The sequence below is a fragment of the Anolis sagrei genome, chromosome 4 (genome assembly GCF_037176765.1).
Source record: "Anolis sagrei isolate rAnoSag1 chromosome 4, rAnoSag1.mat, whole genome shotgun sequence".
Taxonomy (NCBI): Eukaryota; Metazoa; Chordata; class Lepidosauria; order Squamata; family Dactyloidae; genus Anolis; species Anolis sagrei.
Genome location: NC_090024.1, coordinates 228,356,037 through 228,428,125, shown reverse-complemented (window position 1 = coordinate 228,428,125; position 72,089 = coordinate 228,356,037). Strand labels below are relative to the sequence as shown.

At 41.0% G+C, this 72,089-nt stretch overlaps 1 protein-coding gene across 1 annotated transcript; it reads left to right on the top strand.

Moving 5' to 3' along the window:
• The first annotated feature begins 17,857 nt into the window (after window positions 1–17,857).
• On the top strand, window positions 17,858–69,603 carry APCDD1L (APC down-regulated 1 like). Its single transcript, XM_060772045.2, has 4 exons — window positions 17,858–18,407; window positions 54,097–54,271; window positions 55,506–56,064; window positions 62,897–69,603. Exons 1-4 carry the CDS (start codon window positions 17,957–17,959, stop codon window positions 63,665–63,667), a joined length of 1,956 nt encoding a protein of 651 aa, XP_060628028.2. The 5' UTR covers window positions 17,858–17,956; the 3' UTR covers window positions 63,668–69,603.
• The last annotated feature ends 2,486 nt before the right edge of the window (window positions 69,604–72,089 follow it).

Genomic DNA, 72,089 nt, shown 5'->3' with positions numbered 1-72,089 from the left:
ACCAGATTCTGGGATGCCTGTATCATCAGATAACAATATTTATCTGATTTAATTGTCTGCAGTTTAAGAACTGTAACCACGTTTAGTCAATGCTTAGTTGCTTGGCTAAATGCATACCCTCTACTATGTTATTAAGTTAGCTGTCTTTTTAAAGTACTGGCTCTAAATGCTTTCTTTACAATTAAATCCAAAAGAAATATCTTAAATAAGATCTCTGAAAGGAGTAAACATCAGTAGGCTTTACATTTTATAGAAAAAATATTTGTTTTATCTTCCCACCAGAATTGTGAGTATTTTGTTTCTGAAGTAAATGCGATTCGTTTATTTAGTACTATGTGTTAGTCCAGCAAAGATCTGAGTGTTTTTGAATGCTGAACAATAGCATTGAGACCCAACTTGTCCAAAATGGCTTATTATAACTGCTGGATGTTGTGAGATATTTGCTGCAGGAGAAATATCTATTTTCAGCAAAAGAATACAGTTGTGCACGAGCAGCAAGTCACTTCCAACATGTTGATGATGAAAAACGTGTTGTATCTCAAAAGTGTTTAGCACCTTAGAGGATATTTTGCTCAGTCCAGCATTCACATGGCATTTAGCCCAAATCTGAACAGACTCCCACCCTTCTCTCACTCCATGTCCTTTACCATTAGACCACAAATACCTTTCCTGCTCTCTGCTGTAGAGAAGGACGCTTCGGTTTTCAGGCTTGGAGAGATGTGGTGAGCTAAGGGCAGGAGGGATCTGCCATTCAGAAGAGAAGCGAGGCTAGAGTTTCCAGATCTATTTTAATTTCAAATTACTTTCTTAATATTGATTGTGGGAACAGAGCAAATCCTTGTATGCTGCTTGCCCTGGGAGAGAGAGAAAATAAAGCCACCCAACTTTCGGGTTGATGCTTCCAAACCAAGAACGTGTGCGGTTGCATTTTGCCTTGCACAAAATGTACAACGGTTGGTTCTTTTCCTAGGCATACCTCCCTTTGCTGCCTCATTCGCTATTTAGATTTAATGCACACTCCAGATGAGTGTCTCAAACAAAACAGGGCAGCTCATTGATGTTCCACGGAGCCTGCAGCATGTTTTCAACTCCAGAAAACATACTAAGAGCAAAGGTGGGGAAAGTCCCTCCTTTTTATGTGCTAACTCAGCCTTCCAATTATCCCTGGAGATGCGCATGAGTGATGAACTTCATTGAGTAAAAGGCCCTTTGCTTGCAATGATAAAATGTGCCAGTTTGGGAGGGAGGGAGGGCAAAGGGGAGAGTGCTGTTAACCTTTTCTTCCTGTGGTTTTGTTCCCCGTCATTGCATTTACATTGGCCTTGAAGAGCTGGGACATTCTACAGATGGCTTAGGGTCTATAAATTCTTATTGAAACCACAAGGAGCCAAGTACAACAGGTAGCCGTCCAGACATGTCTAAGAGGGATAAACTCCAGTGAAAAGGGTAAATAACATTTTGGGTTCTATTAAGCTTTATAAACATATTCATCAAGCCAGGTATCCTTAAAGCTCTATTCACACTCTACTGTTGTTGTACCTCATGAACGTTGGCTCAAACAACAAAGGTGGGTTGATTGCGGGTTGCTCTTTGTTTGAACTGAAGAAATAAAGGGAGTCCCCACTTCAAGGCTTGTTCAAATGCTTTGCTCTTGAACGGCTCTCAGTTTATGCATCACAGCTTCCTTGTTGGGTGTACAGAGTAAAACGGGTTGGTATTTTGAAGTCTTCTAGGTGTTGTTAAATGTCATTTCTCATCTACACTTAGAGTTGCAAGCCAACAACATTTGAAGGGCCACAATTGCATTAAATGGTCTGTGTAGATGAGGCCTAGTTAATTTGTTTTGGAAAATTGTAGAGACTCTTCAGCCAGTTCTATGGACAGTATGACATTGGTATCCAGAGTTTCATTAATCCATGCCTCACAAAATAGGTCATCTGTAGGCATTTTCTAGGTCATCCCGTGTGACTCTATGCTATTCTTGGGCCAGATTTCCTTTATTTCAACAAAGTGTACTTAGCTTGGTCCTTCTCCCTCAGCCATCATAGCACCATTTCAACAAAGTTCACTATTGTCAATGGTTCTGCTTATCTATGCAACATCTGGGAGCGTTCCAACCATGAATGTATGAGTCGTATTGTATTTACTTAGCTTGGACCTTCTCCCTCAGTCATTATAGCACTAGGGTTCACCTTCCATTCTGTTCTGCATCCTCTTTCTGACTGGAAGCATATAATGAAATGCTCCTCATTTTGTATCCCTAAGTCAGTGGTTCCCAACCTATGGTCTGCAAGAACTAAAATATGGTCCACGGCCTCACCATTACTACACCATTGCAATGAGAGAGACTGGTCTTGTGAAATCCTCTTATAGTGCTGAGGCAAAAGGGATGTTTGGGGTGGGGAGGTTGACTATACACAAAAGGCGTAACAAGAAGTCTCCTCACTGATGTTTCTCCTCCCTCCCTCCAAGCAGAACTGTTCCATGTGGTACTTGGAACGGGAGCGCTTTGGTGTCTTCGTTTTTAGGCCTGTTCCTGGGATTATTGGGGGTGCTAATTCAGAAAATTGCATTTGATAGATCACATCAGGTCTAGATTATTAAATAAGGTTTTCTGTGGGCGAGCAGATGGTGACTATTGGATGGCATATGTTCTGTATCAGAAACTAGAGTTAATATGGTCTGTATCCAATGCTATTTTCTGAATCAGCAACCGAAATAATCAAAGTGAATCTAAAGTTGACTAAAAACGGATTCATAACCATTCTGGTACTAATGTTGGAGATTGGTCCCTGGTCAAAATGGTCCCTGCTCAAGTGGTCCCTGGTCAAAAAAAGCTTGGGAACCACTACCCTAAGTAAACACTTCATTTGACCATGATCTGGGAATAACCCCATCAGCCAAATTGTTTCTCTCAATTTCCAAACAACACAAATATGTTTTCTCTCTTTTTCTTTGTCTCCTTGAAAAAAAAGCTGCTTGTAAGTGTGTTTGGTACTTGTTTGCAGAATAATAACATTAAAGTATATCTATAGGTCTCAGTATTACACTGAGAAACCTGGGACAAACCCAGTCTAAATGCAGCCGGGGGCGGGGGGAGGAGGATACATGCTGCAACAATTCTGAATACAGTGGCAATCTTCAAGGAAAGGGGCATCATAGTCTTGTATCTTGGCTGACATCCAACTGGAGAAAACTATAGTCTCCTAACTGAAATCCCTTTTTCAGTTTTAATTGGATATGGTTTTCTTCTCACCCTGCTTTTGTGATGTGGTAAGAGACAGCTGGCATTCTTTAGCCAGGCGCATCAACATTAGAGGGTGTGTGTGTGTCATAAAACTTGTGTGGAACTTTCTGTTGTGTTTGTAAAGTCCTGTGGAGGGATTTGCTGAGATGAAAAGGGTACATGCAAATTAATTCTTTCATAACTCATAAGAATGTGAGTTTCTTTTTCCTTTTCCTATGAATAACAAAGGCAAACGGGTAGTTTTGCATGCAACTCTGGCCATTTTTCAAATGACTATGTGGTAGTTTTCATTTGCATAGATTTTATTTTCTTTTTACAAAATGAAATGCGTGAGGAGCAACATAGCTGCAGAAACATCCATAAGAAATTTGACTGTTGCGAGGATCTGTTAATAGCTCACATTGCAACCATAGCAAGAGAAGGATTAGACGTAGAGCTTGAAAGCTAAGATAGTCATTACGAAAACCACTTACTAAGTAATATTGTAATGTTGATGTGCTTATTTTTTGTTTTTGTTTCATGAATCTTATTAAATCCCAAGAGACAGCCAAGAGGAAGATTTTGTATGCAGCCTCACTTTCTAAATGCCTTTGAAATAGGTAATTTAGAAGATGGAGACTGTGTGTGTGTGTGAACCTTCAAGTCACTTGTTTTGGTGACTCCTTGCATCATAGCCTTTTCTTAGGTAAGGAATACTCAGAGATAGTTTTGCCAATGAGTAGCTAAAAACCTACGCTTAGTTGTTTAAGTGATTTTTATTTGCAGTGACTCAAAACGATATGTTACACTTTGCTTTGATTTAGTGATAGTTCTGTTGGCAAAGGAGACACACTATAAGCCAGATCTTATCAATTGCTGCGGTGTGGTTTGGATCTGGAGGGATCCTAATATTGGCAAGTGCCTCTTGGTTTTATATAAATCCTGGTGGATTAGAATCCGTAATAATATCGAAGATGGTTTTAGATAAAATACTGATTAGGGTAATTGTTATGTCTGGAAGACAGAGAAGGACAGAGTCTGCTCCTAATTGATGAAGGCAAACCATCCCATAAGAATTCTGCCTCCTCAATGGGTTTTCCTTTGCTCTCCAAATTTGTAATGTTGCACACATTGAACATTATCCACACTTGGGAACTCTTACATTTGTTACAGCAAAAAAAAAAAAATCATATTTCAAAGGGATTCTTCTTTGAAGAATGATGTCCTCTTTTTGTTTCAGTTTCACTTAACTCTATCCCTAGCAAATACTACTGGAATAAGCAAGCTGGAATGGAGTCAGATCTGAGACTGTCGATTCAAGGAGGCAAGGGAAATTCTACTTACACATTTTGTTACCATATCTCCAATATTTCACAGATGAAAACTGGGGCCTGTGTGGCCAAACAACAACAGAGTGTGGTCAAGATGACAAAGATCACACTGACCAACACACATTTTGGTGCCTCAAATGTTAGACCAATTTCTGGGTATGTTTGTCCTGCCAGTTCCAAAAATGGCACCAGATTTCCCCTATCACCTTTAGTTTTTTAGAAACATAATATACACCTTGTACCAGTCTTCATCTATTCTCCCACAGAAAATCATGCTTTTGGGAATAATTTAGTTGTGCATTCCTGCATGGCATTGGATTGGACTAGATGGATCTTACAATCCCTTCCAGTTCTGATTCTGACTCAGAATTCTTTTCCAGATCTGGCACCAAGTTTGTTTACACAGAACTAGATTCTGCTAAGATTGAATGATGTATTCCCTTCTAAACTTGTATAAGAGATATGACATCCTTTCAAATATGCAAGTGTGTGTGTGTGTGAACTGTAAAATAATATGAATGAAGCTGATTGGTCGGGCTTTGTGTGGGGAGATAGCTGAGCCTGGGACTTTAGGTTACTATTAGATTTTTGTTCAAGCTTGAGCTATGCAGGTGTTAGGAATGAAGAAAGGGTGAAACAGAGAGAGAGAGAGAGAGTTTGGAGTGTGCTCTTGCTTCATGAACTGCTGAAGGAGTTTATCTATGGTACATGGACAAAGAAAGACAATTTTAAATATCTCTTACAAGGACATTATGCGAGTTGATACAACTGATCACATTGTACATATGTTGTTCTGAACTATGCAGAGTAAACTACATGTTATTTATTGTTCATCTGTGTGGCATATTTTCTTTCTCTGGCAAGGCAGTGTGTGGACTGATCAAACGTGAATTACACATGGTTTATTTTACATTACGACACACTCTGGGCACCTTCCAGCTTGTCAATATCAAATATGAACTTCAGTATGCTGAATTTTGAAAATGTAGTTGTTATACAATGACAGCTGGTGGGTCCCATGTCAGTGAAGTGATGTATTTGCTCTGGCTTTTAGTCCATACATTAAAAGAGCTGTTCAAGTGCTGAACCCTATCCCCTCTTTTGGTGAAGATTAACTGCCTTACCAACATGTTCTACCAGCCACTATGCCAGGAGATCCATACAAGATGGTTACACTTGGTGTTATGGGTTGGCACTGTTGAGTAGTTGCTCATGTTTCATGCTCACATTTTAGTCATCAGGAAAAATGGATGTCTGCCCTGGTTGCTGTTGTTTGTAGCTCTGAGTCTGAGAGACTCTGATTTGCCCAAGGTCATTCAATGGGTTTCCATGTTTGAGCAATGATTAAAAATTGGTCTCCTGGAAGTTCTATTTCTGCATTCAAACCACTATGCCATTCTCCTTACAACCTAAATAAATGGCTATTTTGTCTCTGGCCATTTTGATTGGCCCTCAAAACAGAGGACAGAATCCTATCAGTTAATCCCAAGTAGTCATCTGCAGGCTGAGAGGGGCGGTATATAAATATAGTAAGTAAGTAAGCAAGTAAATAAATAAATAAATAAAGTTGGTTCCCTGAATTAAATCAATTGATTTCCTGGGCCTACTCTACTTGGGACAAACAACAGAATTCAGCACAATAATTATGCAATCTCAAATCCCCAAAGTGATTTGAGAAGAATTAAAAGATCAAGCAACAGAAAAAGGTTGCTGAGGAAATAATTGGATTCATATTTTAGTGCAAGATAATCCCATTTACACCTCTTGGAAATGAATACAGACCCAAATATATGCACAGGTAGTCCCCAGAGTACAAACATCATACTTACAAATGACTCATAGCTAAGAATGGGGGGAAAGGCAACAGGAAGAGGGAAAAATCTACCCTTCAGAAGGGAAATTTGGTTATTATCATGGGGGAAAGGTGTCTCCACTAAAGTTTTATCACCAGTCCTTGTTCTTAAGTTGATTTTTTTTCAAAATCTAGTCCTCACAGGGAGAGAAAGTGAGGTGAAATCTTCTGAACAGGAGCACAGACAGCAAAACAAATACCACTGGGATGTTGACCCTTCCCTATGCTATCCAAAGCATTTATAGGATTGAAGGGTTGGTGGTTCGAATCCAGGGAGTGCAATGAGCTACCGCTGTTAGCCCCAGCTTCAGTCAACCTAGCAGTTCAAAAACATGCAAATGTGAGTAGATCAATAGGTACCACTTCAGCAGGAAGGTAACAGCGGTCCATGCAGTCATGCTGGCCACATTACCTTGGAGGAGTCTATAGACAATGTCAGCTCTTGGGTTTAGAAATGGAGATGAGCACCATCCTCAGAGTTGGACACAACTAGACTGAATGTCCTGCTCTGAGGGTGCTGCTCATCTCCATTTCTAGTTGTGTCCAACTCTGAGGGTGATGCTCATTTCCATTTCCCTCATCTCCATTTCCCTAACCATAATCTTTACCTATATATATATATATATAGAGAGAGAGAGAGAGAGAGAGAGAGAGTTATCCTTAAAATGTATCTGTTCCGACTTGCAAACAAACTCAACTTAAGAACAAACCTACAGAACCTATCATGTTGTAACATGGGCACTGCTTGTACAATCTGAACTGTGTACATTCTCAGGTTTTGCATTCATCTTGAGGGAAGGTGAAGTTTGAAAACATGTACCCATCTAAAAAATGTGAACCGGGAAACATGGAAGACTGTGTAGAAAATGCATATGTCTGAAAATGCATCCACAAAAAGCTTCTCATCTTAAAAATGGAGAAAAATCTGTAATTATTTCTGTTTAGTAAAAAAAAAAGCTTTAAATCCAAAGTGAACTTTAAAATACTAAATTTAACCATGAGTACTGAGCCTGTCAGTGGAAAATTTAGAGACCAAACTTGAGAAAACAGAATGAGATGAAGCTTCTTGGCTGGGCTGGCCCCCTTTTTCCCCTTTGCTTGTTCTAGCCCATTAAGGTTAGGGGAGGAGAGGGTACCACAATCAAGGGACCCAACCAGGCAGGAAGCACAAAGGGCACCCCCAAATCTGGCGCCAGCCACAAAGACAGGAAAGCCTTCCGATAGAATGCTTCCTTTTAGAGCATGTCTGGATCGATTTGTCACATTTAGAAGCCCTGTCTGTTTTGTCAGCTCCAAAAGAACTCCTAACCTCAAGTTGCAGCTGAGACAGTGGAATGAGTATTAAACTATCAGAGCCATTATATCTTGGCTTCCCTCTCTCATCTCTTTAGCAGAACATTCAGACCATGAATAATGATGCTTCATGTTTTTCTTTATTTGAACGGCAGAAAAACGTTTCAAGTCTACCTTTAGTCAACATTGTGTTTCTTGCCCGTTGCCAATATGTGGTATAAATGAGGGCACACATCCATGCCTCTTTCCTTATTTTGATTTTCTGAGAATGAAGCCATTTAATGTCATGTCTACCTCTGGTGACAGCTGAACTCTCAATCATTTCTTTCTCAAAAGCGGCTAATTTGCAAGGAAAGCAAGGAAAAGAGAGTGCAGGCTCAAATCTTCTGTCTAGTTCTCTGTGCCCATCAAAAGTGACGTCAATCAGGATGAAGCTTAATGTGGGATCCTGAAAGAGGCCAAACAGCAGGGGAGTTTCCACATGTCTCTCATCCAAATGTCAACCTCAATTCAGCTCAGTGGTAATTTATTGGCAGAACGGGTCATGTAAGTGTTGCCAACCCATTACCAAGGTCAGAACAAACCAACTGGAAGCGTCTTGGTGAAATGGCAGAAAAAATAATAACACCAAATACCACTGGAATGCATTGGTTCCTTCCAAAGCATTGCACATATTTCCAGTCAACCATCCTTGTGTGGTTTACCAACTACATTCAGCATGACTCTTGCCATAGTTAATATTGTTTGCTAGTTGAAACCCACAGGAAGTCAGTTCATAAGAGGCTTCATAAGAGCAGAGGAAGAGCCTGAGCGGTGTCCTCTTGCCTCTGCTGCAAGGAGACTGGGCTTAATGTTAATATTGTATTGGGCAGTCTAAGAGCCTCATCACACTAGAGAAAAAAATCCACTTAAAATCCGGTTTCTGCCTCCTACAGAATTCTAGGGTTTGTAGTTTAGAGGAGCCGCCTTTAACAGCCTCACTAAATTACAAATCCAGATTTTAAGTGTTTTTTTCTCTACTGTGATGAATAAATAAATAAAGGTATACCCCAGTTAAAGGGGGAGTTATTGGCATTACTTCTTTTACAAAAAGAAATGCTATTTTGGCAGGAACAACATGACAACAGCAGGGAAAGTTTCCTGCCGTCGCAATAATAATAATAATAGAATCTTAGAGTCAGAAGAGGCAACATTCGCAATATAAATATCAGGGAACTATGGATTGGGACTTAACTTCACCGGGATTGTGGCGCAGCTGGCTGAGTGTCAGCTGCATTAAGATCACTCTGACCAAAAAGGTCATGAGTTCGAAGCCAGCCCGGGTTGGAGTGGGTTTCCAACCAATTGTGTGTAGCCTGTTGTCGACCTTTGCAACCCGAAAGACAGTTGCATCTGTCAAGTAGGAAAATAAGGTACCACCTTAAAGTGTGGGGAGGCTAAATTAACTGATTTATGAGGCCATAAAGAAGACTCCAGCAAAGCATTCCAGCAGGGAAGCATGCGGGAATGCGGAAGTGCTTCATCAGTGTCGCAGATGGACGATAAAAGCGACAGCTCCCCTGGCGGCCAGAAAAAAAGTTAAATAGCCTCTGTCTATGTCTGTATATGTTTGTATGTCAAAAATTGGCATTGAATGTTTGCCATATATGTGTACCCTGTAATCCACCCTGTGAGAAGGGCAGAATATAAAAGCTGTAAATAAATAAATAATTTTGCAGTTTCGACCTCCAATGAAGATATTTATTTATTTACTCCATTTCTACCCCGCCCGTATCAGCCCGGAGGCGACTCAGGGCGGCGAACAAGTTGGCACAATTCGATGCCATATAAAAATACATACACCAATAAAACAAAGAAAAACATCACAATATATCTAAAAGCATAAAAACAGTGCACAATAAAAAATTTAAAACTATTATTTTAAATTTGGATGATGACTGGCAAGCTTTACTGACACAGAACCTAAAGGTTTTTTCCAGATGTAATAATACACAGTCTTCTTACAAAGTTCCATGTTCTGTGCCCTGCAGTTTCAGACGAGCTGAATCCCAAGAGAAGTTAGATGTTTTGTTTTTTTACTGCTAATTAAGTGTAGATTTTACTGCCCTTTGCCTGAGTTCCCACATGGCCAAGAAGGGAGGTGGCTTTATCTGTGGATTCCTACATGGGCAAATACTTAATAATAACAATAACAACAACAATTAAACATTTTTTCTAGACTGCCCTCTCTCCCTGTACCAAAATGGGTACAAACATATCAAAATAATACAGGATAATGGACAGTAACAACAATAAACTTACAACTAAAGAATTGAGCATTGAAATAAAATAAAATGAGAGCAATCCACGAAGACATAAAAAAAATGAAAACATGAATAAACATCACAATATACACCCTAAAAGCCAATTAAGAAATATTACATTAAAAATGGTTGGCACAGGTGTTTCGTTAAAGATGTATCATAGCAGCCATATAATACAAATGGATTAGTTAGCATTCCAGTGGTTTAAATTGTCCTAGTCCTCCACCTCTCCATACGCTAAAGTGTATAAGTGCACTAACTGGGTGACAGTGTCACTCTCAATCTATTTATTTATTTATTTATTTTATTTACTTCATTTGCATACTGCTTTTCTTCCTAGCAGGACTCAAAGCGGTTTCCAATAAATTCACAGCAAAAATTCAATGCCATAAAACACACACACACACACACACACACACACACATATATATACACACACATATACACACACACACACTAGTATAAAATCAACTGTAACATATAGGTATAAATTAAATGAAACCATATTAAATAGAGAAACAACAACATCTACACATTTAAACATGGAATTAAAACATCTATATAAATAAAAATGTAATGTTCATTTGTGGGATTAACGGAACTCAAAAACCACTGGACAAATTGACACCAAATTTGGACACAAGACACCTAACAACCCAATGTATGCCCTTCACTCAAAAAAATGATTTTGTCATTTGGGAGTTGTAGTTGCTGGGATTTATAGTTCACCTACAATCAAAGAGCATTCTGAACCCCACCAATGATGGAATTGAACCAAACTTGGCACACAGCTCTCCCCTGACCAACAGAAAATACTGGAAGGGTTTGGTGGGCAGTGTCCTTTCGTTTTGGAGTTGTAGTTCACCTACATCCAGAGATCACTGTGGACTCAAACAATGATGGATCTGGACCAAACTCTACATGAATACTCAATATGCCCAAATGTGAACACTGGTGAAGTTTGGGGAAAATAGAATCTTGACATTTGGGAGTTGTAGTTGCAGGGATTTATAGTTCACCTACAATCACAGAGCATTCTGAACCCCATCAATGATAGAATTGGGCCAAATCTCCCACACAGAACCCTCATGTCGGCAACAGCAACGTGTGGCAGGGAATGGGTAATATTAATATAAAATATTAAAATAGCAAAACCAGAACCTCTCTGAAATAGATTCATAGAACAGAACTTGGACAAATAACCTAGACTGGCATTATATAATGTACATCTACACATGTTAACTTATACATTGTGCTATGTAGCACATGTTCAATGGCAACTTTGTGCAGCTGAATGCATGACCAGATATGTGCCTGTAGTTGCATTTGCTCCTGCATGAGGGTGTTCATTTCAGTATATATCTCTATGCACACAAGATCTGCTTGTACAACTCTGGTCCCTCAGCCCTTGAACACAATATAAATTGAATCATAGAATCAAAGAGGGGGAAGAGACTACAAGGATTGAGTCCACCCCCCACCCCCTGCCATGCAGGAACACACAACCAAATCACTCCTGACAGGTGGCCATCCAGCCTCTGCTTAAAAACTTCCAGAGAGGGAGATACTACCATGCTCCAAAGAAGCATATTCTACTGCCGATCAATTCTTACCAGCAGGAGATTCTTCCTAAAGTTTATATGGAATGTCTTTTCCTGCAATTTGAATCCATTGCTTCATTGTATCCTGGTTTCTAGGGCAGCAGACAACAGCTCTGCTCCCTCCTCGCTGTGACATCCTTGCAAATATTTAAGCATGTCTGTCATGTCACTTCTTAGCTTTCTTTTCTCTAAGCTAAACATACCGTATCAATCTAATGCTCTAAGGGAAGTTGCCCATGCATAAGATGCTAATAGTATTCTAGCCCCGAAGTGATTAAACTGGAAAGAAACACCCTGAGCCAGACCTGTTTTCAGCTCAATTGCTCCCCAAACACATTGCTGAACAAGGTTAAGAGAGAGAAAATCAGGCTTCCAGCTTTCTTCTCCCTGCCTAACTTTCGAGTGTCAGTAATGAAATATACAGCCTATTACTTCAGCAATCGTCATACTCTTTGAGTAATGCTGGGACTTTTTGCCAAGATGCCTTCTGGCCTCTTGCATTTTCGGGAAGCCAGCTGTAGACTTCAGAAAAAAATCAAAGGGGAGGAGAAGCTGGCATTGACCAAGCTCTGCCATACACTTGTTCCCTGGGAAACAGCCACAGAAACACCAGTGGATGAATGAAGAAAAAATAAAACACTACCCTGCAGTCCATGTTGCTGATAGAAAACTTCATTGGTTGGTTGGCTGGCTTCAGAAATGCATTTCATGGGTGATACCACACTTTTCAATAGCGGTTTCTCAAAGCGGTCCTGGTGGGAAAGGTATGCAGGGGAAGAAAAGCCAAGCAGGAGAAGGGCTTCCCAATGGTCCAACTGGCTGGCTTCCAAGCCAAAGCAGGACGCTTAGATATAGTGATGCTCAGCTGAAAGGCTCACATGAATCCCAATTTCCACTTGAGAATGTGCTTGCTTTCAGCTTGACTCCAATTAACTTCTTAGTTTTATAAATGGTGCTTCTGAAAGATCTGGCCATGATTGGTGTTGTGGTGAGATGCTGGACTGGGATTTAAGAGATTAAGGTTCAAGTGTTCATTAAGACAAAACAACAACAACATCCCCAGAAGATTGATTGAACTGATAATCTTAAAACAATCAATCAATATTTTTCAGTCTGACTGACGTAAAAGGGTTGTTGAGAGGACAACTCAGAGAGGAACAAAGTCATGTACAAGAATCTGTGAACGCCACCTCCTCCAAGGTGAACTGAACCACCTAAACAGGCCAATGGATATTGTTGGCTTTCATCCCTGGACTGCACAAGTCTCTTGTGTCATCAAGTTTCCAGTCCTCAATGAGTAGCTATTTATTTATTTGCGATATTTGTATACCTCCCATCTCAACCCTGAAGAGGACTCAGGGCAGTTCACAGCTAGGCTAGAAACAGGGCTAAGCTGAGGGCTTTCTCCACTTTTCTATGCATGTTTCCCAAAAAGGAGTTTGTTTTTCCTCCTCCTGCTAGCCACTGTCTCCCCCCCCCCCCCCACCACCACCACCACCACCACCACCACCCTTTGATGATATAGCCAATGAATTCTGTGAGGGAACTTCCTCTTTAAGTTTTATTGCCCTGGGCTGGCCATCTGGCCATTTACAATTTTCCACTTTCTTCTGCCTTTCTTCCTTCCTTCCTTCCTTCCTTCCTTCCAGTAAGGACACATTTTGCCTCTCTCTAGGAAAAATGTATCAGCATGGACCTTTATGACTTTTTACCTTTTACCTTTCTTAAAAGAGTAAGCTAGTTAGCTCCAAGACCTTTTCTATAAAGAATGTATTTCTTTTACTGCAATAAATATTTTTAAATTAAAGTTCCGAATCTGCAATCCTGTGCCATCCTATGGAGTAGAAGCTTATTCTAGCTCACCACATGTAAGCTTCTGCTGGTTATGAAGTTTACGTCGGTACTCTGCTATATTTATGGCAGAATCACCCCCAACTGAGGGTTACTTTGAGCCTAACAGCTCAGATTCCCCAACAGATACTCCACCACAGACATCAGAAGAGCTGTAAGACCAAGAACAAGCCATGAGAGTAAAGACAAAGATCCACCCGGAGGAAAAGTGTTCATACCATACATCAAAAGAATTACTTAACTGCATAGGGAATCTGATGAAGAAACACAACCTACAAACTATCTACACACCCACTAAGAAAATTCAACAAATGCTACGTTCGGCAAAGGGCAAGAGGGATCCTCTCACCTCTGCAGAAGTCTACCGTATACCATGCAGCTGTGGTCAAGTCTACATAGGGACCACCAAACACAGCATTGCCCAAACACGAATCAAGGAACATAAAAGGCACTGTAGACTAACTCAACCAGATAAGTCAGCCATAGCAGAATACCTGATGAATCAAATTATTATTTGATTCATCAAATATTATTTGATGAATCAGCATATTATTTGAGAGTAGAGAAGTGCTGGATCACTCTAACAACCACCATGTGAAACTACACAGAAAAGCCATTGAAATCCACAAGCATGTGGACAGTTTCAACAGAAAGGAGGAAACCATGAAAATGACCAAATTCTGGCTACCAGTATTTAAAAAACTTTGAAATTGGGACAATAAATAAACAGGGGAATTCCAGGCATGAAACACTCAGGGCCAGCTAACACCTACCAACAAAGGATTCTGCCAGGCTTTGAAGCTGCAAGGTCATTCAATGCTAATCAAGGTGGCCAACTGCAACATTCACACTTGCCTCAAGCAGACAAGAGTGCTTTCTCCCACCTTAGACATTATTCCACAGATATATAAACCCCACTTGCCTAGTTTCCAACAAACCTCACAACCACTGAGGTTCCCTGCCACAAATGTGGGCAAAACATCAGGAGAGAATGCTTCTGGAACATGGCCATACAGCCTGGAAAACTCACAGTAACCCAAAGCCATGTAGATTTCCCAGAGTGCATTAGAGTACTGGTTCCCTACCTTTGGTCTTCCAGGTGCCTTCATCTCCCACAATTCCAAACAGCTGGCTGGAATTTCTGGGAGTTGAAGTCCAAAGTAACTGGAGGGCCAAAGGTTGGGAACCACTGCATTAGGGGATATCTGAATTATACGTGCAGTTAATCCATATAATAATAGGAAAAGAAAAAAGTGTAGCCTGCTTTTTGAGACCTAATTGCATGATCATCTGGTTCCAAAGCTGCCCCGGGAAAAGCACACATAAGTATGGGAATTCCCCCACCTTTGCAACCTTAATCACTATGTACAGACTTGGAAATTTTAGCATAGATTGGATATACCAAGTTTTGCTAAGCAGGCTAAAATTCTAAACGTCAGTCTGGCTGATCAGATTGAGATATGTGGCATAGGCAGTATTCTTGAGAATATTGCCTATACTTACCAGGCCTGAGGCAGCCATCAGGTAGAACAATGTCTTAGGTGAGAAGGCCAGAAGATACTTGTAGCAGCTTTCCAGTTGTTCTCTGTCCTTCCCTTCCATTGGAAGACAGAACTATGTGTGCCATATGGGCTCTACTCCACTTCCTAAACTAGACAGTTGCCTTCCACTATGGCAGAGGGAAACTGTCCCACTCCCAACATTGAAGGAAGTGTCAACAGCCAGTCCAGTCAGCTTCTATACGTAACATGATGGTATAATGCATGTAAAACTATTGTGCAAAAGATATATCCAGTTCCTCTGACTTCAAAGGTGGGTTTTAGGAAGCTATTGTACAAAATAATATATTCAGTTCCTTTGGTTGGTCCATTTGCTCTCTTTTAAGGTGGGTTTTTGTGATATTGCTAATGGTGCCACAATTGTGATTACGAATACCAGAACTTGCAAGTCTAGCTTATGACAATGAAATGCTGAACAGGATGGACATACTGAATATTACCCTTCAGAGAGTAGGTTATCAGAGGGAAAGCTTATCTAATATTGGTGAATGCACCATGGACATGAATATGATGTATTGAGTTTTGAAATGTCTAAGACGGTTGTGTTTTGTAAAGAGAAAGAGAGAGTGCAATTCTAACTTCTCTTTTCACCCACATTATGTAGTTTTTAATTGTAATGGCCACTGCTAATGGGGACCTTCAGAGGTCTGTCCAAAAAAAGAAACTTTTTAAAGTTGTGATGATTGAATGCACTGTCAATAAATCAATTGGGTTGCTGTGAGTTTTTCGGGCTGTATGGCCATGCTCCAGCAGCATTCTGCAAGTCTGCTTGTTTGTTTGGTTGCATACTGCAAGTCGCTTCTGGTGTGAGAGAATCAGTCATCTACAAAGATGTTGCCCAGGGGATGCTTGGATGTGTTACTATCCTGCAGGGAGGTTCCTGTCATGTCTCATGCCCAGTGTGGAATATATCTCACCATGTTAAAACAGTGGATGTGGCTATTAATGAGACATGCCGCATTATTACAGGATGTCTACACCCAACGCCGCTGGAGAAATTATAATGTTTAGCTGGTATTGCACCACCTGACACCCTTCGGGAAGGCGCAGTCTGTAGTGAAAGAACCAAGGTTATGACATTTCCGGCCCATCCTCTGTTTAGATATCAGCCAGCACGCCAATGCCTTAAATCAAGAAAGAGCTTCCTAAGATCTACAGAGACAGTCACAGGAACACCTCAGCAAGTGAGAGTCCAAAAAAGTGGCAGGTTAAAACCTGGTACCTCAATCAGTGGCTGAGACCAGATGAGAAATTCCCTCCTGGCCACACAGAAGACTAGGCAACTCGGAAGGCACTGAACAGGCTGCACTCTGGAACCATGAGATGCAGAGCCAACCTTAAGAAATGGGCTACAAAGTGTGAGTGCGGAGAAGAGCCAACTGCAGACCACCTACTACAATGCAACCTGAGCTCTGCCACATGCCCAACGGAGGACATTCTTACTGTGACAGCAGAGACACTCCAAGTGGCCAGATTTTAACATTCCAGCTTTTCAGTTTCATGAGGGTATGCTCGATTCCGGCCACAGGGGGAGCTGCCTCTTCACTGTCCACTTGTGACACCGAGTCCTTGATGGAGTACTTCCTCATTCTTATGCATGCTGCTGGAAGGTTTTTATGGTGTCCTAAATTAGTTAAATTAGCCTCCCCGCATAAAGCGGGGTGATAGTATGATAGCTGGGCCTGGAAGCTCTGAGAGTTATGCTCATTCTGCAGTGGCGGTTGTGAAAAAGGGAAAGGGAGAGTGGCATACTGAGGGCGGGAATATACTTCATTGTTGCATTTGGTGGAAGGATAGAAAGGAGGGGAGGGTTAGGATAAGGTTTAGGGTACGGTTTAGGGTTTGGGGTAGGGTTAGGATTAGAGTTAGGATTAGGGTTAGGGGTTAGGGTAAAGTTTAGGGTTTGGGTTAGGATTAGGGTTAGGATTAGGGTTAATGGTTAGACTTAGGGTTAGGGTAAGGCAGGGGTCCACAAACATTTTAAACAGAGGGCCAGGTCACAGTCCCTCAAAGTGTTGGAGGGCCAGATTATAATTTGGGGGAAAAAACACATGACTTCCTATGCATGCTGCACATATCTTATTTGTAGTGCAAAAAACACTTAAAAACAATACAATAATTAAAATGAGGAACAATGTTTACAAATATAAACTTATTAGTATTTCAATAGGAAATGTGGGCCTGCTTTTGGTTGATGAGATAGGATTGTTGTTGTTGTTGTTGTTATGTGCTTTCTAGTCGTTTCAGACTTAGGTTGACCTTGAGCGAGGGCCGGGTAAATGACCTTGGAGGGCCGCATCTGGCCCCCGGGCTTTAGTTTGAGGACCCCTGGGGTAAGGGTTAGGGCTCAGGTTAGGGTTTTACCATTACAGAACTCTTACATTCCTTCTATAAAATCTGTGTCCCGTTCTGTGTTGCGCAAACAGCACTCCTAAAGGAGCGAAGCGGAAACAGCGTAACGCTCAGAGCTTCCAGCCCCAGCTTTCATACTATTACCTAAAGCGTTACCTAAATTTCCCACTTGACAGATGTGTCTTTCGGGCTGCATAGGTCAACAGCAAGCTAGACTATTAAAGGTCGGGAGCTCACTCCGACCTGGGCTGGCTTCGAATTCATGACTTATAGGTCAGTAGTGATTTAATGCAGCTGGATACTAACTAGCCCTTCTTTGGAGGCTTTTAAGCAGAGGCTGGGTGGTCATCTGTCGGGGCTGCTTTGAATGCGATTGTCCTGTTTCTTGGCAGGGGGTTGGACTGGATGGGGCCACGAGGTCTCTTCCAACTCTATGATTCTGTGTTTTTGCTGAGGCAGCAACTCTCTTGGCCAGAGGAGACTAAAGTCCTTGTCAAGCTACAGCTCCCTTCATTCTGCAGTGGAGACGCAGCCAAGGAGGAGGAGGAGGAGGAGGAGGAGGGCTGTGTGGTGAATGTGTGCTGCTCCATGTGCCTCCTCTTGCTCTCCTTCACCCCCTCCTCTCCCTTCCAATCGGGAGTCTCCTCCTCTTCTGGCGAGGGAACCTGCGAGCTGCCCCCAAGCAAGCTCCATCCAGCCAAGCCACCAAGAGCAACCCCAGGCACATTCCCCGACAAGAAGAAGCAGCAGCAGCAGCAAAAGAAGAAGAAGCAGGAGCCTCGCAGGCACGCTGGGCTTCCCTCTCCCTGGCAGGAGCCACGCGAGAAAGCCACCCACTTGCGCCCCTCTTGCCCCAGCAGCAGGGGACAGGACTCCCAGCTCGGGCTTCCTCCCCTTTGGGAAGTTGGCACATGGAAGGAGAGTCAGCCCAGTAGATCGCTTCCACACCGCTTCTGCTCCTCTGCTTCCTTCCAGGATCTCGGCGTCGCATCGGAGTGTGCCATGCTCCCATCCTGGTGCCTCGTTGGGCTTCTCGTAGGTAAGAGATTGGGATTGAATTACTCCTGTTGTTGTTGTTCTTCTTCATGTTGTTGTTGTTATTTTGGAGAGGTGCGGCATAATACCGGCGGCGGAGGGTCTAGAGCAGTGTTTCTCAACCTGGGGCTCGGGACCACTTGTGGGGGGGGGGGGGCTCGAAGGGGTATGAGAGGGTCGCCAAAGACGACCAGAAAAGCACTGTATTTTCTCTTGGTCATGGGGATTCTGTGTGGGAAGTTTGGCCCAATTCTATCGTTAGTGGGGGTCAGAATGCTCTTTGAATGTAGGTGAACTATAAATCCCAGCAACTCCAAGCTCTATTTCCCCCAAACTCCACCACTGTTCACATTTGGGCATATTCAGGACTCGTGCCAAACTTTGTCCTGATCCAGAACTATAAATCCCAGCAACTCCAACTTCCAAATGTCAAGGTCTATTTCCCCCAAACTCCACCAGTGTTCACATCTGGGCATATTGAGGATTCGTGCCAAACTTCATCCTGATCCATCATTTGAGTCCACAGTGCTCTCTGGATGTAGGTGAACTACAACTCCCAAACTCAAGGTCAATGCCCACCAAACCCTTCCAGTATTTTCTGTTGGTCTTAAGAATACTCTGTTCCAAGTTTGGTTCAATTCCATCCTTGGTGGAGTTCAGAATGATTTTTGATTATAGGTTTATTATCAATCCCAGCACAACAACTCCCAGGTTCCAAGGTCTATTTTCCCCAAACTCCAGCAGTGTTCACATTAGGGCATATTGAGGATTCGTGCCAAACTTTGTCCTGATTCAGAACTATAAATCTCAGCAACTACAACTCCCAAATGTCAAGCTCTATTTTCCCCAAACACCACTTGTGTTCACACTTGGGCATACCGAGTATTCATTCCAAGTTTGGTCCGGATCCATCATTGTTTGAGTCCACAGTGCTCTATGAATGTAGGGGAACTACAACTCCCAAACTCAAGGTCAATGCCCACCAAACCCTTCCAGTATTTTCTGTTGGTCATGGGAGTTCTGCGTTCCAAGTTTGGTTCAATTCCATCCATGGTAGAGTTTGGGATGATTTTTGATTATAGGTGAACTATAAATCCCAGCAACTACAACTCCCAAATTACAAAATCAATCCCCCCAACCCCACCAATATTGAAATTTGGACTTACCAGGTATTTGTGCCAAATTTTATCCAATGAATGAAAATGTTGTTGTTCATTCGTTCAGTCGTCTCCGACTCTTCGTGACCTCATGGACCAGCCCACGCCAGAGCTCCCTGTCGGCCGTTACCACCCCCAGCTCCCTCAAGGTCAGTCCAGTCACTTCAAGGATGCCATCCATCCATCTTGCCCTTGGTCGGCCCCTCTTCCTTTTGCCTTCCACTTTCCCCAGCATAATTGTCTTCTCTAGGCTTTCCTGTCTCCTCATGATGTGGCCAAAGTACTTCAACTTTGTTTCTAGTATCTTTCCCTCCAGTGAGCAGTCGGGCTTTATTTCCTGGAGGATGGACTGGTTGGATCTTCTCGCAGTCCAAGGCACTCTCAGCACTTTCCTCCAACACCACAGCTCAAAAGCATCGATCTTCCTTCGCTCAGCCTTCCCTAAGGTCCAGCTCTCACATCCGTAGGTTACTACAGGGAATACCATGGCTTTGACTAGGCGGATCTTTGTTGCCAGTCTGATGTCTCTACTCTTTACTATTTTATCGAGACTGGACATTGCTCTCCTCCCAAGAAGTAAGCGTCTTCTGATTTCCTGGCCACAGTCTGCATCTGCAGTAATCTTTGCACCTAGAAATACAAAGTCTGTCACGGCCTCCACGGTTTCTCCCTCTATTTTCCAGTTGTCAATCATTCTTGTTGCCATAATCTTGGTTTTTTTGACGTTTAGCTGTAACCCGGCTTTTGCGCTTTCTTCTTTCACCTTGATTAGAAGGCTCCTCAGCTCCTCCTCGCTTTCGGCCATCAGAGTGGTGTCATCTGCATATCTGAGGTTGTTAATGTTTCTTCCAGCAATTTTCACCCCAGCTTTGCATTCATCCAGCCCCGCACATCGCATGACGTGTTCTGCATACAAGTTAAAAAGGTTGGGTGAGAGGATGCAGCCTTGCCGTACGCCTTTCCCAATCTTGAACCAGTCTGTTGTTCCGTGGTCAGTTCTGACTGTTGCTACTTGGTCCTTGTACAGATTCCTCAGGAGAGAGACAAGGTGGCTTGGGATGCCCATCTCACTAAGAACTTGCCACAATTTATTATGATCCACACAGTCAAAGGCTTTAGAATAGTCAATGAAGCAGAAGTAGATGTTTTTCTGAAACTCCCTGCCTTTCTCCATTATCCAGCGGATATTGGCAATTTGGTCTCTCGTTCCTCTACCTTTTCTAAACCCAGCTTGAACATCTGGCAACTCTCGCTCCATGTATTGCTGGAGTCTTCCTTGCAAATTTTATCCAATGAATGAAAATACATCCCGCATATCAGATAGTTCCATTACAATTCATAACAGTAGCAACTAAAATAATTTTATGTTTGGGGGTCACCACAACATGAGGAACTGTATTAAGGGGTTGCAGCATTAGGAAGGTTGAGAAACACTGGTCTAGGTGTAGATGCAAAGGTGCGGCATGATAGTGGCAAAGTTTGTGGGCTTGTGTCTTCATCCACCGAGAGCGTCCTTCTTCGCCTTGAACTGTTCCAGAGAGTCGAGACAGGCACAACTTCCTTGGGGTCCCTTTTTGGTGAATGCTTTGCTCCAAGATCTTGTTCGAGTGTTGCGAAAGTGTGAACCCAGCATGGGATTAAGTCGGATTCACACACGTCCAGATGGGAAGTTTGGCTCTTGGAGAGACTTCTGGATGTCTGGAGTGTGTGGATCGTGCGCCCGTTCCCACTTATGGTGACATAGTTAGCAGCCAGAATGTTTAAATAGCACAGCTTCTTGAAAAGCTGAACTTGAAATGTGTGTTGAAGGAGCCATGTGTCTCCATGTTCCCCTCCGATCCTGGCAAGATGGATTCAGAAAAGGTTTCTCATTGCCTTAGGCTGAAAGAATGGGGTTTGGCCAAAGTCACCAAGGGGACATTTCCATGGCTGATCAAGGATTTGAACCCAGGTCCCTTAGAATCGCCACCCAAGAACGAAAGTCCTGTGAAAGCCACTCTCCAGGAGATATGTCCCAGGAAAATCAGTGCGCCTTAGAGCTGAATAAACCTATACAGCAGAAATGGGCAAACTTGAGTTTTCCCCCTCAGCCGCTTAAGTGGCTGGGGGGGGGGGGGGAAGGAAGGGGCCTGAGGCTGTTAGGAATGGTGGGAGTTGGAGTCCAAAACACCTGGAGGACCCAAGTTTGCCCATGTCTACTCTACACTAACTCTTATCGTTTGTCCCTAAATATAATATGAAAGACTGATGGAATGCCATTGTTCCTTCCCTGCTGTTTAACACCACATTTGGAAGAGGAAGAAGTGATAAAGAGGTGGTAATGGGTAACTCGTTTGTATTAAGTCCCCAGTCCATTAGCTCCCTCTTATTAAACTTTCCCCTGTTGCGTAAAGTTAGGTATCTGCAAATGCCGGAAACCTATCCGGGGCTAGCTATGTGAAATGATCCTTAATATGCAGTGGGTCAGCAAGAAACAATCAAACTGGACATTTAACCAATCTGGAACAGGGGGAATTCTTTTCGTATATGCTTTCCCAATTGCTAGCATGTTTGGAGTGCTCGGCTTGGTCTCAAGAAAACCAAAGTTCAGATCCCTGCTTATCTGTTGAGACTCACTTGAGGACCGAAAGAAGTCACACGCTTTAAATCAGTGTTTCTCAACCTTCCTAATGCCATGACCCCTTAATACAGTTCCTCATGTTGTGGTGACCCCCAACCATAAAATTATTTTCGTTGCTGCTTCGTAACTGTAATTTTGTTACTGTTCTAAATCGTAATGTAAATACCAGATATGCAGGATGTATTTTCATTCACTGGACCAAATTTGGCACAAATACCCGGTACATCCAAATTTGAAAACTGGTGGGGTTGGGGGGGGGGGATTGATTTTGTCATTTGGGAGTTGTAGTTGCTGGGATTCATAGCTAGCCTACAATCAAAGAGCATTTTGAACCCCACCAATGATTAAATTGAACCAAACTTGGCACGCAGAATTCCCATGGCCAACAGAAAATACTGGAAGGGTTTGGTGAGCATTGACCTTGAGTTTTGGAATTGTAGTTCACCTATATCCAGAGAGCACTGTGAACTCAAACAATGATAGATCTGGATCAAACTTGGCACAAATACTCAATATGCTTAAATGTTGGGGGAAATAGACATTTACATTTGGGAGTTGTAGTTGCTGGGATTTGTAGTTCACTTAGAATAAAGAGCATTCTGGACTGCACCAACAATAGAATTGGGCCAAACGTGGTACACAGAACCACCATGACCAACAGAAAATACTATGTTTTCTGATGGTCTTTGGTGACCCCTCTGACACCCCCTCATGAACCCCCCCCCCGGGGTCCTGACCCCCAGGTTGAGAAACGCTGCATTAAGTCTAGAGGGGAATCTTGCACAAATCATAGTCTCTCCTCCAAACACAACTTGCCAAGAAAATCCTATGATAAGGCCACCATAAGTCAGAGTTGATTTGAAGTTGCATAATAGTAGAGTCAATTTTTGTTTGGGAGACCTCAGAGGCATTTTCTTCTCCTGTCTGTTTGCCTTCCACTCTTCTCAGAGTAGTTTGGGAACAGTGCCCTTTGTTATTTTTCAAATTTTTACAAGGTTCCAGCTTTCCAGTACGGAAGGCCGGAAGACATCTCTTCAAGTAGCAGGTTGTACATGATTGATTAAAATCTGACTCCTGTGTTGGACATACATGAGGTAATCAAAAGGGTTGCAGGCTCCAAGCTGTCCTCTCCTTCTCCAGAGCCCTGTATAGATTTACTGCCTTCTCCTAACACCAGATGTTGCTGCTGGAGAGAACAAATGCCGTGGCTCAAGGAAGAGACACTGCCACACACAAAGCCATCAGCTCATTCCTTCCCATGGCAAGTTCTGTGGCTAAGCTTGATGAGTTCTGGCTCAGCTTGAATCCTGGGTGGTTGCCCTGCGACTATGCCGAATGTCTGGGACAAATTCCAGTCGGGTGGCCCTCATTAGCCTATTATAGCTAACACAACAAAGGCACCTTATGGCAGGATTTCCTAGAGCAGTGTTTCTCAACCTGGGGGGCAGGATCCCTGGAGGGGGTCACGAGGGGGTGTCAGAGCGGTCACCAAAGTCCATCAGAAAACACAGCGTTTTCTGTTGGTCATGGGGGTTCTGTGTGGGAACTTTGGCCCAATTCTATCATTGGTGGGGTTCAGAATGCACTTTGATTGTAAGTGAACTACACATCCCAATAACTACATGCCCCAAATGTCTAGGTCTGTTTTCCCCAAACTCCACCAGTGTTCACATTGAGTATTTGTGCCAGATTTTGTCCTGATCCATCATTGTTTGACTCCACAGTGCTCTCTAGATGTAGGTGAACTACAACTCAAAACTCAAGGTCAGTTCTCACGAAACCCTTCCAATATTTTCTGTTGGATATGGGAATTCTGTGTGCCAAATTTGGTTCAGTTCCATCGTTGATGGTGTTCATAATTCTCTTTGATTGTAGGTGAACTATAAATCCCAGCAACTACAACTCCCAAATGACAAAATCACCCCCCCCCCCAACTCCAACAGTATTTAGATTTGGTCGTATTAGGTATTTGTGCCAGATTTCATCCACTGAGTGAAAATTCATCCTGCAGATCAGTTATTTACATTATGATTTATAACAGTAGCAAAATAACAGTTATGAAGTAGCAATGCAAATAATTTTATGTTTTGTGGTCACCACAACATGAGGAACTGTCTTAAGGGGCCGTGGCATTAGGAAGGTTGAGAATCAATGTGTTAGAGGAAAGAGCTTTCTAATTTTCATAGGGCAATAGATATGGATGTAGAGATACCTATATATATTGATATTAGGTGAAGGCACACCAATTTTTTTGGTGCTGTTTGGTATATTCCCCCCCCCCCCCCCGCTGCTGCCTTTAAAGTCCCCTCTTGCAGATATTTTGCTGTAACAAAAGGATTATGTGCACATCTGTACATGTGTTAGGGATCTGCTTCTATTTGCCATGGCAGGGAGCTTGCTCGGAGGAGCCAGCGCCAGTCTCTCACAGCTAATAAAAGATCACAGTTAATAACCAAGGAGGAGCTGGCTGCTGACTGTAGCCAAGCACCTGAAATTTGGTGCTGATCAGAGTCAGAGAGAAAGCTTTTTCTTGGCTTTGCTAGTCTTCCTTCTCAATGCTCCCTGTTTTATTGAACAGGTTTAACCAGCCAGGCAGAAATATTCATGGTAATGTTCTCCCTCTTTGATTTTGGGGTTGTTCCCTTGTCATCTTTGCCCTCTACTGCCTTTGCAATCTTTTGCAGCACTGTAGCTTTTGATCAGGCAATGTATGTATGTATTTGCATATCATGCTATTTCATCTGCCCAATATAACCCGAGTGTACTTGGCAGCGCACAAATTAAAAACACAAACTGCAAGCTTGCAGTGAAACAGAGCTGATAAAAACAAGAGAAAACCACTAGTGGCACATATTAAAATGAAAAGTAAACATTTTCAGTTTTTTAAAAAATGGGATTAAAGAGTGAAAAGTTCTTAAAACAGTTCTGGAAGTTCCTGGGATTTAAAAAAAAAAGCTTTTAAGGGTTTTTTACAAAGACATTACAAAGACAGTGTAATGTAGACAGGCACCAAGCAAGTTTCTTTGAGGTCAGCCAGCACACTGTAGTGGTTTGAATGTTGGACTCAACGCCTCCGGTGACGCAGTGGGTTAAACCCTTGTGCCGGCAGGACTGAAGATTGACAGGCCGGAGGTTTGAATCCAGGGAGAGCACAGATGAGCTCCCTCTGTCAGCTCCGGCTCCCTATGCAGGGACATGAGAAAAGCCTCCCACAAGGGTGGTAAAACATCAAAACATTTTATTTATTTATTTATTTATTTATTTATTTATTTATTATTTAAACGTATATGCCGCCACTCCCCTGGGGCTCGGAGCGGCTTACAAGAATAGCTAAAATCTAACAAAGTTTAAAAGCAATTTAAAACAATTTAAAAACAACAGTATCAAACATTAAAAGCCTGTCGGAACAGGTATGTCTTACATGCCCTGCGGAAAGCTGGTAAGTCCCGCAGGGCACGAACTTCAGGTGGCAGAGCATTCCAGACTGATGGCGCCACTGCTGTGAAGGCTCTGCATCTGGTTGCCGTTAGACGCAAGGTCTTGACACTGGGGACTTCCAATAGATCTTGGTCCTCAGAACGGAGGGATCTCTGGGGTTGGTAGGGGTGAGACGATCCCTCAGATACATTGGCCCCAGACCATGCAAGGCCTTAAAGGTGAGTACCATCACTTTGAAAGTGATCCGGTGCTCAATTGGTAACCAATGCAGCTGTAGTAAGATTGGTGTTATGTGGCATCTCATCGGAATTCCCGCAAGAAGCCGAGCAGCTGCGTTTTGTACCAACTTGAGCTTCCGAAAAACATCTGGGCATCCCCTGGGCAATGTCCTTTCAGACAGCCAATTCTCTCACACCTGAAGCAGCTTGCTATTTCTCAAATCGCTCCTGACATGAAAAAAATAAAAATAAACGTTGGACTCTGGAAACTGGGGCTGAAATCCCCACTCAGCTATGTAAACCCACTGGGTAATCTCGGGAGAGTAACACACTCTAAACTTCAGATGAAGGCAAAGGTAAAATGTCTTTGAACAAATCTTGCCAAGAAAACCTGTGATAGATTTGTTCAAAGGTCTCCGTAAGCTGAAAACAACTTGAAGGTACACATGCACAGAAACTCACTACTGGGGAGACACAACTGAAAACTCTTTGTCTTCTCTCTCATTTTGTACATGTGTTTTACCCATGTTATAATGCCCATCTAATCTTGTTTTCTAAGGGTACCTGAATAAGGTCACTGGTGGTGTTTACCTTCTTTGAATCACTTTATCCAAAACTGTTGAGGGTCCTAAAACTCAAGAACACCACTTGACTGGGAGTTTCACTTCTTTATAGCAAATATGCGACAGTGCAAAATATTGATATAGTGTGATCACGTCAGCCAAGCTTCCCTAACAATTGAGTTGTCCTGTTTGGTACTAACCAAAGCTTCCAGATTATTTTCAGAGGCAACCCTGGATATAATGGATAGCAGTAATCCAAATTGAAGATTAATACAATGTTAATATGTGTATGAATAAAGTATGCCTGTTTTATTAACCTTTGTTTGGGATTATTGTATAAAATATGAATATTGTATTAATATTATTGTAGCATGGGTAAAACACATGTAAAAATGAGAGAGAAGGAGAATGCATTAGTATGTAATCAATGGACATCTTAACTCCTACATATGTTACAAGGAATGTCCAAATTAGTGTTGTTGTTGACATTGTCAGGTTAATATTGGGAGTCCAACTCAACCTTTGCAAAGTCACTGAAAAGTAATTAATGTTCAATTACAGAGTCTGAATATTGGAAACATGTTTCTGGGCACTTGGAGATTCCATCTGGAGTAATTGGCATTTAGCTTTTGAAAGCTGGTATTCATCACATTTTGAACAGTTACGATATATGTACAACTGCAACTAAAGAGACACTGAAGACAAAAGTATGAAATAGTAAGGAGCAAGAATGAAGGAACGTATAGTAGCAAGAAGGATGTTTTAGTTATTGCTGTGTATCTAGTTGTACAAATTATCTTCTGTATCCAGCTCAGAAACGTTTGAAGTGTCTTATAAAATCATGTCACTAGCAATAGAATAAAACAAATTGAAATATATTTACAAATTGCATCTCATGCTATCAATGCATTATATATTACCAGCAATTTAGCATGCTGGAGAATGCAAAGATAAAGGTTTACATAAAATCATTGAGCTTGAAGAGACCACAAAGGTCACCTAGTCCAACCCTCTGCCATGTCATTTCTAAAATAACTAGTTAGACAACTGATTTTTATTCTTACTATTTATTTTTGAGTGGAAGCAAGAAGGGCCTGATATCTTTCCTCCTAGAGTCAACATGTATAGAAATCACTTCCAAATTGAGATGCTTCAATTAACTTTCTTAAGTGAAAAACTTATTTGTAATTTGAATATTTTAACTAATGAGAGCATAATGATATTATTTTATTGCTTTTGCTGTCATGACTATGTCCCATTTAACCCAGCATTGCAAGATGGCCAAGCTTTGGCTCAGAGCTTTTTGAACAATATAGTTGAGTTAAACAACTGATCGAATCACCCATCTTATCTAAGCACTGAGATTTGATAACTCTCAAAATACTAATGGTGATTTGAGTCTCTGTTATCGTTATTGCCATTGCTTGCCAAAATCCTATAATGACCTGTAATGTTACATAATGTTACGTACTCTTAGCTAAGTGGCAGAGGTGCTAGGAAACCCCTTTACAGAATTGTGAAACTGCATAACAGAGCCATGAGAAGTGTGCCTGATGCTCAACAGAAATTTTCCTGACTCTGCTGCATAGTAACATGATAGTCTCTCTCTATGGGATATGAACATTACGCAACTGTGCATTGTCATGTCCTGCAGATGTCTTACAAAGTTGTAAGGCCCTAATGGGATTCTGGTCAGTGTCTTTTTTAGAAAAATTAAAAATTAGGAGAAACTTTGAAAAAATAGCAGATGCAAAGTATATGTCATTGGTTGCTTCAAGCATTCTCTGCTCAATTAACAGAATGTTTGACCTGCTAGATTTAAAAGAGAATGCATCGTTATTGATTGTTTAAATCAGTGTTTCTCAACCTTCCTAATGCTGCAACTCCTTAATTCAGTTCCTCATGTTGTGGTGACCTCCATCCATAAAAATATTTTCGTTGCTACTTCATAACTGTAATTTTGCTAATATTATGAATTGTAATGTAAATATCTGATATGCAGGATGTATTTTCATTCACAGAACCAAGTTGGGCAAATACCCAATATGCCCAAATTTGAATACTGCGTGTGGGGGAGGGGGGTTGATTTTGTCATTTGAGAGTTGTAGTTGCTGGAATTTATAGTTAACCTACAATCAAATAGCATTATGAACTCCACCAATGATGGAAGGGTTTGGTGGGCATTGACCTTGAGTTTTGGAATTGTAGTTCACCTACATCCGGAGAGCACTGTGGGCTCAAACAATGATGGATCTGGCACTAATACTTAATTTGGCACTAATACTTCATATGCCGAAATGTGAACACTGATGGAGTTTGGGGGAAATAAACCTTGAAACTTGGGAGTTGTAGTTGTTGGGATTTATAGTTTACCTACAATCAAAGAGCATTCTGAACTCCTCTGACATAATTGGGCCAAACTTCCCACACAGAACCCCCATGCCTTGAAGGGGCTTACTGGCACAAGCCTCCTTCGAGCCTCGCAAGCTGTCCCTCACCTGCATATGCGCACCACGCCATACACCAAGCACGCCTGCTCTCCCCTCCCTGCTTGGAGTCTCAGATTGGCTGAAAGGCTGGCCAATCACAGTGGAGGAGGGCTTTTGATGGGAGGATTCCCAGTCTGTTTCCAAAAAGGAAGAGAAGGACAGGCGGAGAGATCTTCAACCTTCTCTGCCAAAGAGGTTCTTAAGACCATCAAAAATATATGTTTTCTGATAGTCTTTGGTGATCCCTCTGAAAAATTTACTATTTACTCCTTAAAATGTTGCAAATTTGTTTCTGCAATTTTTGAGATATCTTTCCCAATCTGGCACTTCCCTACAAAACCCAAAAAAATGTATTGGTGAAAGGGGATGGTGGTATGTATAGTGTAGCAAATCTAGAAAATGCTGTTCTAAAGCATAAGATTTAACAAGTTGTTTGATCTCAAGATTTATCACTCATCTTTATCCCTCTCCTTTCCACCGCACATACCACCACTATAACATATGATTGTAGATTGTTCTTTGGATTGAAAAAGGTTAACGAGGACTGCTAATATTTATTCCAATTAGAAGAAACAGATTTAGGGCAGCACTGATCTATGTCAATAGTGGTTACAAACTCAAAGGTGGAGATTGGTTAATCACATTTTTAAAGTCTCTGTACTTAGATAAACAATTTTAGCATTATTCTGTAATTATATCCTTAGTCTCCACATTCATAAAGAATACAGGAGGTCCTTCAAATATCAACAAAGGGTTTGCATGCAACATATAGGGATCCCAAATTCAATCCCTGCCACTTCTTGTTTCTAAAAGCCTGATTTTGGTCTATAATACTACTTTTGAGGCCACTCCCAGTAATGTATAAGGACATAAAGCCTTTTATTCATTACATCATAGGCATAATGAAAGCTGTTAACAAGTAAAATTGCTTGCATGGCCATGCTGACTGAAGGGTAACACAAGCTAAGTGTTCACACTCTGGTGATGATAGTTGGTAACCAACAAATTAACTTGTAGGGAGCTAATTAAATTTAACTAATTATTTCCAAAATCTGAGTTAATGTTTATGTATTTATTTATTTGCTTCACATGTATACCACTTTTCACACCTCAGCGGAGGACTCAAAGCGGTTTCCAACATAATTATGGCAAAATTTAATGCCTCACATACACAAACCTAACATACTGATAATATAATACAATTATTAATTAAATCACAAAACACAACATCATTTAACATTAAACATGGAATTAAAAACATATCAATATAAACATTAAAATCACACAATCCAACAATCATAATCCAGGCCGTTCCAAATATCTTATCTATTGCACATAACCCCTGATCATTCCTTGAACTTCTTACTGCTCAAAGGCTTGGTCCCATAACCAAGTTTTTACTTTTCTTCTGAAGGCCAGGAGGGAGGGTGCTGATCTTATTTCATTGGGGAGTGAGTTCCATAGTTGAGGAGCCACTACTGAGAAGGCCTTGTCTCTTGTCTCCACCAGTCGCACTTGCGAGAGAGGTGGAACTGAGAGCAGGGCCTAATATGGGATTGGGAGGTATGCCTCATTGTTTCTCTCCCATTGATATCCAAATATGGCTGTTGCACTTGTGCAAACCTTCCAAGTTGTGACTAGCATGTTCTGAGATAAGAGTGTTCTTTGCCAGCTTTGTTGTGGCTGCTAGTGACTTCAACATCAACTGCTAGATTCTCTGTTCAGCACTGCTAGAGTCTCTGTTCAGCCTGGAGCAAACTTTTGTTGAGAGGTGATTAGATGTCCTTGTTTGTTTCCTCTCTGTTATTGTGCTGTTGTAATTTTCAACAAAGGTTTGTTCCAGGCACTGCCAGGCAATCAAATGCTAATCAAGGTGATCAGTTGAAACATTCACACCTAGCTCCAGCAGACAAGAGTCCTTTGTCTCCCCCTGGTCATTCAACAGATATATAAACCCTTTTTCCTAGTTCCAACAGACCTCACTACCTCTGAGGATGTTTGCCATAGATGCAGGCAAAACGTCAGGAGAGAATGCCTCTAGACCATGGCCATATAGCCCGAAAAAACCTACAACAACCCAACAATATTTAGGCTTTGGAATTATAGTAGCTGTGATCCCGCTTCAGCAAATTCTAGGAATCTTTGCAAATTATAGCATACAGTTATATCATACTGATATAACTGTATGCTATAGATGTACTTGGTAATTGTAACTTCTAAATGGCAGATAGTGAGGGATCCTAAATTATGCCACTCCTTCCTATGGGTTATGTGACTACTCCAGTCAGTGCTGACATTCAGAGAGGTTCTGAAGATCCAGTTATTTCAAGTGGATTTTAATGGGTAAGCTTTTGTTGGGCATGCTGCTGATTTATCACTGTATTTTGTTTCATTTTGTGCCAGTGAATTTTTAGAGTGTCATAAGCTATCGCTCGTGGCTGAGTATGATTGTCTTCCAAGTGTAGAGTCTGGTTTCAACATTCCATAATTTGTATGTGTTGGGGTTTTTGTGTAATGAAATTAATTTTTTATTAAAAGCCTCCCTTTCTGCACACTCTGCCTTTACAAGGCTGCCTACATGATTACAAAATGTATAGAAATACAAGCAAAACAAACAAAAATAGATAGCAGCAGATGTACTGTGGGAGTGGTGAGACACAGAGAGGAATCTCGGTTCTTTAACATGCAGGGAGAATCTGCTTTCCCCTCTTTGCTGTTTTTTGTTCCCATACGTTCAGTAAAGGATTCTGTAGGCAGTTGCTATTTACATTGGTTGTTGTTAAGTCAGCATACCTGGGGTCAGCTAGAGTAGAATCCTGCTGTTTCTCAACTCAAGCTTTACTGCATTGATTCTTGCAGTCACACTGCTGCAACCTCACTTGAAAAATCTATGTTTCTTGAGCTTTCCGTAACCATCCTCTTAATGTTGATGATGCTAAAAATAGAACACAATGAATAAGAAGTGATGGACATACAAAGCTTTTGTAAAAAGGAGCTTCATTGCTAGAGGCTTTGGCTGCATCCACAATGTAGAATTAATGCAGTTTGACACCACTTTAAAAGCCATGGCTCAATGCTCCTGGAATTTTTTGGCTTGGTGAGACACCAGCAGTCTTTGGGTAAAGACTTTGTGAAAATACAACTCCCATGATCCCATAACATTGGACCATGGCAATTAAAAGTGGTGTCGAGCTACATCAGTTCTATAGTGTAGATGCACCCTTTGTGTGTGTGTGTGTGTGTGTGTGTGTATGGCACAGCAGGTTAAACCACCAAGCTGCTGAACTTGCTAACTGAAAGGTTGGCGGTTTGAATCCAGCGGGTGGAGTGAGCTCCTGCTGTTAGGCCCAGCTTCTGCCAACCTAACAGTTCGAAAACATGCAAGTATGAGTAGATCAATAGGTACCGCTTCTGTGGGTAGGCAACAGTGCCCCATGCAGTCATGCTGGCCACAAGCCCTTGGAGGTGACTATAGACAACGCTGGCTCTTCGACTTAGAAATGGAGATGAGCACACCCCCCCACCCCAGAGTCGGACTCGACAAGACTTAATGTAAGGGGAAATCTTTACCTTTATCTATATATGTGTGTGTATGTGTGCGTGCATATATCTATATAAATAAAAATGTAATGGTCGTTTGTGGTATTAACATAACTCAAAAACCACTAGGCGAATTGACACCAAATTTGGACACAATACACCTATCAGGCCAACGAGTGACCATCACTCATAAAAACACTAAAAAGCACAGTGGAAAAGACTTAAAAAGCAAAAAAAATCACATTACAACATATGCACATAACCATATAAATGCACATATACACAAATATATACACACGCATATACACATAAATATACAGACAAATCACATACACACAGACTGGGCCACAGCAACACGTGGCAGGGGACGGCTAGTATATATATGTATATGTGTGAATATGTGTGTGTGTGTGTGTGTGTGTGTGTGTGTTAATGATTTGGATAGCATATGCCTCAAGTCCCCCTGGGGGAGATGGAGCGGGGTATAAATAAATGTTGTTGTTGTTGTTGTTGTTGTTATCACCCCTGTGGTGTTTGCTTTGCTGTCTGAGCCCCTGTTCAGAGGATTTCACCTCTTTTTCTGCCCCCTTTGGATTTTGAAAGAATTGGCTTGATGTAGAAACAAGGATTGGTGATAAAGCTTCAGCTGAGACACCTTTTCTCCATGATAACTCTTTCAGGAATTAATTTCCCTTCCTAGGGGTAGATTTCTCTCACTTCCTGTTGTCTCACCCTCATTCTTAACGAATCATTTGAAAGTCAGATGTGTGTAACTCAGGGACTGCCTGTGCTTTGTGCTGTTGATACCATAATGGTATGGCTGCCAGGACTGGGAATGTTTAAGAGGATGTTTTGATCACACCACTCGTATCAATTAGATAGATGACTTTTTGCATTTTTTAAAACTTCAAACAGTATATTCTTAAGGAAGTTGTTATTTTAACTTGTTAAACATAAGCAGTGGAATGTGATAGCAGGGCACTCAAAAAGATAATAAGCCTTGAGAGATCAGGCAACAGGTTTCCTGTAGGTCCCAGCTTGTTTAAAGGTCATTGATTGAATTCCAAGAGAAATGTGTGAGGATGCAAGATCAAAGAAGGCTCTACACTGAGTCAAATGCATCCTACCAACAATATTGCCGGTGGCTGGACTTCATTGCTTCACACTTCATTTCGAGTTTAAGATTCCTATCAGAAAGATTCAGCAACACCTTTATCAGAGAGTGGCAACTTATGGACAAGACATGCTTTCCCCACCTGTGGAAATGTGAACCTCACACACACAAACAGGGCTCCATTCCCAGGAAAACTCATGCTTATAATGAACCTGCTGGCATTGCTGCTTCAAGCACGTCTTACAGTGTATATTGCTTGAAATTTGACAATTTCCATCTTGATTGACTGACTGACTGAAGGAATTAATTATATTTTTATAGGCTTGGAGGAAGGAGGTGTGAAAATTGTAAAAAGATCAACAATTTAAAATATGTATCAAGTTGAAATGCTGGAGGAAGGAACATCAACAATTATGGCATCATACTACTAGTGGGAAATAGCAAAGACTGAAGAAAGTCAAGGCAGAAACTGTAAAGGCAAGAAAGCAGTTGCGCATTTGAAAAAACTACTGATTATTTCTATAAGCTTGAAATGACAATGACAATGTTGAAATAGTTAAAAGATTTTTCCATACCTTGGCTTAGCCATGAATCTCAAGGAAGACTGCAGTCAAGAACCAGAAGATGATTCAGACAAGGACTGCTCTGAAGGAACTAGAAAAGATCTCAACATGTATATGACTGGGATCTAAAATTTTAGGGCATGGACATGACTTGTTGTTCTTCAACATTTTGGAGCTTCATAATCATCTTGAGAGCATTTTTTGAGAGCACAAGATCGTTGAATACTGCAGTTAGGACTGTCCATGCCTTCAAGTTTCCAAGTTTTTTGTATGGTTATGATAGCCAGACAGTGAAGAAAGCTGATAGGAAGAAAATCAAGAAATATAGATAGTTCCTAGAACAAATGAAGCCATAAATCTTCATAAAAGTCAGGATGACTTGACTGTGAGTATCATTCTTAGAAAATGACAATAATGCTTAGTAAGTCAGGAAAACAGATAGACTCAATAAAAAAACCATGGCCCTTAATCTGAAAATGCTGAGAAGAGCTACTGATGCTAGGGTGACTTGAAGGTCTCTCATTTATAGGATCACCCTAAGTTGAAGTTGACTTGACAGCAGTTAACAGCAATGTGACTTCAAGTCGCTTGTCACTATGAATTTTCCCATGAATTTCATAGAATTTTCTTAAGAAATCCTCAAGAGGTGGTTTTGTCAGTTCCTTCCTCTGGAATATAGCCTACACCAGTGGTTCTCAACCTGGGGTCCCCAGATGTTTTTGGCCTTCAGCTCCCAGAAATCCTAACAGCTGACAAACTGGCTGGGATTTCTGGGAGTTGTAGGCCAAAAACATCTGGGGACCCCAGGTTGAGAACCACTGGCCTACACCATCCAATATTCATTAGTTATCTTTCATCCAACTACTAACTAGGGCTGATTTTGCATAATTTCTAAGATCTCCTCCTTTAATAAATTCAAGTTTGCATGCATTTCTTCTACCCAATTTAATCCTCATAACAACAATCTTGTGAGGTAAATTAAGTCTGAAAGTGAGTGACTAATGGTCAAGCTTTGCATTTTCATGGTTCAGTGGAGACTAGAATCTGTTTAATTGATTGGTATGTCTTCTAATTGCTTATATGTTTAGAGTGGGTTTTTTTTATGAGATGTGTATATTATTTACCTGTGTGGCATTGAATTTTGCTGAATTTGTAAGCCGCCTTGAGTCCCCTCTGGGGTAGAGAAAGTCAGGATAGAAATGAAGTAAATAAATAAATAAACACAACATGGATTGTCTTACTTTTATCCTTCCTGGAATCCAATAGGACCTTGGTGAAGGAATTGTTAGAACAGTGCTGACATATTTTCCTCTTTCAGTGTTTTGGAAAAGTATTGATTCATAGAAATTGGCTTTTTTCTTGGTTTTGAAAAAAATATATAACTTTCAACAATTGGCTTTGATGGCTACATAAAGATGGGCCTTTGTGGATTGTGTCCAGTCTTTATTATTAAGTTTAGCTGTGGAGAAAGTTCCAAAACTAGCTAAGCGAAGCCTAATTCCAGACTGTTCTGCCAGATGCAATGTCTCTTTGAATAAGGTTCCAACACTGGTTTTCTTCCTAGCAATTATTGGTTTTCGAAATCTCCTTACTCATCATTCTGCTCTTGTGGGATAAAAACCACAATGCATTTGCATTTCCACCAGCTTATTTTATTTGAGTCCTGTTTTTATCTGTATCCCCAACTTTGTAGTATCCCTAAGATATCATTAGGAGTATGGAACAAACAATTTCAGATCTCAGGATCCAACATATACATTAATCATGGATATTTTTCTCTATTTGAAGTACTTTTTGAAGTCCAAAATACATGATTTTTTTTAAAGAAACCATCCAAACTAAACATACACAGCAGCTGGAGAGTATGCATTTTGCTTATTAGATGTGATTTGTTTGTTCAGCATTCTTTAATTATAGTCTCCACTATGTACAATAATAGTGGATAGCTGTTAAATCTTAACCCAGGTTTGACCAAACTGTTTTCAGCATTAAATGAATAGTCTCAAACAATCTGTATGGATTCTTTCATGGTCGCCGTCTGGATCACATTCAAAAAAATAGAATTTCAATACTTTAATGAACAGGTACGTGGAATTTTGACAATGTTGCTGATGACATTTCCAAGAAATCATGGTTGCTTGATGACCAAGGGACCAAAAATCGGCAAGTGGAAAATTGCTATTCAGAGAAATTAGAGTTGTTATTGCTTTTATGGGGAAGGGGAGAAGGAATGTAGCTTTTCCATCCATCATCACAGAAATACAGTACGACTGGCTGGATTCCCTTGTGAGCCTTGAAATTTGTCAATGATAGATGAGTATTTGGATTTCAAGGAGACATAGTGCAGATATGTATTCAGCCCAAACAGAAGTTAATGGTTTGAGATTAACAATGCTTACTTTCAAATTAATAGGTCCTCTTCCGTAGATCTGGTCCCTTCCTGCAGGATTGGGGCATTCGAATTTAACCCACTATTCAATAATAATTAATCATTAAGCAGGGTCCATTCAAAGGGGTAAGTGGACCTCCAATTCATTTCCCCCATACAAAAGCAAACCACAGCAAATAATTCATAATAATTTCCTTTTGTGTTTCAGTTAAATTGCATAAAAGACACAACAATGCAATACAATGTATGCTTTCACATAGATTTAGCATTCAAATAGCATGTCTTTGAGATGAATCCCAGTGTTGAGTGTCTTTTACATTCTTCTCGAATGGCTTTAGTGTTTAGAAACAGGACAATTTTGTTCCACTCAAGAGCAGTCCTTGCGTCCTGCTGACCGCCTTCTGAGGGAATACACAATCTGCTCACAACCACACATATAAGAGAAATAAACATATTTACAATGTTTTACAATTAATAAATTTAAAAGAACCTTACAATAAAATAGTGTTCCTAGTGTGGTCGAGTCTCCTTCTTTGGAGACTTCTAAACTGCACCCCCGACAGGTGGCTGGATGGCCACCTCTTGGGGGTGCTTTGAATGTGATTTTGCTGCTTCTTGGTAGGGGATTGGACTGGATGGCCCATGAGGTCTCTTCCAACTCTATGACTCTATTTAAAGATCTAGATTTAATTTCCAACAGCAGCAACACCTTGGTACCCTCAAGAGCAGTGGTTCTCAACCTTTGGGTCCCCAGATGTTTTGGCCTTCAACTCCCAAAAATCCTAACAGCTGGTAAACTGGCTGGGATTTCTGGAAATTGAAGGCCCAAACACCTGGGGACCCACAGGTTGAGATATTACGGTTAATCCTCCACATTCACCTGAGTTAGGAGTACAAGTCCCTTATAAAAATGAAAACTGAATAAAGAAATGACTATATTTTTGTCTTAAAATAACACCTATCTAGGAATCTCTAGGTCTTCCAGCATGACTCTATGGTCAAGCTCTTCTGGAAGCTGACCACAGAATTGCACTGGAGAGAGTAGACATTTCTAGAGAGGTGTTTTCTCTCGAAATCTCTAGGCCAATGGTTCCCAGCTCATGGGTGCCCAGATGTTTTGGCCTTCAACTCCCAGAAATCCTAACAGCTGGGGAACTGGCTGGGATGTCTGGGAGTTGTAGGCCAAACATCTGGGGTTGAGAAACCACTGCTCTAGGTTCTCTAACATTATCAGAAAAAGTTGACTTTAGAATCACACTGGAGAGATTCCTTGAGAAAATATTTAAATCCATTTTAAAGATTCCACCTGAACATTAGGAAGAACTTTCTGACTGTGAGAGCTGTTCAGCAGTGGAACTCTCTGTCCCAGAGTGTGGTGGAGGCTGATTCTATGGAGTCTTTTAAACAGAGGCTGGATGGCCATATGTCGGGGGTGCTTTAAATATGATTGTCCTGTTTCTTGGCAGGACAGGGAGTTGGACTGGATGGCCCACTAGGTCTCTTCCAACTCTCTGATTCTATGATTCTATTGAGTCTATAAATAATAAAATTTCCAAAAGTCAAAACATGGGATGACTTTAAAAATAGATACGTTTCTGTTCTCAAGAACAGGGTTGAATTCCCGTTGTCTTTTCCTTCTGAGGAAAATATATCTACTATTTTTTAATCGGGTCAGGAGTGACTTGAGAAACTCCATCTACTATATATTCCAGGGAGTCTGGAGAAGTTTTATGTTGGTGTTGCAGTAGTGGAATGGATATTGGGGAACAAACTGAATCTTAGTTCTGATATATACAGATTAAGGCCCCTTCTACACTGCCCTATAAATTCCAGATTATCTGTTTTGAACTGGATTATATGGCAGTGTAGACTCAGATAATTCAGTTCAAAGCAGATAATGTGGATCATCTCCTTTGATAATCTGGATTATATGGCAGTGTAGTTATTATCCCTTGAGAAACAACAGGATGGAGGCTGACAGTGACTCTTAGGGTGCATCTACACTGTAGAATTAATGCAGTTTGACACCACCAAACTATAATAGTTATAGTTTGGTGAGGAACCAGAATTCTTTGGCAGCAAAGCCTAAACCAGTGGTTCGCAATTTGTGGACCCCAGGTGTTTGGGCCTACCACTCCCAGAAATTCCAGCCAGTTTACCAGCTGTTAGGATTTCTGGGAATTGAAGGCCCAAACATCTGGGGAACCACAGGTTGAGAACCCCTGGGGTAAGCACTTCGTGAAAATACAGTTGCCATGATTCCATAGCATTGTGCCATGGAAATTAAAGTGGTAGCAAAATGCATTAATTCTACAGTGTAGCTGCACCCTGCAATGTATTGCTTGTGAGGAACAAAGCATATAGGCTGATATTATAGCTATGCAAATTTCCCCGTACTAAAGAGGAAAGAAAGAAAAAGAGAAGAAAACTCAGTCCAAAACAAAGCATGTGTTGCAGCTTTCTAACAGCTTGTTATCAGTGGTGGTTTCTCCATAAGAATCAGTAGCTCTTATTTAATAGATGAGGAAATGCATTTATGAATCTGCCTTAATTCATTAACTATCAGGACAATCCAGTGGCTAATGGGTCATTCAGAGGCACAGCAGGGCTGCCCTAGCACTCTACAAATCAAATCAGCATCCCAGCGGAGGTGTATTTCCCTATGAGTGGTGCATTTAATTTGTAGCAGTGATTTTGCTGGGCAAAGTGTGTTCCATAAAAACAACACATGCTTATTTCTGGTGGTTGAAGGCAGACCACCAGCACAAATTGGAACTTGAATTGGCATATATTTTGTCATTGCAACCACACCTCAAAATCTAAGCTGAAGTCATGGTTAACAGGTGTCAGTTTGAGATCATGCGTTGGTAGAAAGACATTAAGAGTCAAAGTTTTGTTTTTGAGAAAAAGTATCAAAATACAACTTAATGAATGGCCTATAAACTCTAAAACTCTAAAAGCGATGTAAAGAATAGATTAATACTATTTAAACCTATTGTGACCAGGAGCCAAAAAAACTCTGGACCGAAACATTGAAGGATCAATCCAAGATGTTTGCAAAGAAAGGTTTCAGCACCTTGGAGAGATTACCTCAAGTTTGGGTTAAAGCCCATAGTGAATTTACAATCCCATCGCTATGAAAGCAGTAACCTGCTCTTTTGAACTTTATAATGGCATTGTACTTGTCAATCTTATGCTTTCCAGTAAGTTCACCTGGTTCACAAATCAATATTCCTTTCCTCATGAATATGTATCCAAAATGGAGATTGGTCCAAGAGCCTTTAGTGGAGATTCTAAAAAGGAAAAAAAATTCCCATGTGAGTTTATATTGTATCTCAGTCTTGCAAATATAATTAAATTAAAAATTAAAAAGAATGTATTGTCGAATGCTTTCATGGCTGGAATCACTGGGTTGTTGTGAGTTTTCCAGGCTGTGTGGCCATGTTCCACAAGCATTCTCTCCTGACGTTTCGCCTGCATCTATGGCAGGCATCCTCAGAGGTTGTGAGGTCTGTTGGCTTCTGGAACATAGCCATACAGTCCAGTGTGTCTATGGCATTGAATGTTTGCCATGTATATGTACATTGTAATCTGCCCTGAGTCCCCTGTGGGGTGAAAAGGGTGGACTATAAATAAATAAATAAATCAATAAATAATAGTGCATCACCACATTACTGAGAGCTCACTGTATGTATGAGAGTTCGGTTTTGGGACTCTACATGGATACAAAAAGCATGGATGATTATTCCCCATATTATTAAATGGCAGCGAGATGAATGCACATTGTGAGATGAACCTCACAACCTTTGAGGATGCCTGTCATAGATGTGGGTGAAACGTCAGGAGAGAATGCTTCTGGAACATGGCTAGACAGCCCGGAAAACTCACAGCAACCCAGTGATTCCAACCATGAAAGCCTTCAACAACACATTGAATGCACATTCTTCATTCAGTGTGCCCATGTTCACATCACATTGTTAATATGAGGTGTCATGATCCACAGTTGGTGGAATCGAGGATCTAGACCCCATGGATTCAGAGGGTCCAGTGTACAAATTCCAAGATTGTACAGGATGTTGCTGTTAGTAGTTAAAGTGGAATCACCGCGCTATGATTATGCAGTGTGAAACAGCCCCTTCAGAAATTCTGTTTTCAGTGCACATGAAATGTTGATGTCGAACTCTGGCAATTTTGCTTTGGGTGTCTAGTTCTCATTGCTATTTTCTTTTCTGTGAAATGGACCTTATGTTTTGCAGTTAAAATACTAAACTTGGCCTCCCTCCCTTCTCAGGAAAAAAACCCCAATCCCAAGCAAATTAGGCCACCTGGATAAGACAAATGAAAAATCTAAATGACAGCCTGTATTTGTGGCGAGGAAGTTCTAAACTTTGTTCTAATTTCAAGGAGCACAAGCTCTGTTATTAGATTATGCAGGGGGCAGCTTGAACGTCAGCTTTAATTTGAGCATCTGTCGGCGGCATTCAAGGGAACTGGAATGCATCAAAACGTTGGCCCACGCTGGCAGGCAAAACAGTAGGCTGAAATTTCAGACTATCTAGAAACCACACCCTAAGAAACACTCCCTCTCTCCTCAAAAAGTCCCTGCATTTTGAAAGAATGCCAGTTTTTTGCTCTGACTGAACATGCATCCTCCCCCCCCCCCCCCCCCCGCCTTTAGCCAATTGAGAGTCAAAATTAAACATGCCTCCCCTTTTCCTTTATTTTGGTTCGTGTCACTAGTGCTGTGGCACGTCTCACTTTAATAGCTTTCCGAATGTATGTTTTTCCTTTTGAGGTGCCTTCTGCCATGAAAGCATCTAATGCATGTTGACAGTGAAAAAAAGTCCTTTTTAAATTGAAACATGTCCCTTTTCTCATATTTTCCTATTGTGTCATGCATATCCCCGGGGCAATCTTGAAACACATTAATGGAAGCATTGGGCAGAAACGTTTGAGTTGTCTATAACTTCAAATATCCAGACCTCATTTTTGAATCAATAGGCATGCAAATCAAATGGCAAAAGGACAGTAAATAAATAGATGATCACTTCATCATTTGCTTCATAATTGCCTGTATATCTTGTTAGCCAGTTGATAGGTACATTTTATTACCAAAACGTATTGTTATTACCACGTTTTCAACTGTTTGAAATACTGAGGACTATACGGTAACTTGTTATTGTGTGTCTTCAAGTCATTTCTGACATGTGGCAACCATTAAACGAAGCTATCAGTGGGGTTTCTTGGTAAGATTTATTCTAAGATGGAAAAAGCGTAACTTGTCTGAAGTCACCCAGGGTCCTTCCACACAGCCCAGAATATAAAAGTAGAAAATCCCAAGTTATCTGAGTGTGGACTCAGATAACCCACTTCAAAGCAGATATTGTGGGATTTTCTGCCTTGATATTCTGGGATGTAGAGCTGTGTGGAAGGGCCCCCAGTCGATTTCAGTGACTGCATTGTGACTCGAATCCTGTTCTTGAGAGTTTTAGTCCAACATTCAAATGATGATACCATGCTGGCTCACATGTGAGAATTTACAATGTAATAAATCACATGTTTCTGAAAAGAAAATGACATATTTTTCATTCACAATTCAAATAAATAACAGAAACAAATAATAATAATAATAATAATAATAATAATAATAATAATAATAATAATTGTCGAAGGCTTTCATGGCCGGAATCACTGGGTTGTTGTAGGTTTTTCCGGGCTATATAGCCATCTTCTAGAGGCATTTTCTCCTGACGTTTCGCCTGCATCTATGGCAAGCATCCTCAGAAGTAGTGAGGTCTGTTGGAAGTAGGAAAATGGGTTTATATATCTGTGGAATGACCAGGGTGGGACAAAAGACTTTTGTCTGCTGCAGCTAGGTGTGAATGTTTCAACTGACCACCTTGATTAGCATTTAATGGCTTGGAAGTACCTGGGGGGAATCTTTTGTTGAGAGTGATTTGTTTACTCTCTGTTGTTTTGCTGTTGTAATTTTAGAGTTTTTTTAATACTGGCAGCCAGATTCTGTTCATTTTCATGGTTTCTTCCTTTCTGTTGAAATTGTCCACATGCTTGTGGATTTCAATGGCTTCTCGGTGTAGTCTGACATGGTGGTTGTGAGAGTGGTCCAGCATTTCTGTGTTCTCAAATAATATGCTGTGTCCAGGTTGGTTCATCAGGTGCCCATGGATGTAGCAAAACAAGGCAATTTTATTTTTTGTAGACATGCACCGCTTACTTGTTTATTCCCCCTTATACATATTGTGTGGTTTTGCATTCTGCTCTGAAATGTACCGATGGAATCAAATTCTCTCAAGAGCTTTCTCTGCAGTCCGCACGACACGGTTGTGATTATTCTCCATGCTATGCAGACAGTGCATTGCCTTTCTTAGTTCTGAAACAGTCCCTTTCTTTTCACCCTGTAAATATTCCCACTCCTTGCATGATTATACCCTTTGAATATTTATTGGTTTCTGACATTCCCATACCACACTCTTCTTAGAAAGCCAGCCTGTGCTGCTTTTATCTTACTTGTAACAAAAACCTCTCCTGCCCTTTAATAATTCCACTGGCAGTGCCTTTAAGTCCTGCCAGCACCCCTGTGTCGTGTTGCTCAGGCCTTAATTTATTTCACTGTTATGTGGTAGGTGGTCTTTTTGCTTCTAACATCAGTACTAATTATTTAGACATTGGAAATACTTTTGGCAATCGGATTTAATAGTTTCACTATTTAGAAAACTTCATAGCAAGATGAAAAACAGTGCTTATGTATCACTGTTATAAGATACCACAACAGCCACTAATAAAGAGTTTTCCATCCTGGCTTATGCCAGATTAACTAATGTCTTCCATAGCTTTGAAGGCCATACATATAATTTAAGTTCTGGACAAGATCTCTTGCTTTCTTTTGAAGGTCTTTTTCTAAACTCTCAAGATGAGACATTAAGGTCCCCTAGCATCATTTTGTTCAGATGCCACACAGAACTTAACTGTAATGTAGGCAGTCTATGACACTGCAAGATGAAAAGTTGTAAAGAACAAATAGTTCCCTTTAGACTTCTGCATTTCAGCTCAACCTCTATCTGTTTCTGCTGGCCACCTCCCCCTCTCCGGTATCTGTTTTCACATGCCCCCTGAAAATGGGTGGGTAGTTGGATAGCCATTTTTGGCCCATAGCCGAAAAATATGGCTAGATCCGGCCCATTGGCAGCAATGGGGAACTTACAAGGCTCTCCTTTCTGTTCCTGGGACTGTTTCCCCTTTTAATCTTCAAGGGAGCCTGGGTTTCAGCAATGAGGTTATAAGGAAGCACCCTATCCAGCCCATTATTGGGGGAGGGGGGGACGGACACGGATGGACGGACTTCCTAGGACTCCATTCCCGTCATTTTAGGCACTGTTTGTCCTTCATGAAGGCCTGGATTAAAAGCATCTGAGTTAAGATACCACTCCTTCTGTGATCTTTTCCCTTCTGTCTGTAGAGGAGACGAGATTTAATGCTTTGTTAAAGCTGTTTCTTTCTACTCTAGAGGAGACAGGTGCTGTGCTCTCTCCCTATATGCAGCTTTCCAAGGCATTTTAAGGAAGCTTCCCACTTTCTAGGGAAGAAAGAACAACCAACTTGGACGCTATCTCTCTGGGCTTCCTTTAAAAAGCCTTCTTTTTTCTCTTGATTTGCACTGCAGGGCCTGTCTGGAGTGGTGCATTTTTTCACCTCACATTTTTCTGCTCTGGGTTTAATACTTCCTTAAAGCTGTTTCTATTTTCTACTCTAGAGGAGAGGTAACTAGATGTTAGTAGTTTTCTGAGAATGAGACTTTTTTTGTTTGTTGGGATTACTATAATTAATAATTATTATAATCTTTTATAAGTATGTTCTGAAGGAGAGGAGGGAAAGAGAAAAAGAAGCTAAAAGGGTGGCTCTCCAAGCCCCCAAGTGTATTCACGCACCCCACCCATCCTGCATGTTCCCAACTCCCAGTCAGTCCCACAATTTAAAAGAATCTAGAAAATAAAGGAAATTCAAAAAGAGGGGACAAGCCAAGGGAAGCCTTTAAGCCAAACTATGTCACAGCATTCTTCTATCCCAATTGGCCAACAAACAGGGCTCCCAGGTCCCAAAAAGTGGAGGAGGAGCCGTCATCGGCTGCCACATGGTCCCATTACAGTCATCAATCTGTGACAGTTGGGCCCTTGCTGAAGAAGCTCGATTGGTCAAAGGAAAACAGCTAAAACAGATCCTCACACAAGCCTAGTTGAGATCATACATCGAAATGCATTCATTTTACAGTGCAGATGGACCCTTAGTCCTAGAAGTGCCTCATATAGCCGGGCATAAGGCCTATTTAACACAAGGGGATTGAGGTCTTCTTAGATATGCCTATGATTGCATTGTGAATTAAAGATGTATTCAGTCCAAGTCACAATTTATAGCTGAATTCATCCTATTTCTTATGATCTGCCATTATTTTGTCGTTATCCTCCTGCCAGACATTTTAAGAAATGACTGCCCATTCAACACTTAACACTGAAAAGTAATGTGGTTATTATTATTACACTGGCTCTAGACCCAAATGGCCACTTTAGAAAGTGTTCTGTATATTTTCATCACACCAGAAGGCACACGGTTTCACCCCTCTCTCTCTGCTGCGAGACAACCATCCTAACCATCTTGTGGAATATGGACTGAGAAAAGCACAGCCTTGTTAGCTAAGAAAATAAGCATATCCACCACCAATGGCCTGAGAAGCTGTACTTAACTACTGACCATACTTCCTTGTGGTAGTATGGTTTGTGGGTTATTTCTGGGTCTAAATACATGGTGCACATGTATGTAGGCGAGCCTCATCCCAGTTTTTCTGCTTTTGAAGAAATACAATTTTAGAAAGGGGACATTTGGGACAGAGAGGCTATTGTTTAACTTTTCCCTGCCTGCTCCTTCTCTATCAAAAATAATAGATACAGCCTAACTATTGCCCCCTGATAGGCTGTTCTTTCCAACTTCATATTTGTACTGATCATAGAATTGGAAGAAGCCACAAAGGTCATCCAGTCCAACCCCTTGCCATGCAGGAACACACAACCAAAGCACCCCTTTATAGATGAAGTAAAGATAAGCGTTTAGTGCTTGAAATCCTTTATCACTATGTTATAGAACTTTAGGCATACTTAGTTGTTGAAACTGTTTCACAATTGTAAAGCTGTCTTGACAGGACACCATCTAGATCAGGGGTGTCAAACTCATTTCACCAAGGGCCACATCAGCCTTATGGTTGCCTTCAAAGGGGCATTTGTAATTGCAAGACTGTGTAAATGTAACTGACTAGGGACAGTTCTATACAGCACTAAATTGCATGCTTTAGTAAAGGTAAAGGTTTTCCCCTGACATTAAGTCCAGTCGTGTCTGACTCTGGGGGTTGGTGCTCATCTCCATTTCTAAGCCAAAGAGCCGGCATTGTCCGTAGATACCTCCAAGGTCATGTGGCCAGCATGACTGTATGGAGCACTGTTACCTTCCCACTGGAACAGTACCTATTGATCTACTCACATTTGCATGTTTTAGAACTTCTAGGTTGGCAGAAGCTGGGGCTGACAGCAGGAGCTCACACCGCTCCCCAGATTCGAACCTGCGACCTTTTGGTTAACAAGTTCAGCAGCTCAGCACATTAATCCACTGTGCCGCCAGTGTGCTTTAGTCTGGGGCAAAAAACCCATGACCTAAGATGTCCAGATACAGACCTGTTGATCCTGATATCTCTGCCTCCATCTTCCCCACTTGCTGCTTGGGGACTACAGGATTTTGCAGCTCCCAAGATGGCTGTCACAATACTTCTGCTGGAAATGTTGTTGGTTTTTGGTTTTTTGTTTTTTTTAGAAAAAAACACTTAAGTTGCGAACTTGCGATGATGCGAATCCTTATATAAATTCAGTTCCTGGGTTTTATAGGCTGTAGGGCCATCTGTGCAGACAGGGTGTTGTTCCTGGGTTTTAGATGTCTGTTCCTGATTGCTTTTATTGTGAAAAGATGTACAACATTGACTAGGGGGCCACAACTTTGTCCTGGTCAGAAAAAAATATGCCCTCCACATGTTTCATGAAGTTTCTGGCATGCAAACAAAGTTTTTGCCTTCTACTCAACTGTCACCTTCTTTGTAGGAACTGACCAATCAGGAACAGTTTGTAGGAACAGACCAATCATGATTTCCGAGTGTAGGGACATACAGACATTCGAAGATGCAGACTTTCGGCTCAGGACTGGGATATTGCCAAACCTAAAAATCTAGCATTTTTTGCCGTTTGTAGCTATTGCTTCTGCATTTACAGGAGTTGATGTTTGGCCATCCTCCTGTCTGCTGCAGGAGCTCCTGGGATACAGGTCATGTCTGGATGGGCCCTAGATAGTGTCCTGATGTGCAACAGTCCCATTCTGAATCTGTCACTTAGTTAGGCTCCTTATGTGGCAATGCAACACAGTAGTCAGTTCTTTATTGAATACTGATGTTATGGAACTGCCCAATTCTAATTCCCACAGATGTGAGTATTTTTTTTCAGACATATGTCACGAATAGGATTCTAGCCATTGTTTTTAAAGTGATTATTTCTTGATTTTAACACCCTTTTTGTAAGCTTGTTATTTGCCCCATTGCCTTAGGGCTAATGCACAAGATATATGGCTGAATCAAGACCTTTTTATATTAGAAAAGGTACTAGAGTTCCAATTTAGTTTTCTACTTTTGTTTATGTTTTGTATGACAACATAAGTTTTGTAGAACTCTTATAAGGAAGAGCTAGGCAGGACTCTAAGCACGGGGATAGTGGTGTTTGTCTTATAAAGCAAGAACAAAATCTTGCGCCACTTTGAAGATTAACAAGTTTAAGTTGGCATTAGCATGTGAACTCCAGCCCATTTCATCTGAAGTCCAGAAAAGCTTGTGCCAAGTAAAACTTCTGAGTCTTTAAGATGCCATAACTGTCATAGCAATTTCAGTAAGGGCTGGAATTGACTCCAAAAAGAATCGACAGGAATAATTCTGCAGAAGCTCAACATTCAAAAAGCATTTAACTTCAGAGGCACAATTAAGTTGTGAGCTTATTCATTCAGAGCTGATCTTTCTCGTTTGTTTCCTACTCATCTTTGATGTTTTTATTAACTATTGTGTCAATGTAGCCTTTCCATGTCATTTTTTGTTCTTACTGCTACTTCATTTGAATGTGCCCTCATGTGGTGAAGTCTGGAAATATCATTGCAATAGTTTTCTCGGATGTTTTCAAATTGCTATTTTCCGCACAACAATGATTTGGATTAGAGATTTTTAAATAAAGTTCTGGCTTATGAAACTTTCTGATTTGATGGTTTTTTGTCCCTATTTCTGATCACTAAGGCCCCATCCACAAAGGTGTATAAAATCTCACATTATCTGCTTTGAACTGGAATATATGGCAGTGTGGACTCAGGTAACCTAGTTCAAAGCAGATATTATGGATTATATGCTTTGATATTCTGGGGTATAAGGCTGTGTGGAAGGGTCCTAAGTGTATTTTAGCATTGAAAACTTCCTCCTTCTTGCTGGCTAGGATTGGTTCCTTAAGGTTTCCAGGTCTCTTCACTTGATTTGACGTCAAAGTTATAATAAGCAGGATTCTCATTTGTTTGATACAAGTATAGTGGTACTGTTAATAATAATAATAATAATAATAATAATAATAATAATAATAATACAGAACTGCAAAGTCTCTGGCATAAACCAGTACAGGTGGTCCCAGTGTTCATCGGCACACTGGGTGCCGTGCCAAAAGATCTCAGCCAGCATTTGGAAACAATAAACATTGACAAAATCACAATCTGTCAATTGCAAAAGGCCACCTTACTTGGATCTGCGCACATCGTTCGAAAATACATCACACAGTCCTAGATGCTTGGGAAGTGTTCGTCTTGTGATTTTGTGATACGAAATGCAGCATTTATATCTTGTTTGACATACTGTGTTTTTGTGTCAGTAAAATAATAATAATAATAATAATAATAATAATAATAATAATATCTTTATTTATATCCCGCTTTTCTCCCTTGCAGGACCCAAAGCGGCTTACAGCATATTAAAATAATGTAAACAACAATCTAAATAGATCAATAAGCATAAAACATCATAAAATAAGCAGTTTAAAACAACAATAATATATATTCACATTCTTGTGGCATCCTGTCGGATTATATTGCACTTTGTTCCAATCCATAACATTATGGTGTTTCTTATCACTCCAGCTTAGTTTCCTTCACTAAAGGCCTTGTTTAAACAGGAAATTTTTAATTGGTTCTTGAAAGAAGAAAGGGAAGGAGATGTTTTAATTTCTTTTGGGAGTGTGTTCCACAGGATCAGGGTGGCCACAGAAAATGCGATGGTGGTGGAAGTGAGAGTAGGGCCTCATCAAAAGATCTTAAAGAGCAGGCCAGTGGGTATGAGGAGATGTGGCTAGATAAGTAAGTTGGACCTGAACCATTTAGGGCTTTAAAGGTCAAAATGAGCACCTTGAATTGGCAGGTGATGTAGCAGAGGAGTTGTCCGCTCTCTGGGTCCAGCACCTGTTAAGAAACCTGGCTACACCTCTTCGAATGAATTGAAGTTTCCGGGCACTCTTCAGGAGCAGCCCCATATAGAGTCCATTACAATAATCTAAGTGGGATGTAACTAAGGCATGGACCACCATAGCTAAGTCTATATGTACATGAATGTCTACATCTCAAGCCATGTTCTTCACAAAACTACTTCTGTCTTTCTGTCACATCCTAGCAGACATTTTTGTCTCTGGCCCCATCTACACTGCCATATAATGCTGTTTCGTAATGCAGTTCAACTGCAACTGTTTTATATGAGTCTACACTGTCATATAATGCACTTGAACTGAATTATATGGCAGTGTAGATGAGGCCTGTGAGAAGTTGAACTGAAAACCTCTATTCTCTGACAGGTTGAAATGCTTGTGAGCATTTCCTGTCATCTGAGTCAGCCAGGGTTGGCCCTGTGAAATGTATAATTCTCGAAGTATCTTACTGATCAGAATTTTATTTTATGCATGTCTGTGCAAGGTCTTATATTGGATCCAAAGGAGAAGGAAAGTCCCTTTCTCCCATCTTTTTGATGTTTCAGACATAGCAATTAGCTTGGCAAAGTATCTGTAACATCAGTGCAGACATAAGGAGACATAATAATTACCGCACATTGGTTTGAATATATTTTGCATGCACGTAGTTGATTGCTAAGCCATTATCAGTAGACATCTGGAACAACTGCACTGATTAAAGTGTGTTTGTGCTGATGTAAACACTAAGACATTCTGGTCCCTTAATGCCGTATATTCTTATTCATTTTTAAACAGTTTGTAGGGAGATGTTATTTTACTCATAAATAAAGGAATGTTTTTGCATAGATTTATGGTCTATTTAGGGCTAATGCAAACACTTAGGCATTCGTTAGGCCAAATTGTTAGGCAGCTGCAAATCACATTGCAGTACCCCTGACATTGCAATGTGAAAAATTACTCTCTGGTGGGCAATGACTTGGAATGACACTGTGTTGTAGGTAATTTACAATGGCAGGTGGGTTGGAAATGCTCACTGCCGATTGCTGGGTTGTAGCCTACCAGGAGCCCCAGATAAACCTAGAGAGAACAGCATCAGTGTCAAGGGGAGACATGATTAACTTCTGAAGCCAGGTCTTTCAGGTGGGGAAAGATGCAATCAGGTATCCTGCAGTGAGTATTCTGCATGGTTCTTTGCAATATATGGGGTGGGGGTGGGATTATGAATTGTAATGGAAAAGGAAACACCAAACCATGGTCAGATTGAATTCCGACATGGTAGCAACATCCCAGTATTAACCAAAATCTAGAGTAAGAATGGAAACCATGTAGCCCTCCAGATGTTGTTGGACTGCACTTCCCATCAGCTCTACCCAGCATAGTCAACGATGTGGGATGTTGGGGAATTGTAGACCAACCATATCTGGACAGCCTTAAGTCCACCCAGCTTTATCTAGAATCATGACATAATCTTGCAAAAACACAACATTTCATCTCAGAGTTTAAAAAGTTACTTTTTCGCCTCCATACAGTGAGTCATGACAGTTAAATTGGTGTCAGGCTGCATTAATTCTTCAGTATCGATGAACCTTAAGGCAGAAAATGCTATGTGCAATATGGTAGGTAACATTGTGGTAGGTAATGTTGTGATACTTGCAGATCTCATGGCTGTATTAGTCTAAGGAAAACTGAACTACCACAAGTAACTTACTGTAGGGAATTCAACAACTGAAGATGGGAAATCTGAGAACCTTCTGTCCTGTGGTGGAAGCTCTCTTTTCCTGTCTGGCATTGGTCACCACTTTGCATTCAATTGGAAACAAATAATATCAAGCAAAACTATACTGTGATCTCTCGAAATAACCTCCTTCAATTCACTCTCTACATCAGTGGTTCTCAACCTGTGGGTCCCCAGATGTTTTGGCCTTCAACTCCCAGAAATCCTAACAGCTGGTAAGCTGGCTGGGATTTCTGGGAGTTGTCGGCCAAAACACCTGGGGACCCACAGGTTGAGAACCACTGATCTAGACTCACTCAGTTATTGCTCCTATTATTTATTATTTACTATTCATTTACAATACTTGTATACCACCTTTCTCAGCCTTATCGGTGACTCAAGGCGGTTTGTGTTGTCCAACATTTTTAGAGGACACCAAATTGGCCAGAAGTCCTCAGTGAAAGGTTGTACATAGTATAAAGAAATCTCATCATTAAGGAGGAGAATATTCTCAAGATCTAGCTGTTATTATGCCTCATTTTATATTATTCCAATGTGGTGGCACATTGAAGATTGAAGAGAATGCTTTACAAGCTGCAGGGCAGACCACCCTACAAGATTTATAAGCAAAGAGGGACGTCATCATTCTCCCTCTAGTTTAAGGCCATTACTGTGTATTCCACATTGATTCTCTCTTGAGGCTTTTGAAAACAAAATGGAAGTGGAGGTTAGCTCGAATGGCCAAAAGCCATGATATGAAGGCTTGCCAGATTTTCCGGGGGGAAAGTCCTAAGGCGTTTAAGGCTTGGGGTATATCTCCTCCACTGAAAAGCACCTACAGAATTCAGGTTGAATTTTGAAATGACTGATATATGTAACTTCATCTGGCTACATGTTTTCCCATTGCCTAAGCCAATAACATCCGCTGCTATGGGAAATGAGGTAAGTGACAAGATTACTGTCCTTATAAAAGGGCAACAGGAAACCTTTAACATTCCCTGTGTTGCTATTTCCCTGTTGCCCCTCAGTAGTAACATTGTGGAGGGAGAGGAGAACTGGTTTGAGGTAGAGCTAGGGGAGACCCAGAAATGAATGCAAGCTGGAGTTTTCTGGACACTTTTCAAGTGGTTCTTATATACATTGACTCTTTAATACATCCATTCTGCCTAATGCAGAATTTTTCTTAATTCAAAAGCTTTATTTCATAACATATACTGAGATACATGATACAGTAGAGCCTCACTTATCCAACCTTCGCTTATCTGACATTCCATCTTATCCGACGCTCTTATCCGATGCCTCTCTCTTCCTCCAGCATTTCCCATTCAATTAAAGGAGCGCTCTCCAACTCTCTCTCCATTTCCAATAAGTGAAAAAGGCAAGAGGAGGAAGAGGAGGAGGGAGGGAGGGAGGAGAGGGGGCGGGAAGAGGCAGGACCAGAAGCGGAAGCATCCTCCCTTCTTCCCTTTGTGATTTCCACGCTCCTCTTCTGCATCCGGGCACTTCCTGCTGGGCCACTCTAGCCCCAAGGTGTTGCCTTAGCTTCACCCTTTGAGTCCGTGTTCTTAGTATTCTAGGTGTCTCTAGCACTGCGTTGGACCGGTAACAATAGGAGACTCCGTATTATCCAACATTTTTGTTTATCGGACGTTCTGCTGGCCTGTTTATGTCAGATAAGTGAGACTTTACTGTACTTGATATTTATTTATAGAGAGCCAGTGTGGGTTTTGGAATACTTCATTATATGTACATAAGGAGGTATCTTGAAGATGGGACCCAAATCTAAATATGAAACTCATTTATATTTCATATACAACTTATACACATAGCTTGAAGGTAATTTTGTACAAATGCTTTCCAAATGTTGTGAATGAAACAATGTATGTGTACAATGAGCAATCTGAAAGCAAAAGTGTCAGTATTTCAACCATCCATATGGACAGCTTTAGATTCTGAAGTATTTTTGGATTTTGGAATTCGAGATAAGGGATGATCTGTATTACATATGATATATATAATATTTATATATATTTGTATTCACTTGGTAACTTTGACTATTCCTTTTCTTTGACTGCCTAAGAAAGGGTTTCTCAACCAGAGTTCTGTGATTGCAAGTGAAAAAAATCATTTTTAAGCTTTATATGCAATACTTTTTAGTCACTAAACCAAAGAGAAAGATGATAAACTTGAAAATTATTTGGTGCTGGTATAAACCACATTTCTGAATGCTCAACTGAAATATTTCACATCTGCACTGACAACTTAAGTCAGTTTCAAACTGGTATTGAAGAAAGTGATTTCGCTGTGCAGATGATTATATAGGAAATCCTGGAACCAGTTTGAGGCCTGGATAGTGATGATACAAACCACAGAGCACTGAGCATTAAGGGCTTTCTTAATGTGGGAACACTTCTGTGGGAGATTATTGTCTAGCCACTGATGTTTGAAGTAAGTCTCATACTGCATTAAATGGTCAGTGTAGATGCAGCCAGTGTCATCATTTTGTCTTCCCACTGTAACTATATTCCTTTTGGGACAAAGGATCAAAGGATGTGCCAAATTTCTGTAAAATCACTGGGACAAGGAAGCTCTGCACAGTGAGAATACAAGTATGCCCAAGGCCCACAGAATGAACAAAACTGTGAATGTCTGTTGCTGGAAAGAGGCAGGCTTGATGTAAGAGGGTAGGCAAAATGTTGCATGAATACATTTGTTGTAGTTGTAGTTGCTGTTGATGTTGTTCCTATACAGGTTTGCTGCCATTATTTTTAGAACTGCTTTCACCATCCTGAGTCTGTCTACATATTTTGGATTTCACTTCCCATCATCCCCAGCTAGCATGATCCACAGTTAGGGATGCCAGGATCTGTAGTTCAAAACAGCTAAGAGACATTAAAATGGGAGGCAAATCAAACATAAATTGGTTGTTTTAGATAATGTCTCATTTGTTGTGATAGGTGCCATTAGACATATCAGTTGTGTCAGAGAAAAGATGACATGTATCATCTGCAGCTTTGTAAATGTTGTTATTAAACTTGGTTTAATCAGCTTTTGAAATGCAATTTGTTCTGCATTTCAAAAGCCGATTAAATATTGTAGCCTTCAGTATCTTTTGCAGGCAAGCCGCAGTTTCTTCTTCTCTGTGCCGAACTATAAAATGGACATAGCTGGTATACCTTATAAATCCCTTTACTAAAGCCAAGACAAAGATTATAAACTTGCAAAGTATTTGGTGCATTAAAGATCTATAGAAATACTTTCATGCTTGAGAGCATCTGTGACCATATTAAAAACATCTGATTTCTCTTTACAGCATATGCCTCTGGAAAGAAGCTATGGGATGTCCCCACATCTCAGGTGGACCAGAACGGACCAGTAAAATTGCATTGGGAGCCACAGTGCCAGTACCAATTGCGGCATCTTCAGGATGGTGCTAGGATTTCAGCTCTTCTGCCTCCCCGGTTGGATGGTCATTGGGTTTCAACAGGGTAAGAAGGTTGATGCAAATAGCAATATGCAGGGATCCTTGCAAGTGTACAAAGAAATTGCTGGTCTTTAAGAAATACCAGTTCTTACATGCTTAATTGTAAGTGTTGGCTTTGACCAATAGTTGCAAAACTCTTCTTTCTTCTGTTGAAGAGCAATTTGAAGGGCAGCAAATAACGCTTTAGTTTTTAATTATATTTGGACTAAAACGCGCTCCAAATTGGTAAGGGACTCAACTGATCCAGCCAGTTCTGAGTTGGAAGATGTACGCATTCCATTTACAATGACCTTCTTTCTGGTTTTTGTCTGCTGAATTGTTGATACATTACTTATAAGCAGAGACTGTAAGAGCCATTATTTGAAAGTATCAATTGAGGTAATACCAGATAGATAATGCTTATTGCCTAGTGATTGATTCACGTTAGCACTTTATGGGACTGATATTGTACATGGCCTGTTTACATCTGCGTTATGTTGTGTTTTAAATCGATAGGGTTTTGTATGTTGTTTTATGCAAATATTGCCATGTAAATTTACTTTGTTATTGATTTATATGTCCACATACCTTGTTGCATTTTGTGTGTTGCTGCAATATTGAGTGCTTTTTGTAAGCCGCCTCAAGTCCCTTTGGGGAGATGGTGGCGGGATATAAATAAAGTATTATTATTATTATTTTACTGACACAAAAACACAGTATGTCACAGCAAACAAGATCTATATGCTGGATTTCATATCATAAAATCATTAAGTTGAACACTTCCCAAGCGTCTAGGACTAGGTGATGTATTTTCAAATGATGTGCACAGATCCAAGTCAGGTGGCCTTTTGCAGTTGACAGATCATGATTTTGTCAATGTTAATTGTTTCCAAATGCTTGCTGAGGTCTTTTGACACAGCACCCATTGCGCCAATCACCACTGGGACCACCTGTACTGGTTTACGCCAGAGCCTTTGCAGTTCAATTTTGAGGTCTTGAGGGTTTTCCTGTTGTTTTTCGTCAATGCCGCTGTCGCCCAGTATGGCGACATCAATAATCGAAACTTTTTATTTTCCACAATCGTGATGTCTAGTGTATTATTATTATTATTATTATTATTATTATTATTGGCATTCCCAGTGGCTGTCCCTGAGTCATAGGTATTGGCCTAAACATCTAAAGGCCTGATGTGATCTTGAACTGACAAGCACACATTGGTACTACATTGGTGCAACAAAAAATTTCCTCCTTGCTTTCAGATGCGAGGTACGTCCAGGACCTGAATTCCTCACCCGGTCATACATGTTTTTTCCCAACCGCCTCTTCAAAGCATATCAGTTCTACTACCGTGACCCTGCCTGCCAGGACCCCACCTACTCCTTGGTCATCAAAGGCAAAATCAGGCTCCGCCAAGCCTCCTGGATCACTCGGGGAGCTACGGAAGCAGATTACCACCTTCACAAAGTTGGCATTGTCTTTCATAGCCAGAGGGCCATGTGGGAAACAGTTGCCCGCATCAACCAGAGTTCAGGAGAGCATTGCAGTGAGTTCCTGCCAGCTGGGCGGACCTGGGCTCCTGGAGCGCTGTATGAGCTTCTGAGCGCTAAAGCAGGACGAGACTGCACCTCAGGCCTTGGCTTTGCCATGCACGAACTTAGCCTTGTGCGAGTGGAAAAGTACCAGCCACCACTGTTCCTCCAGCAGAACCAGGGAAATGGAGAGGTGGAAGAACTGTATCTCGGGGACATCCATACTGAGTGGTCAGAAAGACTCCATTATCGGCCCACAGGATACCAGCGTCCCCTCCAGAATGCCATGGTAAGAGTATAGCTTATTGAAAATGGGGCTCTGTCTGCTAGCATGGTCTGATTTACTGCCAGTTAAAATCTGATTAGCCCTGAAATCTTTCAGTTACCATATATAATTGTATATAATATCAATGTCATGTGTAAATTAAGGCAGGTTTTGGTACCAAAATTAAGGATTTTGATTTTTTTGATAAATACTGCAAATAAATAAATAAATAAATAAATAAATAAATAAATAGTGAGAACTTAATATCCTGAAAGGAACTAATTTTGAATGCTGACTCCAGAAATCTCTTTTTATTTGAAACCACTGATGTGTGCAGAATCGATGAAACTACTTTTAGCATATGCCATTTTGCTCTTTGACTGCTTTTTTTCCACCACAGTTTTGGATGTATAAAAGGAAGATACAATTCCCTGTGGGTTTGTTGGAAGCTGCAGTAGCTTGCATCCCCTCACCTCTGTACCCTCTGGGCCAGTGGTTCTCAAACTGGTCTTTCCAGGTATTTTGGACTTAAGTTTCCAGAACCCCTGGTCATTAGCCAAAACAGTAGAGGCTTCTGGGATCCACAACAACTGGAGGACTAGAATTAGGACATCTGCTCTGAACAACTACCCAAATCCACAACTCTAGGAAACATGGGTAATGTCTTGTTTCCCTGCAGCTCTGCCCTTCCAACAAACCTCTGGAAACAGGATTCTGTTGAGGGAAGGGAAGGTACACTCCCAGCATGTCATATTTTCCAGAACAGTTTTTTTCCATGTCAGGAGTGACTTGAGAAACTGCAAGTTGCGTCTGGTGTGAGAGAATTGGCTGTCTGCAAGGATGTTGCCCAGAGGATGCCCGAATGTTTTACCATCCTGTAGAAGGCTTCTCCTATGTCCCTGCATGGGAAGCTGGAACTGACAGACTGGAGCTCACTCTGCTCCCTGGATTCAAACCGCTGACCTTCCAGTCAGCAGTTCAGCCAGCACTAGTGTTTAACCCACTGCACATTGGGGGTGCAATGGGTTAAACTCTTGTGGTGACTGATTAATTTGGCAATATTGGAAACTCTCAAAATGACCAGAGAGACAGCTTCCTCCTTTTAGGTTATGTCTCAGCTATCCTTGGGTCTACAGGTTATCTACCTTAGAATGGTCGTTTTCTAGAAAACATATATATATATTGTATTGCAGTCCAAATACAAAACATCCCCTCAGCTATCATTTTGCTTTCCTTTTTTCTATATTTTCCCACACAGAACAATCATGTGATATTAACTTGTTGAGATGGTAATATTTTAGACTGCAAGCTGCCAGTTTCACTAAATTCTAATTTTCCAGCACTCCTTCTAGTAAGCTAAGCACATCGAGTCTTTCACGTGTCTCCAAAAAGTCTTGGCTGCATTCCAAGGCAGTAGAACCCATCTCATGATTAAGCTGAATGCATTGATCAGTCCTTCCAAACTGGCACTAAGCAAAGAGCCTATTGTATATATTCATGTACACGTCTACAAATTTCACTCAAAAATTCAACCCAGAAAGCCTGCATCAAAGTATTGTATCTCAATGCTTATAATCATTAAAAAAAAAAAAAACTTAACCACCCTCTTCTCTAAGTACAGTAATCAAAGGTGAGAAAACCCTCTGCTGCAGTGCTGCCTCTGATCTTTTTGAATGTCTGCATGGAAATGTGGAGGCAGCCAGGGGCGAATGGCCCACTAAGGCAGCACTGACACTTTCCTCTCTGAATGGAACAACTCTGACACACCCATAGCCACTCTGAGTCCCTCCCTTCTCACCTCGAAGGGAACTCGGGGCAGATCACAGAACACATATACGGCAAACATTCAATACCATTATACACTGACAAGACAGACAACTGTACACATATATAGGCTTTTCCCATCTTCGGCATCTTGGATGCTGTGCTTGGTTCTGGCCACGGGGCGTGCTGTCACTCCACTTTCCCTGTGAAAAATGTTTTGTTCATAAACCTTCTTCTTGATCAAAGCAACAACATTTTTCTGGCATTTCCTTATAAGTGCCTTAAATATCTCCCTGATTAAACGGTACCTATTTATCTACTCACACAGCTGTTTTCAAAACTGCTAGGTAGGCAGAAGCTGGGTTAAAGGCCAGGAGCCCACCCTGACCCAGGCTTCGAACTGTCAACCTTTCGGTTGGCAAGATATAGCTGGTGATTAACTTGCTGTGCTAAAACCTTCCCCCATATCTTATGATAAATACATTTATCTTCTAGATTAATAAGATGCCAGAAAGAAAACAGATTTTTTTCCAAGCCTAAAATGTTGAATTTGCTATGGTTTTTTCTAAATGAAAATATTGTTGGTGTAGAAGCCCACTCTTCTCAACAAGCTTAGTGTGGATATGCCCATTCTTGGTGTCCCAACAGAGCAGGAGAAAATACTGCAGACATTTTCAGAACCGTGAGATATAGATGTACCATATGACAACAATACAAGGTGGGGGATGGGAAGAGTGGACGCTATTATTTATCTAATGCTCTGTCTGGCAGATACTTCATATTTTTATATATTTTAATTCTAGTCCTCCATATAAAAAACAAGAGCAATAAAGGATATCCAAAATACTATTATCCTTCAGCAGAATGCTATTATCAAAGGAAATGACCCTGAATGTAATTATCAGTAGCAGATTTAGGATAGACAGAAACTCGAATGTTTCAGCTGAAATATGAGGTCTTTGTTTTGTTTTGTTTTTTGTTGTTGGGGTTTTGGTTTTTTTGGACAAGAGCTTGGTTTCTTTCCCAGAGTGTATTTTTATCAAAACCATAGCTAATCAATTTAGAAATATGATTGCACTCCATGATAGGCCTGTGAACAATAGCAGAAAAATGTGCATGACTTGTTACCAGTTAGGAAGAGAAAGAAGTCAAGGGGCAGGTTTTCCCTTTACAATATTGCAACCACTGGAGTTCTAGAAAAAGAGAATGAATGAATGAACACACATCCATCCAAACTCACCCTCCAAAATATACGCTCATTGTGGCATTAAAGCAGAGTTTTTTGGTGCCAAATCCATGTATGTATGAGCAAAACCAGATGGTAAACATTGAATGCTTTCTAAAATTAATTTAAAACCACGCTGAGGTGTGTGAAATAGTGACTTAACTGTACTGTTGCAATGAATCAGCTAGCAGTCCTACACAGATGATATCACTGCCTGGGGAAAGTTAGACACTGTCATTTGGATCCTTCGAAAGTGCTTCGTTTAAGTGAACGTGTGTGAGATTTTTGGATACGAGGAGGAAATTTGCAAATTTTGGCATCATTTCATAGCTAGTCATTGTTTTTGATCACCACCAGCCTTTAGGGAAAGACTGGTAGTTTAGTTATACAGTACTCTATTTATCAGCAGGAGGCTCCAGGGTAAATCCACGGCATTTCCAAAGTGGACTGAGAAAGACCCTGGTCTGAAACTCTTGAAGCCCCTTGAATGCACCAACAATTCAGAGGAAGGGCTGGTGCCAGTGTCTCTATACATTGGAAGATCAAAAGCATGAATCCACAGGAGCTGGACACTTGCTTTGGAAAAATGGAAGGACGCCATCCCTCAAATGGAAAAATATGCTTTTGTATGTCACTTCAACAATCCACATAATTTAAAAAATCTAACTGAGCAAAAAAAAAAAAAACCCTTGCATAAGACCATAGAGCAGTGGTTCTCAACCTTCCTAATGCTGTGAAGCCCTTAATACAGTTCCTCATGTTGTGATGACCCCCAACCATAACATTATTTTCGTTGCTACTTCATAACTATCATTTTGCTATTGTTATGAATTGCAGTGTAAATATCTGATATATTTTCATTCACTGGACCAAATTTGGCACAAACACCCGATGTGCCCAAATTTGAATACTGGTGGGGTTGAGGGGGGGGGGGGGGATTGATTTTGTCATTTGGGAGTTGTAGTTGCTGGGATTTATAGTTAACCTACAATCAAAGAGCATTCTGAACTCCACCAATGATGGAATCAAACCAAACTTGCCACACAGAACTCCCATGACCAACAGAAAATACTGGAAGGGTTTGGTGGGTATTGATCTTGAGATTTGGAGTTGTAGTTCACCTACATCCAGAGAGCACTGTGAACTCAAATAATGATGGATCTGGACCAAACTTGGCATGAATACTCAGTATGCCCAAATGGGAACACTAGTGGTGTTTGCAGAAGATAGAGCTTGACATTTGGGAATTGTAGTTGCTGGGATTTATAGTTAGGATTTATAGTTCACCAACAATAGAATTGAACTATTGTAGTTGCTGGGATTTATAGAGCATTCTGAACTCCACCAACAATAGAATTGAACCAAACTTGGCACACAGAACTCTCATGGGATTTATAGAACATGGGATTTATAGAGCATTCTGAATTCCACCAACAATAGAATTGGGCCAAACTTGGCACACAGAACTCTCATGGGATTTATAGAACATGGGATTTATAGAGCATTCTGAACTCCACCAACAATAGAATTGAACCAAACTTGGCACACAGAACTCTCATGGGATTTATAGAACATGGGATTTATAGAGCATTCTGAATTCCACCAACAATAGAATTGGGCCAAACTTCCCACACATAACCCCCATGACCAATAGCAAATACTGTGTTTTCTGATGGTGTCAACCCCTTTGACACCTCTCGCGACCCCCTCCCCCCAGGGTCCCGACTCCCAGGTTGAGAAACGTTGCCATAGAAGTGCTGCCGAAACAGTCAAAAGCACAATAGAAGCCCAGTAGAAGGCGCAATAGAAGAGCGTAAACCAGTTGCATATATGTTGATATAAAAGCCAAGAGACTCAAGTCTTTAATACTGTTTTCTTTTCATAACTTTTTCTGTATAACCTATATAGAGAGGCAGTGTACTCAAAATGAAGAGATGCATCAGAAAATCAGAGTTAGTGGCTTGTGTATCCAAAGCAGCCATGAGCTGTAGAGGTTGCTTTTCTCACTGCTATGCCATCCCTCCTCCTAAAATATTCTGTCTGTACAAAAGAACCTTTTTGATTTCCCGCAAATCTGTCTCTGTTTTAAAAAGAAAACGACTCTTGGAAAATTATCTCTCATTATTAAAGTATTTCCTGCTTTAAAAAGAATGTACATATTTCAGTAACTGCTGGGAACATTTAGTTGTAATGCACTGTGTACCATCAGCACTCCTTAGAGTGACAGTTGTGGTAAGGAGGACTGAAAATGGTCGAATTACTGCAAACTTCAATCACTACACATGTGACTTTCCCTCCATACTATTAACTATGGTTACTTAAATGTCATTCCCATGCAAACATGACTGGCATCTCTCAAAAATTGACCACCTGTAAAAGCCTTGGCATATGAAAACAGATACAGTTCACGGTAAATACTTAGGTTGTTTATATCTGCAATTAGTATGGGAATATGTTAACGCTGACCAGAAACCTTTTGGGTGATTTTTTTTCAAATACATGATCAGTTATGTGATCCTGCTGTGTGTCAGTGCAAAATACATGGGTTTCTTTAACATTAAACTCCTTGTATGGAATGGTTTCTATATACCACTAAACAAACCACGAAATTTTGAGTCTGAACATGAAATTTCTGTTCTCTATAAACCACTGCTGCACTGGGAGGAGGGAGCAAGCTTGTTTTCTGCTTCCCTGGAGACTGGGACACGAAACAATGGCTTCAAACTACAAGAAAGGAGATTCCATCTGAACATGAGGAAGAATTTCCTGACTGTGAGAGCTGTTCAGCAGTGGAACTCTCTGCCCCGGAGTGTGGTGGAGGCTCCTTCTTTGGAAGCTTTTAAACAGAGGCTGGATGGCCATCTGTCAGGGGTGATTTGAATGCAATATTCTTGCTTCTTGGTGGGGGGTTGGACTGGATGGCCCCTGAGGTCTCTTCCAACTCTTTGATGCTATGATTCTATGATTTTCTTACGTGCACTGCGCCATCACCTCCATGTAGTTTTTATCCTAAATTAGAGAAAATTGTTGGGCTGTGTTAACTTCATTTAGAACTGGGATATGTTTTTGCTGAAACAGGGTACAACATTTCTAGTATGAAATGTGTTGGAATCCTAAACATCTCATCTTGGCTTCTTTCTATCAAGTTTCCAGACTCACATTTTAGCTTAGAGCAGTGGTTCCCAACCTTTTTTTGACCAGGGACCACTCTCCAACATTAGTACCAAAAGGGTTACAAATCAGTTTTTGGTCAGCTATAGATTTTGTTTGTATATTTGGGTGGCCAATTCATAAAATTGCATTGGGTCGACAACATCAGCTCTAGTTTCTGATACAGAATATATGTCATCCAGTAGTCACACTCTGCTCACCCACCGAAAACCATATGTAATACGTCTCTGCACTAGAAGAAGGTTTCACAAGACCAATCACTCTTGTTGGAACTGTGTAGTAATGGTGAGGCCTCGGACAATATTTTAGTTCTTGCGGACCACTGGTGGTCCATGGACCACAGGTTGGGAACCAGTTTTAGCGGTAGGTGGGATAAAAGGAAAAGTATGTTCTAACAAATTGATAAAACTAGGGAGGGATATATATTGCTTTACTTTCTTTTAAAATGCTTTTGTTCCAAAACTCCCAAGAATTTCCAGTTCTTATCTACTATTCTAGCTTTTCCTTCTTTAATAATTAGACTAAAGAAAACCTGGCTCACCCCCTGCATTGTAAATTGTATTTTTCTTTTTGAATGTTAGCCCTTCTCTATGCTATCCAAAGCTCTCTCTCTCTCTCTCTCTCTCTCGGGACTGTCTGTATTAATATGCATATAATGGAAGTGTTGAGGACTTGCCTTCTTCTTTCCTTTTTCAGCACCACATTCATCCTTGTCCTGCCTGTGGGATTGTATACAGAGCCGATGAACACCACCCACCACTGCTACCAGAGAAACCTGAACTCCCGATGCTGCTGACTGGCCGCTGGGTCAGCTCACGGTGTGAAGTCCGCCCAGCTGTGCTTTTCCTCACTAGGTATTTCATCTTCCATGGTCACAACCGCACCTGGGAAGGCTACTACCACCACTACTCTGACCCTCTCTGCAAACAGCCGACTTTCACAGTGTACGCCTTGGGTCACTACACACAGGGAGCACCATCCTTCATTGTGAGGGGAGGCACTGAGTTGGTTTTCAAGGTGACCCATGCTCGGGTGACACCAATGGATCAAATAACAGTGACAATGCTGAACTCCTCTGACTTTGGGAGCTGCGGGGAGGCTGGCTTGTGGCATATTGGGGAGGAAATGGATGTGACTCACACAAATGGATGTGCAGCTTTGGGGATCAGGCTCCCCCATATGGAGTATGAACTCTTTCGAATTGAACATGATGCCAAAGACCGCAGCTTGCTCTACATTGGTGAGAGACCAACTGATGGGTCAAGCCCTAATACGCCCAGCAAGAGGCCCACATCCTACCAGTCTCCTCTCCTCCAATGTGGTGGACCATCGGCAGCCTTGGCAAAACTCAGCAAGTCAAACTTTCTGAGAAGATTAAGTGATGATGTTGGTAGTGGAGCAGCGAAAACACTACCCCAGGTGTCATTGCTTGCATTTCTCTCTATACAGCTGGTCAGGTGGGACTAAAGGCCAAGTGAGTGAGCTGCCTAGAACATTGTAACAGTGGTATATCTACACCAAAAAATTAGCACATTTGGAAGCTGTTTTACTCCATACTCATAAATATGCACATTATGCTTTCTTGATGACTGCTGAACCACAGAGGAACTTCCCTAAGTATTGACACCCACCTTCAAATCTGACATTTATGGGACAGAATCCTGTTAGGTGTCTTAACATGAGTGCAAGTTCTGCTGTGGTTGGACTTCTATGTCCAAAGTGGAATAGCCATTTTCAGTTCAAATTTTCAGGTGCTCAGTTTCGCATCAATGTGCATTGTGCACAGATGAGCATGTTCATCATATTTTGACGTCATTGCACATGAGTGTGCACTTGGTGCTTTGGTTCAATTGTGCATTGTTGCCATTCAACTCAAGAGTTGTGTGGCCCGCTTGCTATGCAACCCTAATGCAGGATTTCAGCCAGTTTCCAGCATAGCAAAGTGGTCAGCTTTTTAAATAGGTGGCCTATATTTTATTAATCACATACAATTACCTAATTCTAGAGAGGTAGGAGAGACCTTCATGGTCCCCCCCCCCCCCTGTTCCCTCTCCCCTAGCCAAATCATTCTGCATAGAGAAGCAATTCTGCTTTTAGAGAGTAAATTGACATTTCAAAGTCACTCAAGGTTGCTCTTTGGTATTTGGTATAAATACACTTGTAATCAATATATATAATTAACAACTGCTAAAAAAGGACCTGTTGGGATTAAAGTGTTCGGGGTTCAGATTTCATAGCATGTCATCTGTGAGATGTGTGCATACATTAAGAATACTTATCTTGTAAGGTGGTGGTGGGGAGTTGTAAGGAAACAGATGTGTGCCCCCATGAAACTAGAGAAAAAAATACTTTTTTAGCCTGAACAGGCAGTGTGGGAATGCTGTATTAATGGGACTTAATTTTCAAACTCTTAAGACTCAACTGTAATAAGACATCCCTTTAAAATTTTTCTTATGATTTAAGATAGGCTTGCACAAGTTTGCCCAAGTAAAGACAGGCTTGCAAAAGTGAAAGGCAAATGGTTAACTACCTGACCCCCTTTCCCACTACACAATTATAGCACTATTATTCCGCTTTAACTGCCATGTCTGCATCCTGTAGAATCTGGGTTTTTTCAGTTTAGGAAGGGGCATTTAAAAACCTCAGCTAGATTGCTGTAGTGCCTCAACCAGCTGTTAATCACAGGATTCCCTAGGATGTAAACATGGCAGTTGAAGTGGAATCATAGTGTTAATAATCATTCATTGCTTAAGGGCCCTTGTTGCTGTTGCTGTTGCAGAAAGGTAGCTGCTGGCATTTCCAAGCATGGATCACAAACTTGCATACAGTGAAGAAAAAAAAGTATTTAGTCAGATACCAATTGTACAAGTTCTCCCACTTAAAAAGATGAGAGAGGCCTGTAATTGACATCATAGGTAGACCTCAACTATGGGAGAAAACATGAGAAAACACATCCAGAAAATCACATTGTCTGATTTTTAACTAATTTATTTGCAAATTATGGTGGAAAATAAGTATTTGGTCCATAACAAAAGTTAATCTCAATACTTTGTTATATATTATTTATTGGCAATAACAGAGGTTAAACATTTTATGTAAGTCCTCACAAGGTTGGCACACACTGTGGCTGGTATGTTGGCCCATTCCTCCATGCAGATCTCCTCAAGAGCAGTGATGTTTTGGGGCTGTTGCAGGGCAACACGGACTTTCAACCCCCTCCAAAGGTTTTCTGTAGGGTTGAGATCTGGAGACTGGCTAGGCCACTTCAGGACCTTGAAATGCTTCTTACTAAGTCACTCCTTTGTTGCCCTGGCGGTGTGCTTGGGATCATTGTCATGCTGAAAGACCCAGCCACATTTCATCTTCAGTGCCCTTGCTGATGGAGGGAGGTTTGCACTCAAAATCTCACAATACATGGCCCCATTCATTCTTTCATGTATACGAATCAGTCACCCCTGGTCCCTTTGCAGAGAAACAGCCCCAAAGCATGATGTTGCCACCCCCATGCTTCACAGTAGGTATGGTGTTCCTTGGATGCAACTCAGCATTCTTTCTCCTCCAAACACAAGTTGTGTTTCTGCCAAACAGTTCTACTTTGGTTTCATCTGATCATATGACATTCTCCCAATACTCTTCTGGATCATCCAAATGCTCTCTAGCAAACCTCAGTCGGCCCCAGACATGTACTGGCTTAAGCAGGGGGACACGTCTGGCACTTCAGGATCTGAGTCCCCGGCAGCATAGTGTGTTACTGATGGTAGCCTTTGTGACATTGGTCCCAGCTCTCTACAGGTCATTCACTAGGTTCCCCTGTGTCGTTCTGGGATTTTTCTCATTGATGTTTTGACCCCACGGGGTGAGATGTTGCGTGGAGCCCCAGATCAAGGGAGATTATCAGTGGTCTTGTATCTCTTCCATTTTCTAATTATTGCTCCCACAGTTGATTTCTTCACACCAGGCTGCTTGCCTGTTGCAGATTCAGTCTTCCCAGTTTGGTGCAGGGTGACAATTTTGTTTCTGGTGTCCTTCAACAGTTCTTTGGCCTTCACCATAGTGGAGTTTGGAGTGTGACTGCTTGAGGTTGTGAACAGGTGTCTTTTATACTGATAATAAGTTCAAATATGTGCCATTACTGCAGGTAATGAGTGAAGGACAGAGGAGCCTGTATGTGAGACCCAGAAATCTTGTTTGTTTGTAGGTGACCAAATACTTATTTTCCACCATCATTTGCAAATAAATTTGATAAAAATCGGACAATGTGATTTTCTGGATGTGTCTTCTCATGCTGTCTCTCATAGTTGAGGTCTACCTATGATGTCAATTACAAGCCTCTCTCATCTTTTTAAGTGGGAGAACTTGTATAATTGGTATCTGACTAAATACCACCCTCCCTCCCCCCCACTGTATGTGTGTTACTAATGTGGTGCCATTTGATAAAGTCTAAAGATGACTATTTCAAAGGGATTTTTTTTGCTGCTGCAGCAGCAACATGGAATTTTACCAGGGACAGGAGAACTATTATGATGACAATATGTGGAAAAAGCCGGAGGACCGCAGGATAAGCAGCCATGATTCAAAGTAACTCCTCTCTATTTCAATAATGTGTAAGAAACATATTTCCATGTTAGTAAACAAGGAAAATGTTCAGATAGGCACTTGTTTACAACATTTTCCTGCTCTCTCTCTTATTCTGCTGTGAAAAATGTCCCCATTATGAGGTTTTTCGGCATCATTTGTCTTTCTTAACCAGTCAACAAAGCAACACTGAATTGAGTTAACTCTGAAGTACACAGCCTTTGGCAACTGGGGGAAAATGCGATTTCAGAGTATCAGTTAAGAATTTCATTTTGGTGGTACAGCTCCAGTATAGTTAGCAAAAAGTGCATTCCTGTTTTGTTTTTTCCTGTAAGATGTACATCAACATTTTTAGATACACGATCAATGAAAATAACTCAGGATAATATATACAGAATGGTGCATTAAAGCCCAGTATTATGCAGTGCCATAAGGGTGGAGAATTATAAAATGGGTAATGTATGGGAAAATGCTGTTTGATGCCTTCTTACCTACCATATTTCCAAAAGAAATTCCTTTCCAGATTGCAAATAGTAATAGGAAAAAGGGCCCCCTGCTGGCGCAGCAGGTTAAACCATTGAGCTGCTGAGCTTGCTGGCCGAAAGCGGTTCAAATCTAGGGAGCAGGGTGAGCTCTTGCTGTTAGCCCCAGCTTCTGCCAACCTAGCAGTTCTAAAACATGCAAATGTGTGTAGATTAACAGGTACCATTCTGGCAGGAAAGCAACAGCTCTCTATGGAGTCATGCCGGCCACATGACCTCGGAGGTGTCTACGGACAATGCCAGCTCTTCGGGTTAGAAAAGGAGATGAACACCACCCCCCAGAGTCGGACATGACTAGACAATGTCAAGGGGAAACCTTTACCTTTACTTAATAGGGAAAAGCTTGCATTGGCATCCATGGCTATCTGCAGGAATTGCCTAAGTTGGGATAGTTTGCAAAAGGAGGGAGACTGAACAAACCTCCCCTTCCTATAGCCTGCAATTGCAGTAAAAACTGTCTTCCTATCAGGATATGTGTAGGATTGTATGTCAAGCACAGCCTCTTATTAAACTGTAAAGTAAGGCAGTTTCCTATATTTCTGCATAAATGAGCTGCAATGGAAAGTTTGCTCTTCAAAATGCTAAAACGCTAGAACAGCTATGCAAAGTGCCATAATTTACATGGTATGTTTTCAAGATTGTGGCTAATCTGTAGATAATTTAATGGGATTTTATTAAACTGGTGGGCAATCTGCATGAACAACAAATTCAGATGTAATGCTTATTTTAATGTACAGTTTTTAAACAAAATGTATTACAGTATGTTAATGTTTTTTAAAAAATCATGTACATAAAACAGGTGCTTATCTTTTACAAATATCCTGCTTTGGTTATAATCTCTTGTGTAATCGAAGGAGTACCCACTCGCCTTTTTAAAGACACGAATGGGGCAACCAACAAAGTCTGGTTTTCTGGTATGGCTTTGTGAAATTCTCATTTGAGTAACAGATATTAGAAATTGGAGGATACCTGCTGGTTTTGGCTCTGTGATAAAATATGCATTTGTGTGCAGAAGATTCACATGCCCTTCTATCAAAAGGATATTGTAAATAAAGTAAGGCAAGGTTGGCAGTGTGAATCTGGGGAGCAGGGTGAGCTCCCGCTGTTAGGTCCAGCTTCTGCCAACTTAGCAGTTCGCAAACTTGCAAATGTGAGATCAATAGGTACTGCTTCTACAGGAATTAACGGTGCCCCATGCAGTCATGCCGGCCACATGACTTTGGAGGTGTCTACAGACAATGCTGGCTCTTCAGCTTAGAAATGGAGATGAGCACCAATCTCCAGAGTTGGGCTCGACTAGACTTAATGTCAGGGAAAACCTTTACCTTTACCTAAGGCAAGTCATCACTGAACTAATGTTGTAGTTACCATAATTGTATACTTTCCGAGATCTCAAGAGTTGAAATTCTCCACAAACATTAGACATCTCATTTTTTCTTATCTCAGCATGTTGCACTGACAATATGTGCTAATGTAACAACAGGTGTGGTGCCCAGCTCTTAAGAGCAGCCTTGCTGTATCAGACCAAAGGCCAGCTGGTCCAAAATTGGGCAAAGACGAAGCCACAAGTTGAATATGACCACAATGCAACCTTTTCTTGTTTCCAATAATAGGTAATGAAAGGGTTATGACCCGAAAGAGTTTGAAAGCCAAATCCTTCCTTCATTTGGTCTGCTTTGAAACCAAATAAGTTAAAGTGTGTGGCTCGTAAAGATGTACTTCCCTTTCATCAGTCCTGATCCCACCTCCCAATCAACTCCAATTGATGAACCAGCTGACTGTCATATGATGCTATGGGGAAAAACTCTCCTCTGGAAGATCTGGTTTGAAGCTTTGGAAGAAAACATGCTTGTATTTATATGGAGCTCTGTATTGTATTGACCTGTCTTGACATAACAATAAAGGAAGGTTCAAGAGAAGTTCAAATACACAAAGAATAGAGGTGTAGCCACTTGGCATATACTTTACTTACTTAAGCGATCCCTCGTTGTCAGAGTAGTATAGTCTTCCAAGATCAGTGTACTAGTGGTGGGCCCATAGGTGACTGTGGAGCCCTATTCTTGATCTGCATCTCCTCCCGCAGTGAGGGCATTGGTTTCCAGGTGGAAGGCGGTCCCAGTCGGGGTTGGTTTGACACACCTTCCCCTTGGCACGTTTCTCTTTCACCCTCCATTTGTGCCTCTTCAAATTCTACAGCACTGCTGGTCACAGCTGACCGCCAGCTGGAGCGCTCAAGGGCCAGGGCTTCCCAGTTCTCAGTGTTTATGCCAGAGTTTTTAAGGTTGGCTTTGAGCCCGTCTTTAAATCTCTTCCTGTCCACCAACATTCCGTTTTCCGTTCTTGAGTTCGGAGTAGAGCAACTGCTTTGGGAGATGGTGGTCGTGCATCCAGACAACATGGCCGGTCCAGCGGAGTTGATGGCGGAGGACCATCACTTCAATGCTGGTGGTCTTTGCTTCTTTCAGCATATGGACATTTGTCTGCTTGTCTTCCCAAGAGATTGCAGGATTTTCTGGAGGCAGCACTGATGGAATTGTTCCAGGAGTTGTATGTGACGTCTGTAGACAGTCTACGTCTCACAGGCATATAGCAGGGTTAGGAGGACAATAGCTTTATAAACCAGCACCTTGGTATCCCTATGGATGTCCCGGTCCTCAAACACTCTCTGCTTCATTCAGAAAAATGCTGCACTTGCAGAGCTCAGGCAGTGTTGTATTTCAGTGTCAATGTTGACTTTTGTGGAGAGGTGGTTGCCAAGGTAGCGGAAATGGTCAACATTTTCTAATGGTCAATATTTCTGACATTGCAGAGGGATTGGCTGGTGACTGCTGGAACAGCACTTTGGTTTTGTTGATATATGTGGTTTTGGCATATATGTCAGAAACCAAATGGGACAATGGCCTAAATAATCTACATATGTGAATGCTGACTACTCTAAATGCCATGAAGCCCACAAGCATAATTCTGAACCACCTTGGCCACCTTTCTGGGGGAAAGAGTTCAATAGGATTATCGAGGAGTGAGGGGAAGTGTTGCATGCTATTTTTCTTCCAGCAGAAGAAAATATTTCTCGGTTCTTAGGTTTTGATCCAAAAGTAAAATTGTTTCCACACAGACATACATTAAACCATTATTAAAAGCAGATAGGCAAAGCAGTGCTTCAGAGGGCCTCTCTATGACATCCATAAGAATAAAAACCGTACCACAAATTTACCAGAAACAAGAACGGTAACATATGTGCTGTGTCTGTAAACAGAAACCAGATGCATATAATTAATTCTTGCAAAAATAAATTCACATTCCTTTAAACTTCTTTTTATTTTCCTCTCTAAAACAGTAGTGTCATAAACTATGGACATGTGTATCTGGAAGCATAAAACCATCCTTGATGTAACTTTACACTGAACACTTAAATCTGTGGCATACTCAATAAATAGAATGCAATCTGGTGTAATGCTTACATGTTATGAAACAGTATAGTCAGTTCCCAGGAGTAATTCAGCACCAAGTTTTAAAAACTTTTAAAATTAGGATATATATATGTATATATATATATTAGGCCTGGGTAACAACGGAAAAATTTGTTTCTAAAATCGATTTGTATTTGGGGTTTTTTTTTGTTTCGATATTTAAAATAATTACAAAATTTTCCTTTTAAAAAGTTCGATATTTACAAAATTTCGTAAATGGTAAAAAATTAACGAATCGATTTCCGAAACAATAACGAATCGATTCGTTAATGGCGGACGCGACCGCGAAATACGCTAAAAAACCTCCAAAAACTTCTGAAGCTTCCCTCTCCCTCTGTTCTTGACTGTTGGTGTGATATTATAATTTTTTTTCACTAATTAAACCATAAAACTGGCCCAGACATGCGGAAATAATAACGAAACGACCTCAGAACAATAACGAAACGAATACAATAACGAAATATGAAGCATTTACAAAACGTGTTTAAAAATTCGTTTTTTTTAATAATTGCTCCAGAATGGTTCGTTATCGTTTTGTAATTGGAAAAATTAACGAATTATTAACGAATTACGAATTAACGAAACGAAACCGCCCAGGCCTAATATATATATATATATATATATATATATATATATATATATATAAATAATATGTGGACCAAAATCTTGTTTTAATTTAGATTTGGAGATATATTTTTTTTGTGAAGAAACAACCATTGCCCCTCCATTTTGCACCTAGATCGTGGCACTTTTCAGTAAGTAGATCCTACAAATCTTCAAGTCACCGGTTTACTCAGTAGTTTGTCATTGCCTGGCTGTGAAATATAACCTACTGTCCTTGTGATTCCTTAGTGGTCCATCATACAAGTACTAGCTAGGCATGATCTTGCTTTCTTTCCAAAATTTGATGCCTTTGTTGTATTTATGAGGCCTTTATAAGACCTTCTCACCCTAATGTAAGTGAACAGTGTGTTTCTAAAGCTGCTCTTTCCATTGTTGGACTTAAATTGCCATAAGCCCTGCCAGCATGATCAATGGTCATGGAGAGTTGCATTTGAGTATCTAATAACATCTAGGTTTAGTAACATTTAGGGCTCCCTGATGGCACAGTGGGTTAAACCACTGAGCTGCTGAACTTGCTGACCAAAAGGTTGGGAGTTCTAATCCTAGGAGAGGGGTGAGCTCCTGCTGTTTGCCCCAGATTCTGCCAATCTAGCAGTTTGAAAACATGCAAATGTGAGATGAATAAGTACCGCTTCTGCGGGAAGGTAATGGTGATCCATGCAGTCATGCTGACCACAT

What these genes read in the sequence shown, in the direction of transcription:
- APCDD1L (XM_060772045.2), top strand. Translation starts at nt 17,957, where the DNA reads ATGTGCCTCCTCTTGCTCTCCTTCACCCCCTCCTCTCCCTTCCAATCG. An exon ending in CCTCGTTGGGCTTCTCGTAG is followed by an intron (nt 18,408 to 54,096) that starts GTAAGAGATTGG and finishes TTCTCTTTACAG; the next exon opens with CATATGCCTCTGGAAAGAAG. An exon ending in GGTCATTGGGTTTCAACAGG is followed by an intron (nt 54,272 to 55,505) that starts GTAAGAAGGTTG and finishes CCTTGCTTTCAG; the next exon opens with ATGCGAGGTACGTCCAGGAC.